Source organism: Lagenorhynchus albirostris, chromosome 4 (assembly GCF_949774975.1).
Source record: "Lagenorhynchus albirostris chromosome 4, mLagAlb1.1, whole genome shotgun sequence".
In the NCBI taxonomy this organism is placed as follows: domain Eukaryota; kingdom Metazoa; phylum Chordata; class Mammalia; order Artiodactyla; family Delphinidae; genus Lagenorhynchus; species Lagenorhynchus albirostris.
Genome location: NC_083098.1, coordinates 125,989,931 through 126,062,019, shown reverse-complemented (window position 1 = coordinate 126,062,019; position 72,089 = coordinate 125,989,931). Strand labels below are relative to the sequence as shown.

At 37.8% G+C, this 72,089-nt stretch overlaps 2 protein-coding genes and 1 long non-coding RNA gene across 8 annotated transcripts in view; 1 reads left to right on the top strand and 2 right to left on the bottom strand.

Annotated features, from left to right (window-relative positions):
• The window catches only part of SEC24D (SEC24 homolog D, COPII coat complex component), a 111,431-nt gene extending 100,977 nt beyond the window's left edge, over nucleotides 1–10,454 (top strand). For all 5 annotated transcript variants that reach the window (XM_060148646.1, XM_060148645.1, XM_060148650.1 and 2 more), the window contains 4 exons: nucleotides 2,749–2,928; nucleotides 5,205–5,396; nucleotides 6,362–6,451; nucleotides 9,620–10,454. In XM_060148646.1, coding sequence (XP_060004629.1) covers nucleotides 2,749–2,928; nucleotides 5,205–5,396; nucleotides 6,362–6,451; nucleotides 9,620–9,760 — 603 coding nt within the window. In that variant the 3' untranslated portion in view covers nucleotides 9,761–10,454. The remainder of the gene's footprint in view (nucleotides 1–2,748; nucleotides 2,929–5,204; nucleotides 5,397–6,361; nucleotides 6,452–9,619) is intronic.
• LOC132520001 (uncharacterized) lies at nucleotides 6,114–24,371 on the bottom strand. The gene is made up of 3 exons (XR_009540405.1): nucleotides 24,224–24,371; nucleotides 8,522–8,722; nucleotides 6,114–8,389 (listed from the first exon to the last, which is right to left on the bottom strand). It is a non-coding gene; the product is annotated as an uncharacterized LOC132520001 (long non-coding RNA).
• Nucleotides 24,372–32,784: 8,413 nt separating this feature from the next.
• On the bottom strand, nucleotides 32,785–63,704 carry METTL14 (methyltransferase 14, N6-adenosine-methyltransferase subunit). Of its 2 annotated transcripts, XM_060148643.1 has the most exons (11): nucleotides 63,499–63,704; nucleotides 59,362–59,450; nucleotides 55,477–55,564; nucleotides 54,000–54,080; nucleotides 53,553–53,640; nucleotides 48,668–48,758; nucleotides 47,334–47,475; nucleotides 43,083–43,175; nucleotides 40,980–41,096; nucleotides 39,647–39,857; nucleotides 32,785–34,298 (listed from the first exon to the last, which is right to left on the bottom strand). In XM_060148643.1, the coding sequence occupies exons 1-11, from the start codon at nucleotides 63,562–63,564 to the stop codon at nucleotides 33,994–33,996; spliced, it is 1,371 nt and encodes a 456-aa protein (XP_060004626.1). In that variant the 5' UTR covers nucleotides 63,565–63,704; the 3' UTR covers nucleotides 32,785–33,993. The 2 variants fall into 2 exon arrangements, with proteins under 2 accessions (XP_060004626.1, XP_060004627.1); XM_060148644.1 differs by lacking the exon at nucleotides 59,362–59,450 and having other exon boundaries at nucleotides 63,499–63,597.
• Between the last annotated feature and the right edge of the window lie 8,385 nt (nucleotides 63,705–72,089).

Sequence of the window (72,089 nt, the reverse complement as noted above, 5' to 3'; positions counted from 1 at the left end):
GTGGATTCATGAATTTCCACTCCTTCCTCACTCACACTTTTTCTCCCTGAGAATAATTTCATTATTTATGGAGAGGATCAAGGAGGTGGGGAAAGGTTTTAATTGCCGACCTGTTGCCACATTTTCTTCCCCACCTCAAAAACACTAAGACTGTCTCTCTGTTTTCTTTCACTCTAACTCCATTTTTCTTCTTTATAATAAAATTTCCTTCTTACCTCCTCTGTTCTCTTCCCCCGGCCCTCTATAATCCAGTCTCCTCTAGTCAGATTTTTTAGTCCTGATAGTGTCATCATGGGCCTCTTTGTGGTTTTCAGGACAACAAATTTCTAAACTGTCTTAATATGACCTGATTAATGAGCAGCAACCAGTGAACTGCAAGACGATATCAAAAAAACTGTACATATATGCTTCTCTATGGGAATCTAAGAACATTCTTAATCCATAACATCTAAGATGCCTAACTGGTAATTAGCCCCAAAATAGTATTGGAGCCACGTGGCTCTGGAATATGACCAGGATCTGTCCTATACCTTTGGATAATATTTTTTTCTTTTTTTTTTTAATCCTAATTTTCCTTGGCTGAAAACATATTCCAGTACCATAGTTGTCAAATAAAAATACTTTACGCTAAACAAGTGAAAGAAGTCAGAGAAAGACAAATACCATATGATCTCATTTGTATGTAGAATCTAAAAAACAAACAGAAACCAAGCTCATAGATACTGAGATCAGAATGGTGATTGCCAGAGGCCTGGGGGGTGGGGGGTGGGCAAAATGGTTGAAGGGGCTCAAAAGGTACAGACTTCCAGTTATAACATAAATAAGTCCTGGGGAAGTAATGTACAGCATGGGGACTGTAGATAATAACACTGAACTGCATATTTGATAGTTGCTAAGAGAGCAGGTGTCAACAGTTCTCATTACAAGAAAAGATTCTGTAATTTTGTACGGTGATGATATTAACTAGATTTATTGTGGTCACTATTTCACAGTATATACAAACATGAATTATCACGATATATACCTGAAACTAATATAATGTTGAACAGTGATTATTCCTCAACCTAAAAAAAGAAAATTTATGCTAGAGAGCAAATTACAGGAAGAGCTTTTCCTCATATGAGGAAACATAAATTTATTTAACTGTCTTTGGTTCTTTGAAAGGAGATAAAAGTTGAGAGGGAAAACTAACTACAAAGTAGGATTGTTCTGAAATATGTTTTCCTGAACCAGTGAAGTAAGTTCTGTTTACACATTCCTTACTTAATAGATCATGAGAAGAGACCTGTGATAAAGGGATTTAAGTTGAGGAATAAATCCTTACAGAGCCCTGAGGAAAATTTCCTTTTTGGTATGGATTCTGAAAAGTATATATTCTTTTTCATCATTAAGATAGAAAGCTAAAAAGAAATCATGAATTTATAGACCAGATATTTCTATTTGCAGATTATCATTATCTCCTATATATACTTTTTTTTTTTGGATATTTCGTTGTCCATTGACCTACTGTTAAATGGAAGGAAGTGACACTCAGATCATTCGATCTTGATTCTTAGCCATATTTATAAAATTGAGTTGGGAAGAAGGTTAAACACACAGGCAAATTACTTGTAATTTTACAAATTACAAATTATTTGTAGTTTTTTTACCCATCAGGTTGTGTTTCTAGAACTGTTTAATTGTGTTATTATTTGGAGCGTCACTTTATGGTATGTACTTTGAGGTGGTTAGAATGAAGTCAGAATGAGGTCACATGAGCCAAAGAGAGGATGGAGAGGAAGGTACAGGTGGATTATAAATGTAGAATAGAAAGAATTCATGTACTAATTGAAGGTAAAGAAAAAGTGAAATTAGGGTTCATCTGGTAGTTCTAGTATCTAAAATAGGAACCATAACAGGAAGAACATGTTTGTACGTTTGTGGAATTGTAGGAGTTTGAGTTTTCGTTAGCATACAGTAGTTACGCAGCTAATAAATTCATGAAGCACTTCCTGTTTTATTTTCTACATATGGTATTGCAATTTCCTTATTATGGTTTATCTTTTATATGTATATCATCCCCAGTAGACATTAGACATCTTGCATGTGGACTATGCCTCATTCCTCTGTAGATCCTTGATACTTTGATAGAACCTGTGACGTGGTGGCACTCATTCAATGTCTGATGAGTCTATGACTAACAGATGCATGAAGAGCAGAGAGGAAGAGATATCTCGTGGACAGTTGGAAATGCTGTTCTTGAACTCAAGAGGTAGAAGCTGGTGATACAGATTAGGAAATAACTTGTTTATTTCATTTTATTTAATAAACATGTATATGATACTATCTGTTCGGCACTATTGTAAGTGCTTCACAAATTAGAAATAATTTAATCCTCGTAAAACCCCATGATCATGAAGTAGAGGGGCTATTATTCCTTTTTTAGAAGAGAAAACCGGGGGAAAGAGAGGGTAAGGAATTTGCTCAGTGTCACACAGCAGATGAGAGGCAGCGCTGGGATGGCACTGCCGGCCGTGAGTTGTGCTGATAAGCACTACACCAAGCTGCTAGAGCACTAGAGAAAATAAAACCACCTGCCGCGCTCTCAGTATCTACTCTGTGCCAGTGTCTCTAGGTGCTTTACGTGGGTTACCATTTAATCCTCTCCACAATCTCAACAGCAAACCTTTCTATTTTACAGGTAAAGTGCTGCAGGTGTTGATTTTCGGTAAAGACCAAGCATCTGAAATTAATGTCTCTCTCTTCCAGCTTATTTTACCAGATTCCATGAAAGTACTGCCAGTGTACATGAACTGTTTGTTAAAAAACTGTGTGCTGCTCAGCAGACCAGAGATCTCAACGGATGAGCGGGCCTACCAGAGGCAGCTGGTCATGACCATGGGTGTGGCCGACTCTCAGCTTTTCTTCTACCCACAGCTTCGGCCAATAGTAAGCACACTGCGCTGGTGCATTTCCTAGAGGAGTCTGGAAGGGAATCATATTTTGCCTTTTCCCATATGTTATGTCTGAAATATTTCGTTCTTAACAAGAAACTTACGAGTCACGTATGGCTTCACAACGCGTAGTGTGGGCCTGAGAGCCGGGGCTCTGGGCGAGCTGCGCATGCGCTTCAACCTGTGCTCAGGGTCCGTGTGGGTGGTGGGCGGACCTGAGGAGTTCTTCACGGAATCCTTCCGATGACTGCTTTTCCTTCCTCATTCCCAAATTGGTAATCTTCAGTTGAATAGGCAGGTTGAAAAGTGAGTCAACAAGTTGTTGAAGAAATCCAGCCTTACGGCATGAAAGGCAACTGATACGTGTGTATACGGGATTTCACGTGCACACGTTATCTGTTTTTTGACAGTATATGAATGTCTAAGTCACCACATTTAATCAGAATGGCTATGATTAGTCTTAAGCAAATGCTATCAGGGGTTTACAAATCAACATATATTTGAGGCTACCTACACTGTACACGGAAGGAACTGTCCTTGTCCTCAGAGAGTTTACTTGGCAATGTATTCTACTTATTTAAAGGTAATCCTTGATGTCGTGAATGCCCTTGTACTCTCTGACTAGACTCCTTCCCCTGAGACCTAACAAGTTATAATTGAGGGATAAAGGGGGGAAGGCTGATGGCTTATTTCTAACTCCTGTATCCAAACTCATACCCAGGCTCTCAGTGCAATTGGAGAGTTAAATTAAGTTGGAAATAAAAAGCTATTGATCCTTTCAATCAATATGAATGTTAGATGTAAACTGTTAACAATTGATTTTCATATAAAATCGGATTATCAACTATGTGCCAGAGAAACTAGAACTCTTAGGGACATGAACATCACCACTCCACTAAAATCGCCTTGCTAAATCCAGTGGGCAGTCCTCCTCTTTTCTGACTTGTCCACAGCATCTGACACAGTTTTCTCCCTCTGGAAACACCCTCTTTACTTGGTTTGTCCCAGTTTCTCTCCTGCTTCCTTTGCTAGTTTACCCTGTTTTCCCTGTTCAAGTACCCCAGAGCTCAGTCCAGGGAAGCTTCTCCTGTCTATCTACACTTAATCCCTTGGGGGGGGTCTTACCTATGCTCTCAGCAACATTTCTATACTGATGGTTCCCAAGTTCCTATCTCCAGCAGTACCGCTGCCCTGAACCGTGGGCGTGTCTGTGCCTGTAGCCTCCCGAGCATCTCTCCGTGAGCGTGTTAACGGGCATCTTAAACTGAGTCCTGACTGGGCCTCCCACGCCTGCTTCTCCTGCAGTCTTCCCCATCTCCATTTATCACCCCTCCCTCCTTCCAGTTCTTCAGGACCAGCGTCCTGCAGTCACCCATGGCTGCTTTCTTCCTCATCCACCCCATCTCATCCATCAGCAAACATGTCAGCTCTCCTTTCCAAGATTATCCAGAGGCTGACCACTTTTCACCCCCATGTGTCACCACCCAGACTCAAGCATAATCACCTCTCCTGTGGACCACGGCAATCCCTCCTAACAAGTCTCCTTGCTTGCCCCTCCAGTCTGTTTTTGGCACAGAAGTTAGAGTGATCCTGTTAAAATAATTGTCAGTTCACGTCCCTCCGCTACTCAGAACACTCCAGGATTTCGCATTTCAGTAAAAGCCAAAGTTCTTACTGCCCTGGCCCAGTGCTGCCTGTGCTACTCTGCCCTCCCTTCTGTCTGACTCATCTTATTACTCTCCCCTTTCTCACTCCACTCCAGCCACACTGGCCTCCTTGCTGATCCTTGAACATCACAGATAAGCTCTTGCCTCAGGACCTCTGCACCAGCTGTTCCCTCCATCTGAATGCTTTTCCCCAGATATCCCCATGGCCCTCCACTCATGCCCTCAGGTCTTTACTCAAAAGTTATCTTTTCAACAAGCCTTCCTGGGCTCCCCTATTTAAAACTGTAACACTGCCACCATGGACGTGCCCTATCCCACTTTCCTGCTTCTTTTCTTCATAACTCTTAACACCACCTAAATTTCTATATATTTAACTTAGATTATTTGTTGTCTCTTCTTCCCTCCAGAAAATGGTTAGCTGTACAAGGCAGGGATTATTGTCTAATGACTAGTAGGATAGTAGTAGATAGGACTAGTAGAGAGTAGGAACTCATTAAATATGTACTGGAAGGAAGGGAAGAAAGGAGGAAGGGAGGGAGGGGAAAAGAGAGGAAGGAAGGAAGGGAAGAAAGGGAGTTTCTAACTCTTGCCTTTGCCTGCATAGCACACATTAGATGTCAAGAGTACAACATTACCTGCTGCTATTCGTTGCTCTGAGAGCCGTCTTTCAGAAGAAGGAATATTCCTATTGGCTAATGGTGTGAACATGTTCTTATGGTTGGGAGTAAGTAGCCCACCAGAACTCATCCAAGGAATATTTAACGTGCCATCTTTTGCACATGTCAACACAGATATAGTAAGTATATTTTTTCTTTGTTTTGTAGTAATATACAAATCCTTAGTTGCTTTCTTTTTAGAGGCAGTTGGCACTTTGAGACATACATATGAAGTATACTTATGTGTTTTTTTTTAAATAAAAAGATCTTAATAGTCTTAATGTCAAAGAATACACAGAGGGAGTGGAATGTGAATATAAGTAATGAATTTCCTGCTTTTTTTTTTTTTTAAACAACTCCTATGAAAAATATTGGCCATGATCTTTTCCTGAGACTTGTGACTTTGTGGTAAAATGTTCTAATTCACTTTTTCAATGGCTAACTCAAAGATGATCTATTAGCTCTTGGTGTCTTCTTGCTTAGAAGTAAGCATTAGCATTTTACTGTCTTAATGGAGGAACTCTAAGTCCAGATCTTTCACATCGCCCAGGGGCCACATGCAGCTGGGTGTTATCTTTTGTTCACCATGAACCAGATTTCAGGGAAATCTAAGAGGCCACATTCCCTTTGAGAAATCACATTTGGTGGTTTATTTTAATGTTGGAACAGTGGTATTTGGATAGCATTTTCCAAATGGGGTAATGCCTCAGGGTCCTGCAACTGATCCGCTGAAGGAATAAAGTGTGTCCTTTTCTCACACAACATAGCCTTGAAATATCCATCTTGCAAAGGGATTAAAGACATCCTTTGTAAAAAAAACATAACACCCTTTGTGTCATTTCAGTGATATACATGTGTCAAGTTCCAGGGAAGGATTTTTATTTTCAAAAGAGAGTTCATTGGTGGAAATGCATGCTGATACATATGAATAATTTTTAGTACATTTTTTCATATTTTTGGTTTTTAGGTAAATGAACTAAGCCAAGAGTTCAGTATATGGTTTAGAAAGATGTTTTTTAACTTTAACATTCTAGTAATCTCATTCTGCTTCTATCTAAATGTCAGTAATTGTACTGAAACTTAAACTTGAATTTCTTAAATTTAGACATTATTGCCTGAGCTGGGAAACCCATACTCACAAACACTCAGAATGATAATGGGTATTATCCAACAAAAGCGGCCATATTCAATGAAGGTAAGAATGATATTTTATTTTTTTCCTTTTTCAAGTCTTTTTAAAAAAATTTCCTTACAAACTTTTAAAATGCATGTCCTATATTTTTATAACATGATTTTTTGATAGAAAACTCACATTAACCTCTAAGTATATCTACCTGTCAATCACAAACATATAAAAATAAACAGCTATCACCATGGGTTAACCATGGGTCATCTTACTAAGTATTAACTTAGAAACAATTGATAATATTAATAGGCTTTGAAATGATTTTTCCATCAGTGCTTAAAATTACTTAGAACATTTGTTATATTTGGATTTTACAATTTTTGATTTATTATCTCTGAAAAGTTTTGCTATTCTAGTCCTTCTAAGGACTCCTTTTTGAGTTTGAGGAAGAGTTTAAAATGTCTGTATCTCAGGAAAATTATGCCTTGTCGCTAAATCCCATGTACTCGCCTCTGTGTTCCTTCTCAAGCTCAATATTAGAATTTCCTGGAGTTTGGAATGTACAGATGACAGTGGTCTATTACTGTACTACTTCCTGCAGAGGTATAGGACACTCACCTGAAGGCAGGCCTCTATAGGAGCCAGGATATTATGGGGCTATTTTTCCCCTGAAACATAAATGTGATATCAGTTTACGTCAACATTCTTTACCATTGATACTCACGCATGCAAACATCAACTTTGGGTAGAACTTAGGAAATTTGAACTAATATAGAGCTTTATAATCTCTGGAAAGGACAACCTTTCCAGAACTGTTTTTACATCACTACTTGGGTTCAGTTTTAGGACAGGACCTAGAGATGGCAGAGAAGGTTCAAAATAAACATGTTCTTCACTCTCTGAACACCCTGGAGACATGTAATGAAATCTTAGGGTCCTATGAAACACAAATTGAAGACCGCTGGTACTCAGAATGCACAGCAAGGATGATCCACCTTTGTCCCAGCAGCAGCAACTGCATCTCCACAGTTGACCCCATTTGCAGAGAAGAGGCCAAACTAAACATGGGGATCATCCTTGTGCTCAGTAGCCCCTCCTTCCAGGGGGAAAAAAAACCCTTTCCTCTCCTCTGCTTTCTCCCACCTGCTCCAGTAACCCCTTATCAAGGTCATGTCAGCTTTGGTTATTAAAATATCTGGGGTAAGCTCCAAATATGATATGTAAATAAAATATAAGCAATTGTGTAATAAAATAATTTTAGCTTGAATACTTAATCAGATTTTTTTATGTACCAGTGGCAGACTTATCTGTTGTTTGTAATATCCTTGACATTTTCAGGGTATCATCTGAAAATCCCCTTGAGGAGAAGACTACTAGCATGTCAAGACAGCATATCTCACACTTCTATAAATGCAATTCCCTGAGACCTTCCACCAACAAGTGCTGGGTGGTCCAACTTTGTAGAGACTCAAATGGTAGAGCAGGATATTAATTACTTTACCTTATTTGAGTTTCCCCCAAGGCCGAAATTCATTCCCCATTCTATTTCCCACTTCACATGATGGCCAGATGCATTCATCAGAGAAGGTTTTACAGTGAGTACCACATGAAAACCAAAATGTTGAGGTTTTGGACCCACAATGAGGCTGGACCCACATTGCTGTTGCTGGTAATGGACAATGGCAGAGGTCTTAGTGTTACCTGGTGAAAGGTGGAGAAAACACAAGAAAAGAGAAAATTGCCTTGGTTTCAGGCTCACCAGGATGCACATCTTAAACTCCTTTGGAGATGTTTCCATGAAGGGGTTCGTTTCTTTCCCCATGTCAGAGTGGAATATGACTATCCACACAGCTGTTCCAGTGTCAGCTCCCAGGGCTTGGCACTGACAGGCCAAGACATCACACGTGTCCATATCCACATGGAATTAGCTGGCTTGTAACGGTAGCAGCAGTTGTTATAATATTATTATTAGTTCAGGGTTGGTTCAGAGTTTATCAGCCTAAGGCCCTGGCCAAAATAACACAAAGGAAAAAAAGCAAGCCATGTTGACAACATTATTCTACTTGATTAAAAAAAAAAAAAGCCTATATAAAGCAGCAGTAGGGAGGGCTGGGCCCTCCCAGCCAATATGTAACAAACCTTCCTCGCTGCAGCTGGCGTGAAGCTAGTAGCTGCAGGCCCTTTGGGTGATTCCGCACGTGAAAGGAAGTAAGATGATGTCCTGGCTCTTCTGAATTATACAGGAGGCAGGTGGAGACAGTGATTTGCATGTGTGGCTCCATTAACCACGCTTATGGCTCAACAGATATCAAATTCGTTCTGATCATCTGCTCTGAATTCCTGAAACAGGAGTGAGTAAGGAGGCAGTCAGTAAGTAGAAGGGCTCAGAGTATTCATGACGGACTACCCTCTTCTGGGTTTCTTCTCCACGTGCCTCTTCCTCTAGAGCAGCACCGTCCAATAATGTAAGCTGCACATGCAATTCTATACTTGGTAGTAGCCACAATTCAAATGTAAAAAATCCATTTTGATCATGGATTTTATTAACCTGGTATATCCAAAATATCATTTCCACATGTAATCAGTGTAAAAATTGTTTTGAATATTTTTGAAGAATTAATTTATTAATTTTAGTGGTTGAAGAACTTTACATTTTCTCTTTCATCCACTTCCTTTGCACCTACACTGCCTAATTCAGATCCTGATCATCTCCCACCTAGATGCTTCCGACTGCTTCCTGTCTGGTTTCCCTCATCTCCCCAGTGCATTCTAGGCACCATAACCAGTTGTTCTTAAACACCTTCACTGGATCACATTCCCTACAAAAACCCAAAGGCATTACCTCCCATTGCCTTTCAGAAGTGTGGGCTAGTTTACATACCAGGCAGGACTGTGTCTTTTGTATGTGGTCCCCGCATGGAATGCTAGCTCGGCCCCCACCTCCTTAAGGAAATCCCACCCTGTCCTTTAAGGTTCGGTACAGTCACTACATTGTGAAGTCTTTCCCGTAGCACTCGGCTTATGTTTCATTGCTGCCACTTATAATTAATTGTATGTCTTGTTTTTTTTGGTTTTGGGGTTATTGCCTCTCTCCACTCTGGATAATAGGCACTTTCCTATCATCCTCCAAGGCCTCACAGACAGTGGACATTATGTAATTTTGGTGAAATTGAAGGATACAAAATTTAGCCACATTCAGAAAATGTTTATAACCAGCTAACTTGTTTTTTTTCCTAGCTCACGATAGTAAAGCAGCGAGAACAGCCAGAAATGGTTTTCCGACAGTTCCTGGTAGAAGACAAAGGACTTTATGGAGGATCATCCTATGTGGATTTCCTTTGCTGTGTTCACAAGGAGATCTGTCAGCTGCTTAATTAATTGAAACTTCTCTATTGTTAATACTGCATTTCTAAGGAGATAATCTCCTTCTTGGTGCCTAATTCTCCTGACAATAACAGGCTAGTTTTGATTTCTTACTCATTTTCAGAATAGCTTTCCAAGACGGCATTTAGAACTACAGCTTTGGTGCTCAGGTATAAAGCCAATGAAGGTACAATTGTACCTTAAAGGGAACAGTCTATTTCTGATTGCACAATTTTTAACTGTTAAAACTGATGCAGTTTGCATTTCTTGAAAGGCATAGTTTACAGAACTGTAAACATTCTCAATTTTCTTTCTTTGTGCTAGACATATAAATTATTTTTCAAAATGTATAGATTTGGAGTAAAAAGTTTTGGTTCCTCTCCCATTTGCAGTGAGGAAAAAAACAACTTAATTTTTACATTATGCTTAATTTTTTTAAAACCATGTAACCCCATTGAACACATTTTTCAACTTAAAGTTTGCATAGCAGACTTTTAAATAACCTTGGAATCTATTTGATAGAACAATTTGTGTTCTATATTTTTTTCATAATTATATGTTATGTATGTTAAAACTATTTTCCAGTTGTCGTTTTATCTGTAAAACTGTCTTTATCAATATTCTTAATGGTTCCCTGTACAATTTTGACGGTTTCTACCTGTATATAATGGATCTTAACCAGTTCAATAAATCACTTCATATGCTCTTACTCAGCAGACAGAATTCATTATTTAGGTATTTTGAGATTTTAAAAAGAAATAAGGGTAGTAGTTAAAGCGTCTTGGAAAACGCTGTTTGGATGGATCACTAAAAACTAAATATTTTGGGGGGGAGTTGAGGAGAATTAGGTAAATAAATAAATATAAGCAATGTCAGAGACAGTGTACTTGAGAAAGGCAATTTAAAAGTTCTCCAATATGTGGGGCTTCCCTGGTGGCCCAGTGGTTAAGAACCCATCTGCCAATGCAGGGGACACGGGTTCGAGCCTTGGTCTGGGAAGATCCCACATGCCACGGAGCAACTATGCCCGTGCACCACAACTACTGAGCCTGCACTCTACAGCCCACGTGCCACAACTACTGAGCCCGCAAGCCACAACTACTGAAGCCCATACGCCTAGAGCCCGTGCTCCGCAACGAGAAGCCACCGCAATGAGAAGCTCACACACTGCACTGAAGAGTAGCCCCCACTCACCACAACTAGAGAAAAACCCACGCGCAGCAACCAAGGCCCAATGCAGCCAAAAATAAAAATAAATTTATATAAAAAAAAAAGAAATGTAGGTTTGTCAACATGAACGTTCAGTAGGATGAGAGCATATATGATCCCAAGCTACTTTTTTACAAGGACTGCCTGTCAAGTAAGTAGAGCGATGATCCCACTCCACTCTGAGGTGAGTGTTCAGTTCTAGGCACCATACAATGTGTGAAACAGAAGCCCAGACCACATTCCTTAATTCACTTGAGGACAGTCTAATGAATCAGATCAGCCAAGATGGCAGAATAGAAAGATCCTGAACTCACCACCTCTCACATGCACAACAAAAACACTATTTGCAGAACAACCATTGATGCAAAAAAACAGAACCTACCAGAAAAGATATACAACTAAAGATAAAAAGGAACCACAGGGAGATGGGTAGGAGGGGCGGAGTCATGATACAAACAAGTCTCATAACTCCAGGTGGGCAACCACAAATGGGAGAATAATTACAATTGCAGAGTTTCTCCCAAAGGAGTGAGAGGTCTGAGCCCCATGTTGGGCTCCCCAGCCCAGGAGTCCTGGACTGGGAAGATGAGCCCCCAGAGCATTTGACTTTGAAGGCCAGTGGGGCTTACTTTCAGGAGTCCCAGAGGGCTGAGGAAATAGTAACTCCACTCTCTAAGAGGAGTGCACACAAAACCTCACCTGCTCCGGGACCCAGGGCAGAAGCCGTAATTTGATAGGAGCCTGGGTTAGGCCTACTTGCTGATCTTGAAAAGTCTCCCAGAGAGGCAGGAGGCATCTGCAGCTCCCCTGGAGACACAGACACGGGTGGCAGTCATTTTGGGGAGCTTGTTCTACCAGGTGGACACTGGTGCTGGCAAGTGCCATTTTGGAACCATCCCTCTAGCTTATCAGCCTCAGGACCCAGCCCTGCCCCACTCAACAGCCTGTGGGTGCCTCAGGTCAAGTAACTAACTGCATGGGAACACAGGCCCACCCACAGGGAGACAGGCTGATTGAAGACCCTCTGTGCAAAGCCCTGCCACCACAGGGCTCAGGGCCCAGCCCTACACAGCAGACCACAGGCAATAGCCCTGGGACAGCCCAGGGCTCTCCAGCCAGAGACCCCAGGACCCAGCCCTATCCACCAGAGGGCAGACACCAGCCAAAAGAAAACCGCAGCTCTACATACCTGGCCCACCCACTACCAAGCTAACAGAAGCTCCAGGATCCCCCAGACCCCACACCCAACTGTGTCAGGAACCAGCCCCAACCCCCAGCCATCTGACACCAGCTCTGGGACACCTGGGCCCTGCATCGAGACTCCAGGACCTGTTTCTGCCCTCCAGTAGGCCAGCACTAGCCCCAGGAGCTGGCTTTACCGACCAGTGGGTGGGCAAATGCACGGGGTCTCCTGGACCCTGACTCCACCCACCAGTGAGCCAGCATTAGCCACAGGGCCCCCGGGGTTCTGCAGTCAGTCACCTTGTGACCCAGACCTGGGCTAGGAAAAGGTAAAACAATTGAAATTTCTTTCTCAGACTCATCAAGAAAAAAGAGGGCCCAAATCAATAAAATCAAACACAAAATTAGTTACAACCAACACCACAGAAATACATAGGATCATAAGAGATTACTAAGGACAACTATATGCCAATACAATGGACAACTTAGAAGAAATGGACAAATTCCTAAAAAAGTACAGTCTCCCAAGGCTGAACTAGGAAGAAACAGAAAACATGAACAGACCAATTACCAGTAATGAAATTGAATCAGTAATATTAAAAAAAAACAAAAAAACAAAAACAACTCCTAACAAAGAAAAGTTCAGGACCAAATGACTTCTCAGGTGAATTCTACCAAAGGTTCAGATAAGAGTTAACGCCTATCCTTCTAAAACTATTCCAAAAAGTTGCAGAGGAAGGAACACTTCCAAATTTACTCTATGAGGCCAGCATCACCCTGATACCAAAACCAGATGAAAATATCAAAAAAAGGAAATTACAGGCCAATGTCACTGATGAACATAGATGCAAAAATCCTCAACAAAATATTGGCGAACCAAATCCAACAATAAATTAAAAGGATAATATACCATGATCAAGTGGGATTTATTCCAAGGATACAAAGATTTTTCAATATCCACAAATCAATCAGTGTGATACTCCACATTAACGAACTGAAGAATAAAAACCACGTGATCATCTCAACAGATGCAGAAAAAGCTTTAGACGAAATTCAACATCCATTTATGATAAAAACTCTCCAGAAAGTGGGCAAAGAGGGAACATACCTCAACAAAATAAATGCCATATATGACAAGCTCGCAGCTAACATCATACTCAACGATAAAAAGCTGAAAGCATTTCCTCTAATATCAGGAACTCTTGTGTGCCCACTCTTACCACTTTCATTCAACAGTGTTGGAAGTCATAGCCACATCAATCAGACAAGAAAAAGAAATAAAAGAAATCCAAATTGGAAAGGAAGCAGTAAAATTGTCACTGTTTGCAGATATCACACTATAGGAAGAAAATCCTAAAGATGTCACCAAAAAACTACTAGAGCTCATCAATGAATTCAGTAAAGTTGGAGGGTACAAAATTAATACAGAGAAATCTGTTGCATTTCTATATACTAATAACAACAAACAGAAAGAGAAATTAAGGAAATAATACCATTTACAATCGCATCAAAAAGAATAAAATACCTAGGAATAAACCTACCTAAGACATGTACTTGGAAATCTATAAGACACTGACGAAAGAAATTAAGGACAACACAAACAGATGGAAAGATATACTGTGTGCATGGGTTGGAAGAATTAATATTGTTAAAATGACTACACTACCTGGGGCAATCTACAGGTTCAGTGCAATCCCTATCAAAATACCAAGGGCATTTTTCACAGAAGTAGAGCAAATAATTTTAAAATTTGTATGGAAACACAAAAGACTCCAAAGAGCCCAAACAATCTTGAGAAAGAAGAAAAGAACTGGAGGAATTATGGTCCCTGACTTCAGACTATACTACAAAGCTACAGTAGTCAAAACAGTACAGTACTGGCACAAAAACAGATACATAGCAATGGAACAAAGCAGCCCAGAAATAAACCCACACACTTATGCAATTAATCTATGACAAAGTAGGCAAAAATACACAATGGGGAAAAGACGATCTCTTCAATAATGCTGAGAAAACAAGACAGTTACATGTAAAAGTATGAAATGAGAACATTCTTTAACACCATATACAAAAATAAACTCAAAATGTATTACACAGCTAAATGTAAGACCAGAAACCATAAATCTCCTAGAAGAAAACATAGGCAGAATGCTTTTTGACATAAACTGTAGCAATACATTTTTGTATCTGTCTCCTGAAGTAAAGGAAATAAAAGCAAAAACACAAATGGGACCTAATTAAATGTAAAAGCTTTTGCACAGCAAAGGAAACCATAAACAAAACGAAAAGACAACTACTGAACGGCAGAAAATGTTTGCAAATGATATAACCGATAAGGGATTAACATACAAAATGTATAAACAGCTCATACAACATCAAAAAAACAAACAACCCAGGACTTCCCTGGTGGTACAGTGGTTACAAATCCACCTGCCAATGCAGAAGACACAGGTTCAACCCCTGGTCTGGGAAGATCCCACATGCCACGGAGCAACTAAGCCCATGCGCCACAACTACTGAGCCTGCACTCTAGAGCCCGTGAGCCACAACTACTGAGCCCGAGTGTCACAACTACTGAAGCCCACGTGCCTAAGCCTGTGCTCCACAACAAGCCAGCACGATAAGACGCCTGCACACCTCAACAAAGAGTAGCCCCCACTCGCCACAACTAGAGAAAGCCTCTGCAGAGCAACAAAGACCCAATGCAACCAAAAATAAATAAATAAATTTTTTAAAAAAACTAAAAAAATGGGCAGAAGACCTGAATAGACATTTTTCCAAGACATACAGATGGCCAACAGGCACATGAAAAGACGTTCAACATCATTAATCGTCAGAGAAATGCAAATCAAAACCACAATGAGATATCACACCTGTTAAGTGGCTAGCCTCATAAACAAGACAAAAAAACAACCCTCAGAATGGGAGAAAATATTTGCCAATGAAACAACAGACAAAGGATTAATCTCCAAAATATACAAACCGCTCATGCAGTTCAATATCAATAAAACAAACAATCCAGTTAAAAAGTGGGTGGAAGCAGTCAGAATGGCCATCATCAAAAAATCTAGAAACAATAAATGCTGGAGAGGGTGTGGAGAAAAGGGAACCCTCTTACACTGTTGGTGGGAATGTAAATTGATACAGCCACTGTGGAGAACAGTATGGAGGTTCCTTAAAAAGCTACAAATAGAACTACCATATGACCCAGCAATCCCACTACTGGGCATATACCCTGAGAAAACCATAATTCAAAAAGAGTCATGTACCAAAATGTTCATTGCAGCTCTATTTACAATAGCCAGGACATGGAAGCAACCTAAGTGTCCATCATCGGATGAATGGATAAAGAAGATGTGGCACATATATACAATGGAATATTACTCAGCCATAAAAAGAGACGAAATTGAGCTATTTGTAATGAGGTGGATAGACCTAGAGTCTGTCATACAGAGTGAAGTAAGTCAGAAAGAGAGAGACAAACACCGTATGCTAACACATATATATGGAATTTTTAAAAAAAAAATGTCATGAAAAACCTAAGGGTGAAACAGCAATAAAGACACAGACTTACTAGAGAATGGACTTGAGACTATGGGGAGGGGGAAGGGTAAACGGTGACAAAGCGATAAAGAGGCATGGACATATATACACTACCAAACGTAAGGTAGATAGCTAGTGGGAAGCAGCCGCATAGCACAGGGAGATCAGCTCGGTGCTTTGTGACCGCCTGGAGGGGTGGGATAGGGAGGGTGGGAGGGAGGGAGACGCAAGCGGGAAGAGATATGGGAATATATGTATATATATAACTGATTCATTTTGTTGTGAAGCTGAAACTAACATACCATTGTAAAGCAATTATACTCCAATAAAGATGTTAAAAAAAAAAAAAAGTGGGTGGAAGACCTAAATAGACATTTCACCAAGGAAGATATACAGATGGCCAAAGACACATGAAAAGGTGCTCAACATCACTATTAGAGAAATGCAAATCAAAACTACAATGAGGTATCACCTCACACCAGTAAGAATAGCCATTATCAAAAAATCTACAAATAGTAAATACTGGAGAGAGGGTGTGGAGAAAAGGGAACCCTCTTGCACTGTTGGTGGGAATGTAAACTGATACAGCCACTATGGAGAACAGTATGGAGGTTCCTTAAAAAAATAAAAATAGAGCTACCATACGACCCAGTAATCCCACTACCAGGCGTATACCCTGAAAAAACCATAATTCAAAAAGAGTCATGTACCACAATGTTCATTGAAGCACTATTTACAATAGCCAGGACATGGAAGCAACCTACGTGTCCATCAACAGATGAATGCATAAAGAAGGTGTGGCACATATATACAGTGGAATATTAGCCATAAAAAGGAACGAAATTGAGTTATTTGTAGTGAGGTGGATGGACCTAGAGTCTGTCATACAGAGTGAAGTAAGTCAGAGAAAAACAAATACCATGTGCTAACACATATATATGGAATTTAAAAAAAAATGGTACTGATGAGCCTAGTTGCCGGGCAGGAATAAAGAGGCAGACATAGAGATTGAATTGAGGACATGGGGTGGGAGGGGGAAGCTTGGGCGAAGTGAGAGTAGCATCGACATATATACACTACCAAATGTAAAACAGTTAGGTGGTGGGAAGCAGCAGCATAGCATAGGGAGATCGGCTCGGTGCTTTGTGATGACCTAGAGGGGTGGGATAGGGAGGATGGGAGGGAGGCTCAAGAGGGAGGGGATATGGGGACATATGTATGCATATGGCTGATTTGCTTTGTTGTGCAACAGAAAATAGCACAGTATTGTGAAGCAATTATACTCCAATAAAGATTAAAAAAAAAAAAGAATGGCTAGCATCGAAAAGGGCACAACAAATGTTGGCGAGGATGTGAAGAAAAGGGAACCCTTGTACACTGCTGGTGGGAATGTACATTGGTGCAGCCAATGTGGAAAACTAAAACTAAAAATAGAACTACCATATGACCCAGCAATTCCACTCCTGGGTACATATCTGGAAAAAACAAAAACACTAAGTTGAAAAGATACATGCACCCCAATGTACACAGCAGCCTTATTTACAACAGCCAAGATAAGGAAGCAACCTAAGTGTCCATCAACAGATGAATAGATAAAGATGTGGAATACATATACGATGAAATACTACTCAGCAATAAAAAGAAAACGAAATTTTGCCGTTTGCAACAACATAGATGGACTTGGAAGATATTATGCTTAGTGAAGTAAGTCAGAGAAGATAAACACTGTATGTTATCACTTACATGTAGAATCTAAAAATTAAAACAAGCTAGTAAATATAACAAAAAAGAAAGACTCACAGATATAGAGAACTAGTGGTTACCAGTGGGTAAAGGGAATGGGAGGAGAGCAAGGTAGGGGTAGGGCATTAACAGGTACAAACTACTACATATAAAATAAACTACAAGGATATACTGTACAACACAGGGAATATAGCCAATATTTCATAATAACTATAAGTGGGGTACAACTTTAAAAAAAATAAAAGGATAGTCTAATGACTGCCCTGTGTGTTCCCAAGGGTACAGAAATAGAACCAATAAATAGAAGTGACAAGGTGCTGCTCAACTGAAAGAAGAACCTAAGTAATTAGGTGCTCAAAGAATGTGCTGTTCAAAGAGGCAGTATGTTCTCACTTAACAAATATTTATTTCACACCTGCTATGTGCCAGGCACTATGCCCTCTACTGGGGAGACAGACAACAGTAAGCAGCACAAACCAAATCCCTGCCATCTCTACAATTGAAGTTTCATAAATGTCATGACATGCTATATATATATTGTATGTATATGTATTCCTGATATGCAAATATATATGTAGCATATATACTAGGGATATCTGACCTAGTCTAGCTAGGGGGCAGGGTGTAGTCAGTAAAGATTTCACAGTAGTTACACTGAAGCTGGGACCTGGAAGATTTAGTAGACATTAGCCGGGTCATTGGGAGTATTGGTAAATATTCCAGAAGAGGGAAAAATATGCATGAAGGCCCAGAGTGAGAGAGGGCATATATTACCCTTTCAATAAACTCAAAGGATTTTAAGTTTAAAGTTGACTGGAACTTACTAAGGAGAAAAAAAGTGGCAAAAGATAAAACTGAGTGAGTCCTAGTCAAGGGGGAGTTTGGACTTAAGCCTAAAGGCAAACTGGAGACATTCAGTGACTTCAGCAAGAGTGAAAATATCACACTCTAGGAAGATCACTTCGGGGGTGTAAGGTGGCAGAACTAGAAGCAGAGAGCCCATTTAGGCGGCTCTCAGAGTAGTCCATTGAGGATACATGTGGTGGCCTGAACTAAAATAAGGGTACCTGACAGAGGGGGACAGGGAGGAATTGGAGTTAGTGAGGGAAAAGGAAGTGTCTGAAAATGATTTCTGCTTTGGGCAGCTAGGTAGACATTGAGACCATTCCCTAAGAAAGGAAACAGAGGAGTTGAAGCAGATTGTGCATATGTGTGTCTCTCTGTGTGTAAGGGGTAAGGGGCAGTAGTTCACATCTGTACATGCTGAGGTCCCTTGTAAGCTATGCAAGTGAGATCAACTATAGCACCTAAATATATGGGGTCTGAGGCTCAGGAGAGAACTCTGGGCTGGAAATTTGCAAGCCACCTACATAAAGAGGGGAAAAAAAGCTACACAAATGGATGAAAAAAACAGGGCAATACTGTAGTGAGAGCACAGCAAATCCTTGACAGAGTGAAACAGAAACCTGAAGAGACTGAGGAGGAAGGGCCAGAGAAGTAAGAAGGAAAACCTGGTGAGAGGATGTCACAAAGCCAAGGGAAAAGAGGGGTGGCAGGGAGGGTGGGCAGCCAAGTTGCAGGCTTCCCAAAGGCAAGCTAAGAAGACTAAAACATGTTGAAATTAGTAAAAAGGTCATGGGGAACTGGTGAGAGCAGTTTTACTGGGTCAACGAGCTTAAATGCTAGATTGGAATAGCTTGAGAAATGGGGGGCAGAATGGCGGCAACTCAAGAAGGGTATGAGAGAGGGTCACAGACAGAAGGGAGGATTTTGTTGTTTAGGACGGGCAGGGATGATTTGACATTTAAATGCTGGTGGAGAGTCCAGTATTATGCTGGAAAAAAAAATAGTGGCAGTACTCTTTCATTCTTCAACTCTAAAGAATGTTGAAGATTGAAAACAGAAAAAAACAAAAAAAAACAAAACCAATCAAACAAACAAAACGCTTAGAAGAGCAAGACTTGAAGGACAGAAGGGAATATAATACAGAGTACAAATGGAGGATTCGATTTCAATGGTAGAAGAACCCAATATATAATGGAACTGCTCCAGTGAATCCTGAATGACCACTTGCCAAAAATGGTGTGAGTGCTGACCCATGGTGTTCTGAAACAGTCACGCCTTCCCCCAAACCTTGAGAGGCACTAGAACATAATGGCTAAGAGCATGAGCTCCAGAACCGACCACACAGATTTCTATACCAGCTCTACCACACAGCTGTGTGATACAGGTGAATTAGAAACCTTTCTGTGCCTCGGTTTCCTACTCGGTTGTTCAAGGATTAGGTTAATAAGTGTAAAAGGTTTAGAACAGTCCCTGGCACAGTGTGGCACCCAGGCATCACAGTTCATTGCCGTTATTATTTTATTAGGTTTTTAAATTAAACTTGCTAAGGATCATGAAAAGTAGGACTAATCGGACTCCTACATGCCATGAGAATCTTAATTTATATCCTTAAAACCAAGCATCTTTAAATGCTATAGAAGGGTCCAGTTAAAAGATGGTTTCAGAGATTTCACTTCCTAGAAATCTAACCTAATGACAGTAGGTTGAGAATTAGGAACAGTATATTAGTCTTTTTTGTAATGTTGTCAGATGGAAACATGGTTCTCTATTAATGTAATAATGAGGAGTAAGGATCAAAATTTACATCATGTTCAAGGATAATCTGAAATTGAACTTCAGCTCCTCTAGGAGGCATTACACACTATAGTGTCTGAAAGCTTCCAAAAAGCTTCGTCAGTAATCTTCCAGAGAAGACAATTCTTTGGGGAGCATTAAATGTGATTTATAATTGCTGAAAACCTAAGATGTAATACTGAATAACCTGGATAAAAAGGAAAAAAAATCTTAATTGAAAAGGCAAGAGAAATCCCCTAGTCATCATCTCTAACAGATGTTTTCTGGCCTCTGCTTGAAAAAAAAAGTGATGAGACGCTTACTCCTTCCCAAGCAGCCATTTATGAACAGTTCTGTTAGAAAATCATACTTAGCAGACTGTTTGACTGAAATATCCCCTTTTTGTGCAAACTGTCTTTTGAGGGCACAGGTGAATTCTTCTTCCACCTGATGGCAGTTTTCAGATAGTTCAAAGGCTATCACGTATCCCTATCATGTCCCTTGTCCAGGCCAAACTCTCCCAATTCCCAAAGTATGTCCTCATGAACATAATTTCCAGAGCCATTGTCATCCCAACTTAATACAAAAAAATCCAGTTTTAAATCACATAATGAACAAACTCAATTTGGGAAGTAAAATGACTAGTGTCTAGTTTAGGGAACTATCATTATAATAGTGACTGCAGATCCAATCCCACTAGTATGACTTGTGCAAGAATTTCTAGGGTGTACTTTTTATTTTCAAGACATTTAAAAAAATTGTTACCAGTTATAAACACACAGCTCTTTTATGATAAGAATTTTCAATTTTAAGACCTTTTACAGAATAAGACTTTGAAGTCAGTATTTTTCAAACTGAGGTATCCTTTGGGTCCATGAAAAACTGTTTCTTTGGAAACATATTAATGTTTGAAAAATAGTTTTAGGATACCCCATGGGATTTAGAATAATGTTACCCAATCAGTGTTTTAGGGACTTAATATGCCTATTTGGCAGAAAGGTTATTACATTTATAAATTCGGGGAAATCAGATTCAGCATACTGATATAAATTTGCAGCAGTAAACTTTAGTGTACAAAAAAAAGTCATGTTTTAGAAATCAACCTAATTGGGCTTCCCTGGTGGCACAGTGGTTGAGAGTCCGCCTGCCGATGCAGGGGACATAGGTTCGTGTCCCGGTCCGGGAAGATCCCACATGCCGCAGAGCAGCTAGGCCCGTGAGCCATTGCCGCTGAGCCTGCGCGTCCGGAGCCTGTGCTCCACAACGGGAGAGGCCACAACACTGAGAGGCCCGCGTACCGCAAAAAAAAAAAAAATTAACCTAATTGGGGCTTCCCTGGTGGTGTAGTAGATAAGAATCTGCCTGCCAATGCAGGGGACACAGGTTTGATCCCTGGTCAGGGAAGATCCCACATGCCGTGGAGCAACTAAGCCCGTGCACCACAACTACCGAGCCTGTGCTCTAGAGCCCGCAAGCCACAACTACTAAAGCCCACGCGCCTAGAGCCCATGCTCTACAACAAGAGAAGCCACCACGAGAAGCCCGCGCACTGCAACGAAGAGTAGCCTCCACTCTCCGCAACTAGAGAAAGCCCACGCGCAGCGACAAAGACCCAACGCAGCCAAAAATAAATATTTTTTAAAAAAATCAACCTAACTGAATCAGAATCTCTATTTCATAGGACTGGCAGGTAAGATTTCCTATCTTTGGTCCATACTGATGACTAGTGTCAAAGCCCCACAGTCTCCTGAAGTCCAGGGCTCCTCTGCTTCCACATTGTGTTTTGGGGAAATGAATGTGTAGCCTGGGGACGACACTTTCCTCTGTGCGCAACTCAGCTACCTCCCGGTGAGGTCATCTCTCCCTGAGGCAATATTACCGACCAGCAGCAGTTTCCCAAGACTCCTGGGAGCCACCCTGTGCCCGTCCTCAACCATCCTGTCCTCTCCTCACTCTCAGGCAATCTACTCTCCCTTGGGTCCACTGTTACAAATAGGAGGCATACAGTCCAACTTTTTACTTAAGCCATTATTAACAAGGTGATACAGATGTGGTTAAATACTTTGTCTTTTTTAATAGGTTGCATCTGGCACAAGTATTTTAAAAATTTGTTCCTGGGGAAAGAGTCAGATGCTTTTAAAGTCAGACCAAAGTAAATTGATTCTGTAAGTCCACTGATAAGTAGTAAGTCAGTGGAAATTACTTTGTTTCCTCAGCCTCAAAGATGATATTCTGTTATTTGAGAGAAAAAAAAACCCTACTAGAGAAACACATTCCTCTTATGCAGCAAGAAAGTAACAACAGAAGGGAAAAGAAGTGAAAAGAGAAGGTTATTAAAAAATCCTCTGGGAATTACTTACAATTATTAGTCAAGCAAAGAGTAAAGGACTATTTATTTATTGAGCACTTACTATGTGTCACACAGTAGACGCTGAGAAAGCATCCTGCTGCCTTTATAAAGTCAATGCCACAGACCAATTGCTAAGAGCATGAGCAGCAGGGTTATTAACTCAGAACTAAATGAGCCCGCAAAGACAGGTTATCAAATGGAACGGGAATCTTTCACTTAAGAAGCAATCACTCGAAAGCAATCAGAACTGGGAATGTTCCCCAAAGAGGTTCTAATGCCATTCTGACCCAATCTCCTGTCAGTATCATCTCAAGGAGGTGGGTGGGATTTAAAATTTAGGAAGTCAGTTGGCTGACAAGCTTACATGTGCTTATATTTTCTTAAATTTTGCTTTAGAATTATTTTTATAAATACAATATTCTTAATCATGCTTATATGCTTTAACATTTTTATTTCAATAAGACATAGCAGTAGAAAAGTAAGCTATAATCTTGAGCTCCTATTTACCATGCATATATATATGCCTTGCTTTTTGAACAAGGCCAAATAATCCCTCCACCTATGCAGCTTATCTGAATCATAGTCAACATGATTACATCAAAAACCAATCCTTGGGGCTTCCCTGGTGGCGCAGTGGTTGAGAATCTGCCTGCTAATGCAGGGGACACAGGTTCGAGCCCTGGTCTGGGAAGATCCCACATGCCGCGGAGCAACTAGGCCCGTGAGCCACAACTACTCAGCCTGCGCATCTGGAGCCTGTGTTCCGCAACGAGAGGCCACGATAGTGAGAGGCCCATGCACCGCGATGAAGAGTGGCCCCCGCTTGCCACTAGAGAAAGCCCTCGCACAGAAACGAAGACCCAACACAGCAAAAATAAATTAATAAACTCCTACCCCAACATCTTCTTAAAAAAAAAAAACCAATCCTTTACTTAATATGAAAGTATGTACCTACCCAGTTGTCTTGAAAAGCATAAACCTATAAAATGATGGCAAATTCTGTAAGACATTTAAGCAATTACCTTGGAAATTTAACCAGCATAAACTACTAAACTGGGCATCTCTGAACAAAACTGTGTTTGACATTTTGTCCTCTGCTTTAAAAAGACAAAGAAAACAAAAAGAACACGCAAAAAAGGTAGAATAATGATGTATTCTTTTATGATATTAACTGTAATTATAAACTGAAGACTTGTGCAGATGTGGAATTCTATAAAAGGTGTGACAGCACAGGCCTATACCTCCACATTTTCTCCACTGGACAGATGCATGAATGGCTGTAGTAACATCACTGTACTCAACTTTAAAGTATTAGTCCATGTCTGCACTTATCTGTGTGTTCCAAAGTATACTAACTACATAACTTGTTTTCAAAGGTGATGGTTTCTGTCCTAATCAAGTAAAGTTTTTTCTTCAAGTAAATATTTTTTTTCAAGTAAATTTGGTCATAGTATTTAGAAGCCTGAATTTAAAATATGCATGGAGTATTTAGCTAGTCAAATTAATTTTTAAAAATTTTAGTTCTATGAAAGGAAAATATAAGCAAGGACACCAAACTATTTTATTTTATTTATTTTTTGCCGTACGCAGGCCTCTCAGTGTTGTGGCCTCTCCCGTTGCAGAGCACAGGCTCCCAACACGCAGGATCAGTGGCCATGGCTCACGGGCCCAGTCGCTCCGTGGCATGTGGGATCGTCCCAGACCGGGGCACAAACCCATGTCCCCTGCATCGGCAGGCGGACTTTCAACCACTGTGCCACCAGGGAAGCCCCCACCAAACTATTTTAATTGCCAACATCTAGGGAGATTTCACATGAACATTTCAGACTTACCGTCTTCCCTCTGTGGTGACAATCAGTTGGAGTTGAGTAGTGATGTCCGCCTTACCTAGGGAATGAGGTCTCTCCCCATCTCCCTCTCAGGTCTCCATGGCCCTGAGATCAAGTCAGTGTATGTTTATTAAGGGGCTCTGGGCTGCTCCGCTTTTCTTAGAGAGGAGCTGAGAAAACCCACCAATGTGGGAAAACAGCACAGACAAAAGGGAGAAAGTAAATGAATGTAAGTAAATACTCCCACATTAAGTATGCAAATAAAATGTGTCTAAAAAAGAATTATTCCACTACAAACTCATGGCTTGTTTCACTGATTTATATTACATGCTTAGGTCCTATATGTGTTTTACATCATTGACTTTGATTTCAATTTTTTAGAAGTATTTTTGGAAAAAACCTACCTTATCTGATTTCACTGTTTATTAGCACCTCCAGTTAGAGGCAAGAACTGTAGCACATACTTAAACTGATCATTTTGACATTTTCCCTAATTCTAGAAAAAGGGCTTACTGTAAATGAACATCTAGATTAAATGAGGTAGTATTTTCTCTGTGCACTGTAGCTAGAAATGTTTATATTTGAGTAATTGACTGGGGACCCTGAGAGCAGAAGCAATGTGACTTTTTCAGAAATGGAGTCTTCGATGGGCTCAATTTGCTGGATTAATGTTCTAACATTCTGGTGAGTCCCAAATTTATAGCTTCAAAACTGATGGCAGATACTTGAGACCCAAGTTGGACAATTCAATCCCTATCACTAAACATCAAAGACAGGATAATGCTAAAAGTCCTACATGGACTCCAAGATTCAGGATTGTTCTAAGAAAGGCCTTTCTTATAAGCAAAGTCTTATGTTTTTAATAGCTCACACAAATATGAAACACTTTCAGATCAAGGACTACTATTCAGAATGAATCCCAACTGGGCCATCATTTTGTCAAGTTAATAAAAATTACATTAAATTGGTAAATCTAGAACTATACTTCAAAGACCAAATATTATGTTCTCAAATTCAGGATGAAAATAGTACGTGTTTTAAAATAAGCTGCTGTAACTAATCAGAACATTGTAATTTATCAATTAAGATGGGTAGGAAGTATTTTAAGAGACATGAAAAAGAATCATTCCTAGTAACAGCCATGACACAAGACTCTCAGCTATCAACAGCACACTCAAACTCACAAGCATCCTACCATTACGACTCCGTCAACTTAAAATGAAACTGTGGCATAATGCTTACTGGGTTTTCGAATAAGAGAGACATGTATTGACAGTTTAAGTTTCTACATTTATGATCTAGGCACTCATAGGTGGCTCTTCTACTTACCAAAGTATCAACAGTATACTGCTGGTGCAGTACTGATCCACTCCAACTCTGGATATGTGACCTGGCTGCCAAGCCAGACTTGATCCCCTGCTCACCAGCTTGACACCTCTTGCACTGTGCTGTCTCATTCCACACTTTGATTGACATCTCTACAATTCCTTGGTCTAATCTGGTGCAGCAGTATTTGGGTATGATATTCCCCACCACGAACTCTACCCTATCTGACACCATCAACCTGCTCCCCTTTTCTATTCTACACAGTGAGGAAAAGTCAAAAAGTACTTTGGGCCTCCTAATCTCCATCCTCTGAAAGGAGACAGGTAACAGGGAAAACTGTTGCCAAGGAAAATAAACATCAACATTTAGCTTAAAATACCTAGAACTGTAATTATGTATAATACTAGGAATGCTGATCTTAAAATTTTTAAACTAAAAAAGTTTAGGGTTATTACAGAGTTACCGGTTTCAATCCTCCATAAGGAATTAGTAAATAAAGCAACTAAAAATCATTTTTGGTGATCCCTAGATGATTCTGTGACATATAAAAATGATCAATATAAATAGATGACCAAAAGTCAGAAGAGGTCAGAGTAACTGAGTTTTCATTGGAAACCGTTCCTCAATGAATGCAGATCTATTGTAAAACTGATATCCCAACCTTTACTGAAAGTGAAGGGTAGCAAAACTAGTAGGTCAATTCCATCCCATTATAAAAATGATCATTACATTGTCAAAGAGAAATTCTAGGCCTTACTTTTTTTTTCCTGACACCTACTCTTTTCTTATTTACTCTATTCTAAATATGGTGGGCTGTGGCTCCTTTTAACTTTCAATCTACAAAAAAGCCATTCCTAACTCTCTGTAAGATGACATTATGATACAGATCTCACAGATGACTAGAGCAGCTAAGTACCAGAAATGCTGCGTCTCTTGGCTAGGCCCAGGGCATGGACCAGACTACAGTCCTGTTTAAAGACCAGAGTCACTCCCTAGCTGATATTTCTAAGGACCTACACTGAGCAACTGGAGCATCTCTTTTTTTTTTTTTTTTATACAGCAGGTTCTTATTAGTCATCAATTTTATACACATCAGTGTATACACGTCAATCCCAATCTCCCAATTTATCACACCACCACCACCACCACCACTCCCGCCTTCTCCCCCTTGGTATCCATACGTTTGTTCTCTACATCTGTCTCTCAATTTCTGTCCTGAAAACCAGTTCATCTGTACCATTTTTCTAGATTCCACATATGTGCATTAATATATGATATTTGTTTTTCTCTGACTTACTTCACTCCATATGACAGTCTCTAGGTCCATCCACGTCTCAACAAATGACCCAATTTCGTTCCTTTTTAGGACTGAGTAATATTCCATTGCATATATGTACCACAGCTTCTTTATCCATTCATCTGTCGGTGGGCATTTAAGTTGCTTCCATGACCTGGCTATTGTAAATAGTGCTGCAATGAACATTGGGGTGCACGTGTTTGAATTGTGGTTTTCTCTGGGTATATGCCCAGTAGTGGGATTGCTGGATTGTATGGAAATTCTATTTTTAGTTTTTTAAGGAACATCCATACTGTTCTCCATAGTGGCTACATCAGTTTACATTCCCACCAACAGTGCCAAGAGGGTTCCCTTTTCTCCACACCCTCTCCAGCATTTGTTGTTTGTAGATTTTCTGATGATGCCCATTCTAACTGGTGTGAGATGATACCTCATTGTAGTTTTTGTTTGCATTTCTCTAGTAATTAGTGATGTTGTGCAGCTTCTCATGTGCTTCTTGGCCATCTGTATGACTTCTTTGGAGAAATGTCTATTTAGGTCTTCTGCCCATTTTTGGTTTGGGTTGTTTGTTTTTGTAATATTGAGCTGCATGAGCTGTTTATATATTTTGGAGATTAATCCTTTGTCCGTTGATTCATTTGCAAATATGTTCTCCCATTCTGAGGGTTGTCTTTTCGTCTTGTTTAGGGTTTCCTTTGCTGTGCAAAAGCTTTTAAGCTTCATTAGGTCCCATTTGTTTACTGTTGTTTCTATTTCCACTTCTCTCAGAGGTGGGTCAAAAAAGATCTTGCTGTGATTTATGTCAAAGAGTGTTCTTCCTACGTTTTCCTCTAAGAGTTTTATAGTGTCGTCTTACATTTAGGTCTCAAATTCATTTTGAGCTTATTTTTGTGTATGGTGTTAGGGAGTGTTCTAATTTTATTCTTTTACATGTAGCTGTCCAGTTTTCCCAGCACCACGTATTGAAGAGACTGTCTTTTCTCCATTGTAAATCCTTGCCTCCTTTGTCATAGATAAGTTGACCACAGGTGCATGGGTTTACCTCTGGGCTTTCTATCTTGTACCATTGATCTATGATTCTGTTTTTGTGTCAGTACCATATTGTCTTCATTACTGTAGCTTTGCAGTATAGTCTGAAGTAAGGGAGTCTGATTCCTCCAGCTCCACTGTTTGCCCTCAAGACTGCTTTGGCTATTCGGGGTCTTTTGTGTCTCCACACAAATTTTAAGATTTTTTGTTCTAGTTCTGTAAAAAATGACATTGGTAATTTGATACAGATTGCATTGAATCTGTAGTACATTGCTTTGGGTAGTATAGTCATTTTCACAATATTGCTTCTTCCAATCCAAGAACATGGTATATCTCTCCATCTGTTCATATCAGCTTTAATTTCTTTCATCAGTGTCTTATAGTTTTCTGCATACAGGTTTTTGTCTCCCTAGGTAGGTTTATTCCTAGGTATTTTATTCTTTTTGTTGCAATGGTAAATGGGAGTGTTTCCTTAATTTCACTTTCAGATAATTCATCATTAGTGTATAGGAATGCAAGAGGTTTCTGTGCATTAATTTTGTATCCTGCTACTTTACCAAATTCATTGATTAGCTCTAGTAGTTTTCTGGTGGCATCTTTAGAATTCTCTATGTATAGTACCATGTCATCTGTAAACAGTGAGTTTTACTTCTTCTTTTCCAATTTGTATTCCTTTTATTTCTTTTTCTTCTCTGATTGCCGTGGCTAGGACTTCCAAAACTACGTTGAATAGCGGTGAGAGTGGACATCCTTGTCTTGTTCCTGATCTTAGAGGAAATGCTTTCAGTTTTTCACCATTGAGAATGATGTTTGCTGTGGGTTTGTCATATATGGCCTTTATTATGTTGAGGTAGGTCCCCTCTATACCCACTTTCTGGAGAGTTTTTACCATAAATGGGTGTTGAGTTTTGTCAAAAGCTTTTTCTGCATCTATTGAGATGATCATATGGTTTTGACTCTTCAATTTGTTAATACGGTGTATCACATTGATTGATTTGCATATATTGAAGAATCCTTGCATCCCTGGGATAAATCCCACTTGATCATGGTGGATGATCCTTTTAATGTGTTGTTGGATTCTGTTTCCTAGTATTTTGTTGAGGATTTTTGCATCTATATTCATCAGAGATATTGGTCTGTAATTTTCTTTTTGTAGTATCTTTGGTTTTGGTATCAGGATGATGGTGGCCTCATAGAATGAGTTTGGGAGTGTTCCTTCCTCTGCAATTTTTTGGAAGAGTTTGAGAAGGATGGGTGTTAGCTCTTCTCTAAATGTTTGATAGAATTCACCTGTGAAGCCATCTGGTCCTGGACTTTTGTTTGTTGGAAGACTGTTGATCACAGTTTCAATTTCATTACTTGTGATTGGTCTGTTCATATTTTCTGTTTCTTCCTGGGTCAGTCTTGCAAGGTTATACCTTTCTAAGAATGTGTCCATTTCTTCCAGGTTGTCCGTTTTATTGGCATAGAGTTGCTTGTAGTAGTCTCTTAGGATGCTTTGTATTTCTGTGGTGTCTGTGGTAACTTCTTTTTCATTTCTAATTTTATTGATTTGAGTCCTCTCCCTCTTTTTCTTGAACAGTCTGGCTAATGGTTTATAAATTTTGTTTATCTTCTCAAAGAACCAACTTTTAGTTTTATTGATCTTTGCTATTGTTTTCTTTGTTTTTATTTATTTCTGATCTTTGTGATTTCTTCTGATAATTGGATTTTGTTTGTCTTTGTTTCTCTAGTTCCTTTATGTGTACGGTTAGATTATTTGAGATTTTTCTTGTTTCTTGAGGTAGGCTTGTATAGCTATAAACTTCCCTTAGAACTGCTTTTGCTGCATCCCATAGGTTTTGGATTGTGGTGTTTTCATTGTCATTTGTCTCTAGGTATTTTTTGATTTCCTCTTTGATTTCTTCAGTGATCTCTTGGTTATTTAGTAACGTATTGTTTAGCCTCCATGTGTTTTTTTAACGTTCTTTCCCCTGTAATTCATTTCTAATCTCATAGCGTTGTGGTCAGAAAAGATGCTTGATATGATTTCAATTTTCTTAAATTTACTGAGGCTTGATTTGTGACCCAAGATGTGATCTATCCTGGAGAATATTCCGTGCGCACTTGAGAAGAAAGTGTAATCTGCTGTTTTTGGATGGAATGTCCTACAAATATCAATTAAATCTATCTGGTCTATTGTGTCATTTAAAGCTTGTGTTTCCTTATTTATTTTCATTTTGGATGATCTGTCCATTGGTGTAAGTGAGGTGTTAAAGTCCCCCACTATTATTGTGTTGCTGTCAATTTCCTCTTTTACAGCTGTTAGCAGTTGCCGTATGTATTGAGGTGATCCTATGTTGGGTGCATATATAATTGTTGTATCTTCTTCTTGGATTGATCCCTTGATCTTTATGTAGTGTCTTTCCTTGTCTCTTGTAACCTTCTTTAAAGTCTATTTTATCTGAGTACTGCTACTCCAGCTTTCTTTTGATTTCCATGGAATATCTTTTTCCATCCCCTCGCTTTCAGTCTGTATGTGTCCCTAGGTCTGAAGTGGGTCTCTTGTAGACAGCAAATATATGGGTCTTGTTTTTGTATCCATTCAGCAAGCCTGTGTCGTTTGGTTGGAGCATTTAATCCATTCACGTTTAAGGTAATTATCAATATGTATGTTCCTATGACCATTTACTTGTTTTGGGTTTTTTCAGGTCCTTTTCTTCTCTTGTGTTTCCCACTTAGAGAAGTTCCTTTAGCATTTGTTGTAGAGCTGGTTTGGTGGTGCTGAATTCTCTTAGCTTTTGCTTGTCTGTAAAGCTTTTGATTTCTCCATCGAATCTGAATGAGATCCTTGCCAGGTAGAGTAATCATGGTTGTAGGTTCTTCCCCTTCATCACTTTTATATCATGCCACTCCCTTCTGGCTTGTAGAGTTTCTGCTGAGAAATCAGCTGTTAACCTTATGGGAGTTCCCTTGTATGTTATTTGTTGTTTTTCCCTTGCTGCTTTCAATAATTTTTCTTTGTCTTTAATTTTTGCCAATTTGATTACTATATGTCTCAGCGTGTTTCTCCTGTATGGGACTTGCTGCACTTCCTGGACTTGGGTGGCTATTTCCTTTCGCATGTTAGGGAAGTTTTCGACTATAGTCTCTTCAAATATTTTCTCAGGTCCTTTCTCTCTCTTCTCCTTCTGGGACGCCATTAATGCAAACATTGTTGCGTTTAATGTTGTCCCAGAGGTCTCTTAGGCTGTCTTCATTTCTTTTCATTCTTTTTTCTTTATTCTGTTCTGCAGCAGTGAATTCCAGCATTCTGTCTTCCAGGTCACTTATCCATTATTTTGCCTCAGTTATTCTGCTATTGATTCCTTCTGGTGTAGTTTTCATTTCAGTTACTGTATTGTCCATCTGTTTGTTCTTTATTTCTTCTAGGTCTTTGTTAAACAGTTCTTGCATCTTCTCCATCTTTGCCTCCATTGTTTTTCCAAGGTCCTGGATCATCTTCACTGTCATTATTCTGAATTCTTTTTCTGGAAGGTTGCATATCTCTACTTCATTTAGTTATTTTTCTGAGGTTTTATCTTGTTCCTTCATCTGGTACATAGCCCTCTGCCCTTTCACCTTGTCTATCTTTCTGTGAATGTGTTTTTTGTTCCACAGGCTGCAGGACTGCAGTTCTTCTTGCTTCTGCTGTCCTCTGGTGGATGAGGCTATCTAAGAGGCTTGTGCAGGTTTACTGATGGGAGGGACTGGTGGTGGGTAGAGCTGGGTGTTGCTCTGGTGGGCAGAGCTCAGTAAAACTTTAATCCGCTTGTCTGCTGACAGGTGGGGCTGGGTTCCCTCCCTGTTGGTTGTTTGGCCTGAGGTGACCCAACACTGGATCCTACCCAGCTCTTTGGTGGGGCTAATGGTGGACTCTGGGAGGGCTCACACCAAGGACTACTTCCCAGAACTTCTGCTGCCAGTCCTTGTCCCCATGGTGAAAGAGAGCCCCCACCTCTGCAGGAGACCCTCCAACACTAGCAGGTAGGTCTGGTTCATTCTCCCCTGGGTTCACTGCTCCTTCCCCTGCGTCCCAATGCACACACTACTTTGTGTGTGCCCTCCAAGAGTGAAGTCTGTTTCCCCCAGTCCTGTCGAAGTCCTGCAATCAAATCCCACTAGCCTTCAAAGTCTGATTCTCTAGGAATTCCTCCTCCCATTGCCAGACCCCCAGGTTGGGAAGCCTGACATGGGGCTCAGAACCTTCACTCCAGTGGGTGGACTTCTGTGGTATAACTGTTCTCCAGTCTGTGAGTCACCCACCCAGTTATAGGATTTGATTTTGCTGTGATTGCGCCCCTCCTACCGTCTCACTGTGGCTTCTCCTTTGTCTTTGGATGTGGGATATCTTTTTTGGTGAGTTCCAGTGTCTTCCTGTCGATGACTGTCCAGCAGCTAGTTGTGATTCTGGTGTTCTCACAAGAGGGAGTGAAAGCACATCCTTCTTCTCTGCCATCTTGGTTCAGTCTCAAGACCAGCATCTCTGTCTTCTTCATTCCCAGGTCAACTGTGAGAAATACAGTTCTATCTCTAGGTAAGTTTTAATCACTGAAGTTGAAAATATAGCATCATTTCAGTAAAAATTCTAACCAACAGTTCCACATCATATCTACATCAAGAAAAGCATTAGTCAAATGCTATCTGTACTAGAAAGCACTAACATGCTGAACAAGTTAAATTCATCAGGCTTTTAAGGATCTCAAACCTATTTCTGTAATTCAGTCCCTATCTTCAAACTGAGTCTTTAGTGGATATAAGAAAACCTCGTTTTATGAGCCAATGAAAAGCACAGAACAGCTACTCACAGACCAAGAGAATAGTCTCATCTTAGGTCAGTCCTTTTTCATTTGGTAACAATGACAATTCCACTCACAGAAAAGAGACTCCCAAATTTCAAAGGTTTAAAGTTTCATTAGAAAAATCATACACAAAATAAAAAATAGATTTATCAAGAACAATAATGGCATTATTTCATTCAGCAAATTCATTTAAAACATGGGTTACAGTACAGAAAGAGAAATGACAACATAAAGTCTCATATAACTAACTGATCTGGGAAACCAGTCCCTTAAAAGGCAACTGCAGTTCCATTTTCCAAGCTCTCTTCTTAAGTCGAGGGTCTTCTGTAATTGGGTTTTACATTAAGTTTTCTCCATAACAAGTTTAAAGATGCATGTCATTTCCTCATCACCACGTACTTTATTCCCCAAAATGTTTAAACCAAGTACCTGATAAACAGGTGTCTCTGTTGCATCCAATTCTTTTATTTTGTTAAGGAATATGAAACTGCTTTGAAAGTCAATCCAAGATCAAGTCCATACCAAAGTTCTAGCACTTGGATATTTGTCCTTGTTTTTTTGCAAGTATTATTAACAGTCATCAATAGCTGCACAACTGAGATTATAATGAGTTTTTTTTTTTCTCTTTGTAAAGTCTGCCTACTAGGTTCTACCTCTTCCCTTCCGACCCCTGGGAGCTCCACCTCCCCAATCAGATTTAGATTTGGGAGGACGTGATTTTGTTCTAAGTCTCTCAATTTCTTCTATGGTCAAATTATATGAGTTTAAAATTTTTCATAAAGAAAAAAAAAAAGAAGTCTCTTTTTATTGTTTCAACAAGAAAATATTAAAAGCCTAAGAGAAGTTTACCATCTGTCCCAACTCCATTCCATCAAGGCTGTCAAACAGTTTCCCTTTTGCTGTGACAGCAGTGGCAGGATGCCCATTATCAACTACCGTCAGCACTAGTATGATACTCCAGATTGGGTCTTCTTCACTGCTCACTTTATTTCTAAAAAGCAAAAGCCTTTGTAATTAGTTGAAATATATCAGAATAAATTCTGTCTCTGAAAGTGAAAGTATTTGTGTTGTTCCATTCTGTTCGGTTACATGCACATGACAAAAGACAGGATGACTTCATTTATTCTGGACAAAACCAGACAGTGACAACTGCAAGGGAGTTTGCCTAAAATATTCCTGCAGCTTGGAGAAACTAAAGCAAAGTGCAAGTTGGAACAGAGTTCTAAACAACGTCTCCCAGTTGAAATTCCTACTATCAGAAAGAAGGTGAAGGGGCATTAATAGGATCACTGTCCTAAAAACTATCGAGGTGGAAAGCCACCTCTGTGTGCTCCTCCACGGCCTCCCCTGAAACCACCTCTTTCTCCTCGGAAGTTAGATCGATTTCTTTCTCGCCCGCGGCCAGCAGAAGTCCCACCTCTTCCTCCTCCTCTGGGAGCTCCACCTCCCCGATCAGATTTAGATTTGGGAGGAGGTGATTTTGGTCGAAGTCTCTCAATTTCTTCTGTACATCCAGTCAAGTAGGAATTTGGGGTACTGAAGTAGGATGCATACGTTTCTGCATTGTAGTTGCTATTTGTAAGAGTTGGTCCAACTGTAAGCCAGCCTGAAATGGAGGGAAAAGTGATTATCCTTTCTTTTTCTTTTTTCCAATTCTCTCTTATTGATCCTCTAGGAGCTATTTCAAATCTCCAATGCATTCTTTTTCTCACTGTTGTGGCCTCACCCATTGCAGAGCATAGGCTCCGGACACGCAGGCTCAGCGGCCATGGCTCACGGGCCCAGCCGCTCTGCAGCATGTGGGATCTTCCCGGACCGGGGCACAAACCCATGTCCCCTGCATCGGCAGGCGGACTCTCAACCACTGCGCCACCAGGGAAGCCCCTCCAATGCATTCTTAAAGGTGTCCCAATCACTCACCCAATATTGATATTTTTTACAGAACACATGGCATTTAATCATGGTTATAAAGATTTCATATGTATACATCCTGTTTTTCCTCTTAGACTGTAATTTTTATAATATAACTTCTTCATTGTCTCCATCCACATTTCACATTCTGTGAGAACAGCACTTAGAAAAAAATATTACACACTATACTGAGTTTGGGCTTAGTGAAAATTTAATAAATTTTATATCACCTTCCTACTTGTAGAAATGATGCAACAGTTTTCTGATTAACATCCTGAAACTAACTTTTGCCTCTACTCTTCCCAACCACAACAAGAAGCCCATGCACCACAACTAGACAAAGCCCACATGCAGCAATGAAGACCCAACACAGCCAAAAATAAATTAATTAATTAAATTAAAAAGAATCAGGTTCTTCATAGGTTCACACTATTTCTGCCCTATCATTGTGAAGATTATTTCTTAGAATATTAGGTCCATTATAAAATGCTATAAAATGAAAATATTTTACTAGGATCATATTCTAAAATATAGCAGCCATTTTTTACAAAATTTTGTTCAGCATTTAAAAAAATCGTCAGTATCTGACAGTACATAGATAACTAAGATCTGTAATATATGAAGAAAAAATGACAGATAAATCAGATTGTGCCTTTTATGTCTCATCTAGTAGATACCACCCTGATAAGTAGAGAAGTACCTAATCAGATGAAAGAGTACACTGCACACCTATGTGGTCTCACTGACAACTGAATTTATGAGACTTTTACTTGCTCCCTTCTGGTTTGTTTTTTGGCATGTATGTTGTGTTGTGGAACACAACACACAAGCAAGAGGAAAGAAAGGAGAAAATTTAAAGATTTAATAAAAATAGTTCATATTGCCTCTTTCATGCTATACGGCCCCTTACATAAATAAGACATGTAAATCTTTACAGAGTAAACTGCAAGGGACTCCGCCTCCCACCCATAAATTCTTCATTGCAATAGCATTTTATTACAACTTCTAAAGGAATTACTAAGACCCAAGTTAGTTTAAATTAGCCTGGCTTCAGCATATACGACACATATAGCAACTTTTAAACCTTTTAAAGCAATAGTAAAGAGTACTCCTATGGTATATGTGATCTATACCTTTGACTACCTCCTTGAGGAAGAAGTGCATTTGAGGATTCAACCCAAATAAATTAAGGCCCCTTGAACAGACTTCCCTCAATTGCTCCTACTATTATTTACATGGTTAACCTCCAACTACCTACAATTTCCCCAAGCAGATATTCCTTCTTAATTTTGTTTTACTAAAGCTAATACTAAAATAATTTTTGCGGCACTTCCCTGGTGGCGCAGTGGTTAAGATTCCGCATTCCCAATGCAGGGGGCCTGGGTTTGATCCCTAGTCAGGGAACTAGATCCCACATGCACGCCACAACTAAGAGTTCACATGCCACAACTAAGGAGCCCACCTGCCACAACTAAAGAGCTGGCGAGCCACAACAAAGGAACCCACCTGCCACAACTAAGACCCAATGCAACCAAATAAAGAAACAAATAGAATAGAATAAAATAATTTTTGCATGGGCAAAGAATGGGCAAAGATAAAGAACTGGATAGTATTTCGAAGCAAAAAATAAAATTTGTACCTCTAAGACTTTGTTCAACTGGTAGAGATACAGATAGAAGTATATCGTATATGAAAGATATAATGTATAATCTAAAGTGGATAAAGTGGCCACAGTTAAATGGATGGAGAAAACCCCCATTATATTATAGTTTTGGAATATTATAGTTATAAATAAAAATTGGCATCAAGCAAAATTTCTATTTTAGTTGCTGTTTATGCTTATACCTATAATATACGTAACAATTATTCTCTCTACTCCTTAAGTTCTTCTACTCATGTTTAAAAAAACCCACTAATTAAAATAATGCTATACGGCCATTAAAAGCATTGTAACTAATTATTTAAAATGTAGAAATATATTTGACATAATATTGAGAAAAATACAAAATGATGACTACAGTTATATAAAAATTTGTATGCACAAGAGGAGTGGAAAATATTATGTGAAAAAAAATGAAAATAATTCTTGGAAGTAGTGAGGTTGAATCTCTTTCCCTCTTCAAAATTTTCTTTAATGTTGTTACACTGATTTTCAATTATTAAAAGATATCCATCTGTTTGATGTTGCTATTACTCTTCAAATAGTTTTGCTTTTTCTTTAAAGTTTTCTACTTCCTTTAAACAGCAGTTGCCACTGGAGATTGTTCCCAGATTCAGGAGCTGTTTTTGGGTAGAACAGGTCAATGATGGAAGAGAAAAATCTGTTCCTTATTTCCTCAAACACTAGAGCCATAATCTTGATATTCAATATATATGGACATCTACACTTTCTGAAAAACACACCACTCCAGTTGAGTATCTAGTGATGTTACTTTCTTTTAAGCCAGTGAAGAGGAAACATTTGCTTGCCACAAGCTCTGCTGCCAAAATATTTTACTTTGATAAGAGAGTAAAATCATCCACAAAATTTCCAAACAAGATTTCATGTATATGTTCAATGGAAGTCTAAACAACTCAAAGTTCATTCTATAGCTGTATATATACTATGTATGTAGTGACTTATGCATGAACTGTATGTGTATTGTGAAAAACTGGTTTAAAAAGATTAAATTTAAACCACAGCATTCCCACCCTTTAAAAATCAATATAACATTTTAATTTAGAATAATTCAAGGATGCATGCTGCAATTTCCGAGATAAACACTGAAGGAACAATAAAAGAATATCTAAACAAGCTAATTAAAAAAAGAAAAATTGAATAATACATGAATACTTAATCCAAAAGAAACGAGAGAAAAGGGAACACGAACAGGTGGTACCAATGTAAAGCAAACAGATGGTAATTTATGCCCCAATATATCAGGAATTACATTAAATATAAACTGACTAAACAATTCAATTAAAAGATAAAGATAAAATGGATGAAAACTATGTGTTTGCTCACAAGAGATACACCTTAAATGTAAGGATATGGAAGATCGAAAGTAGAAGGCTGGAAATAATATGCCAAGCAAACACAAACCAAAAGGAAGCTGAAATAGCTATAATAATGTCAGATGAAGTAGAATTTAAAGTTGAGAAACACTGGATAAAGAAGGACATTTCATAATACTAAGAGGGTCAATCTACTAGGAAGGCATAAAAATTTTTACCTTTTAGATACACCTAATAACAGAATCTCAGATATAAACTAACAACTAAACAAAACCACAACCCATAATCCTAATAGATTTTAACATACCTTTCTCATAGAATAAGCAGTTTTAAAAAAAATCAGTAAAGACATGGCTGATATAAACAGCAACAACAAATACTACAACCAATCAAAAAAAAACATATTGTTACATTCTTTTCAATCAGACTTAGAATATTTATCTAAATTGGGTCAAAAGCAAATCATAACAAATTACAAACAAGTGAAATCTTATGGTATATGTTATTTGACAATATTAATCCCAAAAGCAATGACAAAATGATAACTTAAGCAACACAATACTGAATAACCTGCCAGGAGCAAAAATTTACTTTTAAATATAGGAAACATTTTCTCTAAAGCCAAGCCCCAGAGTAAACATTTCACATGCAAAATATTTCTTTGTAAAGAGAATGTAGCTTTTTACTTTCCTCTTTATCATTTTGCACAATTTTATGAAACTTAAGGCCATCAGTTTCTACAACTGAAATAGTTTTAAGATACTGTGTTCGCCAACGCACACTCACAAAGAAATAGCTGACAGGGCTGAGGAGGGGGTAGAGGAGTGATGGATTACGTCATACATACATCAGGCAACTTTAAGGATTACTTTTTTTTTAGAATGAACATCAGAGTTTCTTCTAAATTCTTAGGTACTTTTAAGGCCAATTATTCCACTGTAACTTCTTCAATTTTTACTTTTTATAAAATGTAGACTGTTTAAGACAAATAAGATCCTGGCTCATTTCAGCTTTTTTTTCCTTTCAGCTTTAAACAGCATTTCTAGCATGGTAAGGCCAAACAGGTTGATTTTATATATTGTGACTAAAGCGATGCAATGTTCTTAAAAGCTACTTCTATATTTTCTGAGAAGAAACAGATGCACTATTATTTCAACAATACTTTGTAAACAAAAGCTGTGCCCTCTATAAAAGAAAATCCTAGTCCATAAGATTATTATTTTCTACTCATTTTTTTTTCAAAATAGTAAATTCACATTATACCGATTTAGTAAAGTGTTAAAATTTTGATGAAACAACATCATGATACATTTAAGGAAAGAAGCCAGGTACTTTAGTTTCTAATAAAGCCAAGATCTGTATTTCACAAAGGTATGGTTATTTTCTGCAGGATCATTTTATTAGCAGACATTTAGTCCTGTCCAAAAAGTCAGTAAGACATTTGGTTCATGCCAAAAGATACTTGAAATTTAGTCCTATCCAAAACATCCATGAGCAAATTTGGTCCATGCCAAATGGTTTTGGACAGGGCCATATATCAAGGACATTTTGGTGTGGACCAAATATCTTACAGACGTTTTGGACAGGACCAAATGTCCTTTATGCATTTCTTCACTCAACACAATATTTACTCAATAACCTGAATGTTGGGTAGAGAGAATAAGACAATCTCCGATTTCTATGAGACTGCATACTAAAGAGACTGACTATAAACATATGCCCAAATGAATCTATAATTCAGATAACGATAAGTGCTATGAAGAAAAAGAAAATAGATTAAAGGGAAAGACAGCAGTGGGAGGAAGGGAGTGGAGTGGCAAGTTGGCTAATTTAGACAGGGTTGTGAGAAAAGATCCATCAGGTATTTGAATGATAGGAGAAAAGTCCATGGAAGAGTACTGAGACAAGACTGAGCTTAGCATATTTGAAGTATAGCAAGAAGAAGAATCAAATATATAAGAATTTTATTTTACATAACACTGTGTGTTCTTTCTTAACATCTATATCCCAAGGAACTATCAAAGTTTTTTTTTCCTCCTGAGGTCTTACCTGGTCGAATTGTACTATCTCTTCCAAATAAATGAAGGCGTCTTCTACCAAGACAAAAATGTTCAATTATATGAAAAATTTCTACAGGCTTTTCTATATTGCCAATTTCAGGTTCTTCTGTGATAATCAAGTCAATGTCAACATTAGCATGAATGAAGTCCCCGTCTGTGCTACGCTTAACAGTTCCTTTGATCCCCATAAGGCAGTGTTCCTAAATAATAATAAGAGCAGAACAATTAATCTCTTTTCATCAACAGTCGTATTTCACAACATTTTACATTTCTGACGTTCCTCAATTCCAAAACAATCCTCATTTCTCTGAATCTTTGGGATATAGGTCTCTGGGCAAAAAACACAAAAGGAAAAACCTGGATCTCTGGATCTGAGAAGACTGCCAGGGAAGCTAGACATTAGAGTATTAAACTTGGGACCATGACATTTTAGAATTGAGTCAACAACCATAGAATCTTTTCCTCTGCAACCCTTGATAATAACTTCTCTTCAGCAGTTATGGGCATGGCACTTGACCTTGGAATCTTAAAATGATGTTATACTGGGCTTCACATGATCCAAGATCAAAACTATATATAAGGTATAAGCCTTTTCATATGGAGAGGACTTCAAGCATGGATACAGACTTATAAATACTCAACATAAGTAAATGTGAAAATCAAATGATTTCCTTTTTTGTTGTTTGTTTTTTGACCTCTATTTAATCTGGATGACAGAGTATAGTTTAAATAAATTTAATCTCACTTGACTCCACGAACCAATAATAGCAAGGATGGCTTAGATTCCCTTCAAACAGAATTTCTAGTCCAAGAAAGACTTTAAAAAGACCCTCCACCAGAGTCTCCCTGAAGAGTGAAAGACTGGAGGACAAACTGTTAAACCCTGATAACTAGCTGGGCAGTCCTCTGAAGCAGAGGTTCTCAGTGGTTCTTGTTCAGGTTCTTACGTAGGAAAAAAAAAGGAAGGGGAAAGAAATATTCATCTAAGCTGGCCAGCTATGAGTCTTGCTGCCATTTCTTTTTTCTCAGCATAGAGAAAGGAAAAAAAGCTCGGGGTCAGAAGTACTAAAAGCCCATATCTGACTTAGAATTACAGCAGTTTAGGATATACAGGAATACCTTCTTCAGCTTAGTATAGGTTGATCTGAGTGAATAAAGTATTTTTAAATTAACTTGGACGTATTACTTTAATGCTCAATACCACTTGTACAAGTCAAAGAGAAGGATCTTTCCACCAAAATTAATTAAACAGTATACAGTCATTTGGAAAAGCTTGAGAGAAAATAATGAAAATAAAGAAAACAAAACAGTAAAGGCAATACCTTTGTTCTCTGGAAGACAGCCTTTGGATCTAAAGTCTTAGTCTTCCCAGGATTGTTTTTATTGGTTTTAATCCAACAAATGTCTTCACATCTTCTGTAACCCCACTTGCGTAAACACTAGAAATGAAAGAATTTTTAAAAAAATCCTTAGCTAAAAGAAATAAACAATACTTAAAATAACCAACCAGCATTAAAAACTTCCTAGAGGTTTGAGACATTAAATTCCAAGGTGTCACAGTAATTTTGTCTTTGTGCTGAAATAGAAAAAAAGAAATACTAGTCTTTAAATATACAGCCATTATAGAGAATACATATACCTTCTGAATATTAATATACAGTTGATATCAAAACATAGAAAGGATTACATAATACTCTGATTCTTTAATACTACCTTCTACTGTCATCAATAGAAAGTTTTAAATCATAAGAAAACTCAGTCCCTCTTTAATCAGAAAATAATTCAAAAGATAATTTTGAATAAATGGGCCACACTCTTCAAAATGTTAAGGTCATGAAAGATAAGAAAAACTAAGGAAGTCTTCCAGATAAAAGAAGATTGAAGAGACATGAAAACTGATGACACTAAGTGATCCTAAGACCAGAAAAAAATTATTTATACTGTATAGATGTTATAAGTGGGACAACTGCAAAAACTGTCTTATTGAGAATAGTATCAAAACAGTGTTAATTTTATGATGCTAATAATTGTACTATTATTATATAAGAAAATGACCTTATCTTTCAGAAATACAACTGAAGCACTTAGGGGGAAAGGGACATTATGTCTAGAATTTACTCTGAAATGGGGGAGGGAAAAATGGAAAGAATGAAAAAGAGTAAAAGAGAGAGTGAGGGGGAGAGGAGAATAAAAAAGTAAATGTGAACATTTGAGTTTCTGGGTGAATGGTAAATGCGGATTGTTGCATAATTTTTAGAACTTTTCTGTAAGACTGAAGTTATTTTGAAATAAAATGTCTTAAAATCAGAAAAAAAAAAAAAAGAAAATTTTGTTCCTTCCACCTCAACTTTCTATCCTCTGAAAAAGCTAAAAACTGTTGAAAATGTTCTAACTGATAACTTCTTTCCAAATGAGAGTCTTATGTTATTTTTATGATTTAATACTAAACCTCAAAAATTCAAAGACTTAAAATTGTTATTATATTTCTTTACTGAGTAAAACTTTACTTTCATCTTTATGTAATCTAGACAATAGAGAGATTTGAACCTTAGTGTCCTAGACTATGTTATCCAACAGTCTCAAACTTGCTATTTATAAAGAATACACAAGCAATTGCAGAATTTCAGGATTTGAGAACCAATTCATCTCAATATAATCCTACTTAAATTCTTCATCTGTCAAATGGACACCTCCTAAAATTACCAGGATTTAAATGAGATCATAGGCAGTAGATCAAGTAATATTTCCTAAAAATGGAAAGTATTATCCAATAACAAGTGAGGTAACTGAAACACACAGAGTAAATATCTGTTTACCCAAAGTTTCACTGTTGGACATCAGAATTGAGACCAGAACTAGCCACAATGCTTCCATCATAAAAAAGCTTTATTATTTTGTTTCCATTTAGAAATCCAAAATACTCCAATCAAAAAACCAAAAAAAGTTCTGAAAAACAATAAATATAAGGTACTTAAATTGAGATGTTATAACTTCTTTCTCACTCTCATGAATTTATTCAAACTATGTGCTCCAGATGCTGTGTTATTTTTCCAATTTGATTTGGCTTTCATTTGGAATTCAGGAGTTAATGCTAGCCAGAAGAATACTTTTTAGCTACTAATAATGAACAGTAAATGACACTAAGCAGCTTGCTTTTGAGCTGCAATTCAGTTTCAAATCTCTGAACTGTTCTCTTCCTGCAGTTGTAATAAATCATATTTTGATTTATTCACCCCTAATGCTAGTTAACTAAGGGATACTGCCTTTTGTACATTCTTTTTTAAACATTTTTTTCTTCTGAATATTTTAATACTGTTCAAGAAACAAAGGAGAAAATAACATTAATCTTCAAACTTTTTATGCAACATACTGTGTTATTTTTTTCTTACAAATTTAAAAAACCACTTAAAAAAACACCATCTTACCACTCTTCCAAGGTCCAATCCCTCCCCAGAACCACACCAGAGAAAAATAAATGATCGAGGTGCTGCAATCTCATCAATTTCTAACTTCATGATCTGTAAGAAACCAAACCAATATTGCATAGAAGCATTGTTTCCCATTCATCCTAAATCCAAAAGAACAACCATTGAGATTTATCAGGACTTACAGTAAATGTGTTCTTTAAATGTACTAATTTTCATTAGGAAATACAATGGAAAATAAATTTTATTCTTAAAACTTGTTCTTCTGGTTTTTTATTCCCTATTAAGACAACACAGATGCACACATGCACATACATACACTTGATTTTCTATGGAAAGAGTTTACAGGAAACCATATTTATAGAATTACAGAATTTTATAAGTTATGGCTTGAGAGCAACCTGTTACCATTTACAGAAAAACTGAAAAGGGATTAAATTATGCCCAAGATAGGGGCAAAATTAAAACATAACCACAAATGTTTGGGGGAGGACTTGGTTTCCAGTTCTAAATAAAATAAATCAATATACACATTTCAGTATAATGACTAAGTCTGAAATGTCACAAACAATAGACTATAATTGTTTGCTTTGTATTTGTTAAGTGTGTCAATTTTAAAAAAAGTTCTGCAATAATTAAATCTCTAAATTGGGGAAATACCATATACTTGTATAAATGACTATAAAAGCAACCATTTTACATGGTATTCCTTTTCTTTTAGCTTCCTGTCACAGTTAAGAAGTTCCAGAGACAACGGTTCAAGCAAATATTTATTAGTTTCACGTATTAAGAAAACCTTAACTTCTACCTGAGTGGATCATAACCACATCATCTATAATTTATCTAGGTAAAAATACATTATTTGACAGTGATAATGGAAAAAAAATTACAATAGGCATAAACCTATTCAGTTTTATACTTCCGACTTTAAGTCTTGATATATCTCATCTAATATTCTCATAGGAATATGAATTAAAATAAATATGTAATACGCACACACACATAATATTCCTACAAACGTCTATACATGGTATGGCTAAAGATAAGTGATGGCACACATCAGTGAAGAACATTAAGCAAATTACTCTCTTGACATTACAATTATAAAGGCTAAATGTTGGTATTTTAAGAAAGTGCTTATATTCTTTTTGTTTTTGTTTTTTGTTTTTGCGGTACGCGGGCCTCTCACTGTTGTGGCCTCTCCCTGTTGTGGCCTCTCCCGTTGCGGAGCACAGGCTCCAGACGTGCAGGCTCAGCGGCCATGGCTCACGGGCTCAGCCGCTCCACGGCATGTGGGATCTTACCAGACCGTGGCACAAACCCATGTCCCCTGCATCGGCAAGCGGACTCTCAATCACTGTGCCACCAGGGAAGCCTGAAAATGCTTATATTCTTAAACAAAACACACTGGCCTCTACTGACTCTCTAATGTGAAAAAGAATACCTGTGAAACCCGAATGCTTTTCTTATTTATACTTTATTTATATTAGCTACTGGCACTTTCTTTAAGGTATTATCACATAAACGTTAAGAGCTTAGGGCTCTGGGGCCAGACAAAACTTTTCAATATACATATAAAATGGAATTCCTTTATTTCAAAAACTCTGTTAGTTTATCATATATAATTGAAGCTCCTGTACCTTCACTGACCAAACCTTAGAGATTCGCTAGAGAAAATAAAGTTCAACCTAACCACTAATCATAGACATAATAAAATTAATTTTTCAATTTTCTTTTGACTAAATTGACCAAGATTGTTTTACATTATTAATCAATTTTGATGAGGATATGGTGAAATAGATCTTTCTTCAACACTACTAGAAGGAATGTAAATTTGTGCAACCTATCTGGAGAAATTCTCAGCAATATCAAGAGCATTACATCTTTAACCTTAAGTTTTGGGGATACTATATACTGTATACTTTTCTGTTTCAACAATAAACACAGATTACACTTATCAGAGGAGAGGAAAAACTTTTGTAAAGTAAAATAAAATAAAAATAAAATAAATAAAATTGCCAGAGGTACTGAAGCTGAAAGGGAAAGCTTCAAGGAAGAAAAACTGAAGTTATTACATCTTGAAAAATAAGTAATATTAACAATAGTTAATAATTATTAACTCGGAAGATGTGCAAGGACTCAAAGCAGTTCTCTATGAAACACCAGTCTAGAATTTCAGTCCTTTCCCTTCCCTACCTCTCTTCTGTGTTCAGTGCTCCTGATCACACTTTCCTCCTCGAAATTCCCTATTCCCTTGGTTTCCGTGACATTCATACTCTCTTGGTTCACCTCATTTATCTTTCACCCATTCTTTTCACATCTCTTTTATAATGTGCCTCTTAAATGTAAGTTTCCTGAGGATTTACAGTAAATCCACACTGTATCTTAATTGAGACCCTATCTCAAGACAAATTCATTTATTCTCATAGGTTTAATGTGTTAACCCTTTAAAATCTGTATTTTGAGATGATCATATCTGTCTTTTAAGTTTCATAATCTTATTACAACCTCTACTTGAATGTCTCACATACACCTCTAAATCAACACATTCAGTATAATCTAATCACTCTAATCCTGCTACTTTTTTTTTTTTTCCTGCTACTATTCTTAAATTGACTCTCTCAGCTGGTGATCTCAACCCATATATCCCAAGATTCAAACTCCTGAGTCATCCTTTACTCTTCCCCTCTTCCCAATCACTAGATCTCGCCAGAAGTATCTACAAAACATTACTGAATTTATCACCTCCTTTCTATTCTTATTAACATCACCCTAAATCAGGGCCCCTTCTTCTCCTAACTAGACTACTGCAACAGTGTTCTATCTGCTCTCCCCTCTCCAGACTTCATTTTCTCTAGTCTATCCTCCTCTATACACTAATCTGACCATTTTACTAAACTGGTTAAAGCCCTTCAAAGACTCCTTAATGCCTTTAGGCATTAAGCTAAGCTTCTAAGAAGACAAGTCCAAGCTTCTAAGAAGACAGCATCTCAAGACAGTCCCAATCTTCGTTCCAACATCAACCTACATACAGACCTCCCTCACCCGTCTCTTTGCCTCCATCCCTTCTGCTCTTGCTGTTCCTTCTGCTTGGAATCCCTAATCTACCCTTTTCTTCAGCTGGCCAATTCCAGCTAATCTATCCATACATACTGTTCATGTGTCATCTCCTCTTTGTTTATGTCCCCCAGCTTGGTCAGTTTTTCTCAGATCACCTTATGCAGTCCTCTATTTTCAGTTTTATGTCCTCAGCTTGGTCAGTTTTTCTCAGATCACCTTATGCAGTCCTCTATTATTGAAATAACAATATGATAATGCAATTATCTGTTTAGGTCATTGTTTATTTTATCCCATTAAACTGTGTGCCCCTTAAGGCCAAATACTAAGTCTTATGCATCTTTCAATCTCCAGTACCTAGTTGCCTAGTACAAAGTGGTGCTGAATAAATATTTGTTATTTTTGTTATTGATCAGTAGAAACAGGTTACTTTATGTAACTAACTGAAGCTATCAGCTTGTTCAATTTTATTCAGGAAAATATAACATCACAATTATATAATACTGAATTATATCACAATTATATAATACGTATGTCCCTTAAATCTATTATACTGTAAGTTCTTTAAAGAGTAGAAATTATGTTCATATGTGTGTGTGTGTGTGTGTGTGTGTGTGTGTGTGTGTACACGTATACTCTGATGTTTACTAAAACTAACCAAATATGGAATGTTATCAACCAATCTGTTTTTAGACTTATTTCTAGCTATACATTCAAGGACTCTAAGACTGGAATTTTGAGTCTTCCACAGACGATTTACTCACTACCTGCTCAACTTCTGCCTCAAAAAGACAAATCAGGGCTTCCCTGGTGGCGCAGTGGTTGAGAGTCCACCTGCCGATGCAGGGGACACGGGTTCGTGCCCCAGTCTGGAAAGATCCCACATGCCGTGGAGCGGCTGGGCCCATGAGCCATGGCCGCTGAGCCTGCGCGTCTGGAGCCTGTGCTCCGCAATGGGAGAGGCCACAACAGTGAGAGGCCCGCGTACCAAAAAAAAAAAAAAAAAAGACAAATCAGACTGAAGATATAATAATATTTGTTAATGTACCTTAGACCTTCAGCCATAATATATACTATAAATCTATATTTACAATTCCTAAAAAAGTAGGGATATTTATAATATTACTTTCTGATCAGACATATATTTATTTGAAAAATAAATAATTCATTACAATGTAGAAAGTTTGATCATACATCATCCCAAGTCCAGCATTTTTCGTTAGCAGTGATGCCAGTCTCTCTGTAATATTCTTCTAAAGGGGGTTCAAGAAGAATCACATCAAATTTGGGTGTTAGTTCTCTGATGTCAAAGGCTTCTATATCTGCTTGTAAGTACCTATTTGATTAAAGCATAAAATGTAAGAGATTTTCAAATACTTTACAGTGGTAATGAAAGAAATTTCTTAAATATTTCCTAAACACTATTTACAAAGTCACCATGAGCTAATTACTGAATACCTTTTTATGGAGGAGTATCCTTCCTCAGTACAGACAGTAAACTATCTACCAGTGCTCTTCCAGAGGACATGGATACACTCACACCACAAAGTAAAATCACAGTCCCACACGAACATCCAAAATACAAACTTCTCTCATTTCTTATATTGAAAATCCATACTCAGATGAGTGTCTGAGCCCTTTTCCATTATCATCTTAATATTCCAAAGAATACCATATTACTTTTTCCACAATTGTTAAGTTAGAAAAACCATTTGTTAGTAAGTTTTAAATTCCTCCCTCTAAAAGTTTCTAAAAATGGACATAATTTTCTTTCCTTAGTTTGTGCCTTAGTAATATTGTTTAACAGTTTTTTCTAGCTACTTAGTATAAATTACTACTAGCCTTTACTTAATGGTTATTTCCACATAGTATGAAAGTATTTTAAATATAAAATACTTTAAATGTAAGAGTGTTTTTAAATAGGATGAATATTAGTCTGCTAAAATTTTTGCCACAAACTCAGACTTCTTTGCGGTTCTTCTAATCATTAACAGTATACATTTTAGCAAACTGTTAAATGTACAAAATGTTCAAAGTAGGCTAAATGTGAAATAAAGAGAGTCTCCAATTTCAAAGACCTTAAACACATTTTTTTAGGGAAGCATTAGTCGTTTAGCAAAGGTTAAAATGAATTTTTGTATTCCAAAATGTTAATAGCATCTCTGGTTGCTGAGTTATAATTAACTTTCATTTTCTTACTTTCCCTAAGTTTTCTAACTTTCTTCAATAAATAATTTTTGAGAAGAAAAGTCATTTAAAAACATTTTAAGATAATCAGGAATACAACAAATATGATTTTCTAAGAAAAAAATTTAAATTAGTAATTTAAAATAAATTGTCTAGAAAACTGAAAATAAATTAAATGAGAACCTACTGTGTACTCAGCACTGGAGTTTCAAACTAATATATTAAGAAAGAGAATGTGTTAACCTTACAAAGACAGTGAATTTTTTTCAAACAGAAAAGGGGTAACATGATAAAAAGACTAATATTTTAAGCCTGAGTTGGGAACAAAAAACCCCACTTACATAGGAGGAGTGTTAGATTTAGCTATTAGCTCATCCTTCAGCCTGATGAGCTCCCTCAGTTTAGGGTATTCTTCAAATCTGTCAGCCAAACCTGAAGAGGAAACATAGTAAATTCCAAATTTCAATACAAATGAGTATCAATGCATTCAAACGTGACAAGCCTGCTCAGAACACAACAATACACAACCACCTCTTCATCCTCACATCCTTTTAAAAAAGTCTGAGGACTTTTAAACAATTCATATATACATTTTATATACCTAATGACCCTAATCCCACATGCAGGCAAACTCCCAGATGTTCTAAAGCCCAGATCAAGTCAATTAACCATTTAATTTCTCAAATTTATTAAATTAACTAACCTGCTTATAGCATCAAATTTTGCCATTCTGTTCTCAGGAAAAGAAAAATTTTTCTTTCAATCATGCTTTTTGCATTTTCTTTTTACTCAAAAAAGTCTTTCTCCCAAAGAATCTAGTGATTGTTAAAATTTTTACTTAGTTTCTTAGACAGTTATCCAAAGCAGAGAAAATGAGGATTTCTCTTCTTTACTACTGATGATCTTAAATTAAGTGGCTACACTTTATGGACACAATCCCAGAACAAATCTAGTTAAAAAGATAATGAGTCCCTAACAGTCATTAGCTCACACCTCATTCACTCTGATTACTTATCTAAATTGTACTACCAATTCCAAGATAAGTCACTTTCTCTAAGAATATTTCCTATATCAATATTTATAGTTTTAAAGATCTCACTCCACATTATTATAAACCAAATCCTCAGAAACATTTTCAAGCTTAAGACCTTGAAAAACATCTCCAAGTTCCATAAAGGTTAAAAACAGGAGACTTGTTCCCATGTCCTCAAAAATATTTAAATCTCTGAGCCTCAGAAGAGATTTTAGGTAAAACAACATAATAACTGTTTAAACAACTGTAGGAGTAAGTAGGGCTTGAATATCAAAGATTCCTAAAAGTTTTTATTTTGTTTTTTCTTTCTTCCCTACAAGAAGCATATTCATGACAACATAAATTATATAAACATCTTAAGTTGAAAACCAGAAGTACATTTTAATAACTTTAATATCAAAGAGTAAAAAAGTGAAAGATTTTATAAAGCCTCCTCAATCAGTGGCTACAGATCAAATTTCAAATGAAACAAGTTTGAAGATTTTAGTACAGTCAGGTTTCAATCACAATAGAGTCAGCTCTCAATCATCTACAAAACAGGTACACCTTTTCCTCAATCCATAATAGTTTCCTAAGTACATTTTCTTTGCCTTGGAGAAGAAAGCAGAAAGTCTTAAAAGCAGAAAGTCTGATAATGAAATTTGGTTATATCAATATAACTTATCATAACTTTGAGGAGAAAAACAGCTTTCTGAAGTATAATTGATAAATAAAAACCTTATATATTAAACCTATATTTAACGTATGCAATTCGATGAGTTTGAACATATGCATACACCTGTGAAACCATCACCACAATCAAGGTAAGACATATCAATAACCTCCAAAAGTTTCTTTGTGTTCCTCTGGTTTTAGTGTGTGTGCATGTGTATGTGTGTGTGGTAAGAACACTTAAGTAAGATGAAATCTACCCTCTTAAATTTTTTTAAGTACTGCTGACTATAGTCAACAGTATTGCTGACTACAGACAATTTGCTACACAACAGATCTACAGAAAAAATTTATCTTGCATAACTGAAATTTTATACCAATTGAACAACAACTCCCCATTTTCCTCTCTCTCTAGACCCTGACAATCACTCCTGCATTCTCTGCTTCTATGAGACTGACTACTCCAGGTACCTCATAAAAGTGTATGTATTTATATACACATACTATTTTAGGTACCTCTGTAAGTGCATGCATATTTGTCATCCTAAGACTGGTCTATTTCACTTACCATTATCATAACTTTTTGTGCTACATCTAAATTTTGCCTGTGAAAACATTAAAATCAGTTTCTACATGTTGCTTATAAACAAGAAAGGAAAAAATAAATTGGATTACATCAAAATTAAAATTTTTGTGTTGCAAATGGTACCAACAAGAAAGTGAAAAGACGGGAATTCCCTGGCGGTCCGGTGGTTAGGACTGCGCTCTCACTGCCAAGGGTGTGGGTTCAATCTCTGGTCGGGGAACTAAGATCCTGCAAGCCGCAGTGTGGCCAAAAGAAAGACAACCCACAGAATGGGAGAGAATATTTGCAGATCATACATCTGATAAGGGACTTGTACTGAGAATATATAAAGAACTCTTACAATGTAATAATAAAAAGACAAATTACCAATTAAAAAATAAGCAGGGTTTAGACATCTCTCTAAAGTAGGTATTTAAGTGGAAAAATATGCATAGGAAAAGATTCTTAATATCATTAGTCACTAAGGCAATGTAGATCAAAACCACAATGAAATACTACTTTATACCACTAGGACTGCTATAATTAAAAAGACAGATAATAAAATGTCAAGAGTGGTAAGAAACTGGAAGCCTCACATATTGTTGGTAGGAATGTAAATGGTACAACTGCTCTGAAAAACATTTGGGCAGTTCCTCAAAAAGTTAAACATAGAATTACCACATGACACAGCAATTCCACTCCCAGGTATATACCGAAGAGAAATGAAAGCATACATTTACACAAAAACTTTACATGAATATTCATAGTAGCAGAGTTTATAACAATCAAAAAGTGGAAACAACACAAATGAATAAATGAAATGTGGTATGTACATACAATGGAATATTTGGCAATAAAAAGAAATGAAGTACTGATAATATGCTTCAACATCAATGGCCCCTGAAAACATTATGTTAAGTGAAAAAAGCCCAGTCACGAAATATCACATGTTGTATGAGTCCAATTATATGAAATGTCTAGAATAGGCAAACTGATAGACAATAGTCAATTAATGATTACTTAAGGCTGGGGGGCAACTGTGGGAGAAGGAATGGGAATTGACTGCTAATGAGTACTGAATTTCTTTAGGGGAGATGAAAATGTTCTAAGGATGTGGAGAAAGGGGACTTGTACACTGTCGATAGGAATGTAAATCAGTGCAGCCACTGTGGAAAACAGTATGGAGGTTTCTCAAAAATCTAAAAATAGAACTACCACATGATCCAGCAACTCCATTTCTGGGTATATATCTGAAGAAAATGAAAACACTAATTCAAAAAGATACACGCACCCCAGTGTTCTTAGCAGCATTATTTACAATAGCCAAGAAATGGAAGCAACCTAAGTGTCCAGCAAAGGTAAATGGATAAAGACAATGTGCCATATATATACATACATACACACACACACACACACACACACACACACTTATTACTAAGCCATAAAAAAAAGTGAAATTTTGCCTTTTGCAACAACATTGATGGATTGGAGGGTATTATGCTTAGTGAAATAAGTCAGACAGAGAAAGACAAATACTGTATATTATCACTTATACGTGGAATCTAAAAAATAAACTAGTGAATACAACAAAAAAGAAACAGACTCACAGATAAAGAAAACAATCTAGTGGTTACGGGGGGGAGAAGTGGGGAGAGCAAAACAGGGGGAGGGGATTAAGAAGTACAAACTTCTATGCATATAATAAATAAGCTACAAGGATATATTGTACAGCAGAGAAAATACAGCCAATATTTTATAATAACTATAAATGAAATATAATCTTTAAAAATTGTAAAACACTATTTGTACACCTAAAACTTATATAATATTGTAAATCAACGATACCTCAATTTTTTAAAAAGTTCTAAAATTAGATTGTGGCAATGGTTGCACAAATCTATAGATATTCTTAAAAAACTCAATTATATTCTTTAAATGGGTGCACTGTATGGTACATGAATTCTCTCAGTCAAGCTGTTTTTAAAAATGTAGGGATAATGCCTTTGGTAAGCTTATCGGTAGACTGGACACAGCTGAGAAAAGATTCTGAGCGTGACGATATCTCAATAGAAACCTCAAAAACTGAAAAGTAAATAGAACAAAAATTGGAAAAAAAAAAAAAGCCAGACTATCTAAGGAATGTGGGACAACTACAAAAGGTAAAATGTGTAATGGAAATATAAGAAGGAGAAAAAACAGAAAGAGGAACAGAAGAAATATTTGAAATAATAATGACTGAGAATTTTCCCAAAATAATGTCAGACATCAAACCCCAGACACAGGAAGCTCAGAGAGTACCAAAGAGGATAAACGCAAAAAAAACCCAAAGCAAACAAAACCCAGCTATACCTACACATATCATTTTCAAACTACAGAAAATCAAAGCTAACGAAAATATTCTGAAAGAAACCAGAAAAAAAAAAAACCAAACCTATTGAGGAACAAAGTTAAGAATTATACCCAACTTCTCAGAAACAAGCAAGAACAGGGTGAAGTAAAATACTTAAAAGTGTTGAAAGAAAGAAAACACCAATCTAGAATTCTGTACTTTGCAAAATTAATCTTTCAAAAGTAAAGGAAAAATAAAGACTTTCTCAGGCAAACAAAAATTGAGGGAATTTGTTGCCAACAGGCCTGCCTTGCAAGAAATGTTAAAAGAAATTCTTTAGACAAAAGGAAAATAATATAAGTCAGAGAATCAGATTTACATAAAGAAAGGAAGAGCATCGAAGGAATAAATGAAGGCAAAATAAAAATGAGGGATAGTTACAGAACCAAAATGAAGGAAAGATGGAAGGAAGAAGGAAAAAAGTAACACTGCTTGATGGAAAAAGAGAGTGTACTAGAAGTACTAAGAATGGAAAGGGGAAGCCAAGCCAGGAAAAATAACTTTGTTAGAAATAAACCACAAAATGGATAAATTACATGCATGTAATCAACAGCTAGCAATAGCATATTCCCAACAAATCTGACATACCTACATCTCTGATGAAATTTTGAGGTCTATGTCCGGTGTCTACAAAATGTTGGCAGTAATCATTATGGGGATTTAAACTCTGTGTTCCCTAAAGAAAACGTCAAAATTAAATAAACAGCATTCGCTCTGAGGGCAGATACACTAACTCTGTACTTTATTTTTTATTATGAGGCCATACAAAATATAAGTTAATTGACATTAAAAAAAACAGAAAACATCACTATTAAAATAATAGTATTACAATTCAGTATCTACAGACATTAATAAAGCATTATCTCATCCTAAATGGGCAAGCATCAGAAGAATATTTCATGAATAATTTTAAATGATCTTTATAATAATGATCCCTCAATAACTGAAAAAATCTTGAAAACAAATAAGTATTTAAAATCTTTTCAGGCACAGAGCTGAAATGTGAAGTTATGGACGTGAAAATTATTTTTTTACCTTAAGAAAAGTACTAGAATCTTTGTAAATCTCTTCTTCATATGGCAAATTCTCTTCCTCCTGTTGCAGTTCTAATTCATCCTTGGAAAAGGAAGTATACATTTTATGTATAAGAGGAGTATCTTACATATTATGATATCTCGAGTATTAAGACTCATATAAATATTTTCTTTCCCTAAGACACAATAAAGTTTTCAAATTACTGTTAAAGTCAAATATTGAAGTCAGGACTTCCCTGGTAGTCCAGTGGTTAAGAATCTGCCTTCCAACGCAGGGGACACGGGTTGGATCCCTGGTCAGGGAACTAAGATCCCACATGCCGTGGGGGAACTAAGATCCCACGTGCCGCAGGGCAAGTAAGCCCGTGTGCGTGGCCGACAGCTAGAGAGAAGCCCACGGGTGGCAATGAAGAGCCCACATGCCACAACTAAGGCCTGATGCAGCCAAATAAATAAATATATAAAATACAAATTTAAAAAAATTTGTTTTAATCTAAAAAAAACTTGAAGTTTTTGCTTTCTCATCATTAGCTGTAACTAGTTATGCTTATAATATATAAAATAAATATTTCTTTTTCATTCTCTTCAGTAATAATTGTCTATAACTACTAATTTTGTTGACTAAGTTATCTAGGATTATTTATCTCTGATATAATAACTTAAATATTAGAATTTAGCTCAAATCATGAAAGATATGACCACCAATGGGGCAATTTTATTTCTACTAGATCAAACCATATGAAACTGCTATTTTATGAGTCAAAAATGTTAAAATATCAGAAACTGTATATGGTTTGACCTAATATAATCACAAATAGTTAAGTTATATAAGAGGATATATCAAATGCAACCAATACACAAGAGAATATCTATGAAATTAGATAATTATACCTAAAGATTTACTAAAACTATTTATCCTCTTCTCTATTGAATATAGTTCTATGACAATTAATTTGAAAAAAATGGAGGTAGGTTTTTTTGTCCTTAACTTTCTTTCTTTTCAACTACATATTGTAATTACAAGTTGAGAAGCTGGGTTTTTGCCTTGGGCCTCTGTCAGAAATGGTTCTACACTGCTGTCTAGCCCATGAGTTCTCAAAATATTTTAATTGTACTACCCTATATTGTTAACATGGAATAATGCAACTCAAAGAAGACAGTATCGTAGCCCCTCGAAATATGATTGAATTATCCAAAGTTTCTGATACATCTACCTCCTTACTCTTATTTAAGAATGCTATTGCCTAGTGCTTACCAGGCATTATGCTAAGTGCTTCATATACATCACCTAATTTAATCCACATACTTCTTGTGTTAAACTGATATAAATGTCTTAAATTTACCTAATTACATCAACAATTATTCAGTATTCTGTCAAAATTCAGCTTCTGTCAAATTTTATTTTCCTGGGTAAGACTCTACGGATTGTAAGGACTTATTTTCTTCTTGACCATAAAATTGTCCCATTCTCTACTTGCCTTATATTCTTCCATTTTGTCTTCATCTGTCTCTCCTTCATCCTGATACTTACGTTTTGCATTTGGAGCAGAGGTATCATAGGAAGCCCTGAAAATTAAAACTGAAATATCACTCACAAATACATACAAGATGTATAAATGTCTCCATTAATAATATTAAAGAACCGGTTATAAAAACAGAACAAGGCAAATTTTTCCTGACTAAACAGTATCTATTCACCCAGTTTATAAATCTTAAAAGTAACACAACCTGACAAATAATCTGTACTTTTTTTTGAGAAAGCAAACAAATAAGAAACTAAGCTTTTATAAGGTATGCATGGCAAAAAGAAACTTCTACATTATGTATCATTCTAATGTGTCTTGAGCAAAACTCATGTTCTATAAAGGATCATAAAGACTACTACAAGCAACTATATGCCAATAAAATGGACAACCTGGAAGAAATGGACACATTTTTAGAAAGGTAAAAAATTCCCAGACTGAACCAGGAAGAAACAGAAAATATAAACAGACCAATCACAAGTAATAAAATTGAAACTGTAATTAAAAATCTTCCATCAAACAAAAGTCCAGGAACAGATGACTTCACAGGTGAATTCTATCAAACATTTGGAGACGAGCTAACACCTATCCTTCTCAAGCTCTTCCAAAAACTGCAGACGGAGGAACACTCCCAAACTCTATTAATCTCTATTAAAAGGATCATACACCATGATCAAGTGGGATTTATCCCAGTAATGCAAGGATTCTTCAATATATGCAAATCAATCAATGTGATACACCATATCAACAAATTAAAAAATAAAAACCATATGATCATCTCAATAGATGCAGAAAAACTTCGACAAAAATTTGACAAAATTAACACCCATTTAAGATAAAAACTCTCCAGAAAATGGGCATATAGGGCACCTACCTCAACATAATAAAGGCCATATATGACAAACCCACAGCAAACATCATTCTCAATGGTGAAAAACTGAAAGCATTTCCTCTAAGATCAGGAACAAGACAAGGATGTCCACTCTCACCACTATTATTCAACATAGTTGTGGAAGTCCTAGCCACGGCAATCAGAAAAGAAAAAGAAATAAAAGGAATACAAATTGGAGGGACTTCCCTGGTGGCACAGTGGTTAAGAATCCACCTGCCAATGCAGGGGACACAGGTTCGAGCCCTGGGCCGGGAAGATCCCACATGCCGCGGAGCAACTAGGCCCATGTGCCACAACTACTGAGCCTGCGCTCTAGAGCCCACGAGCCACAACTAATGAAGCCCACGTGCCTAGAGCCCATGCTCCGCAACAAGAGAAGCCACCACAAGGGGAAGCCCACGCACTGCAATGAAGAGTAGCCCCTGCTCGCTGCAACTAGAGAAAGCCTGTGCACAGCAACAAAGACCCAACACAGTGAAAAATAAATATTTTTTTAAAAAAAGGAATACAAATTGGAAAAGAAGAAGTAAAACCATTGCTACTTGCAGATGACATGATGATACACACAGAAAAACCCTACAGATGCCACCAGAAAACTGCTAGAGCTAATCAATGAATTTGGTACAGGATACCAAATTAATGCACAGAAATCTCTTGCACCCCTATACACTAACTACAGGAGATAAGAAAAATAAATTAAGGAAACAATCCCATTTACCAATGCAACAAAAAGAATAAAATACCTAGGAATAAACCTACCTAATGAGGCAAAAGACCTGTACTCAGAAAACTATGAAACACTGATGAAAGAAATCAAATATGACACTAACAGATGGAGAGATATACCATGTTCTTGGATCTGAAGAATCAATATTGTGAAAATGACTATATTGCCCAAAGCAATCTACAGATTCAATGCAATCCCTATCAAATTACTAAAGGCATTTTTCACAGAATCAAAACAAAGAATTTTACAATTTATATGGAAACAGAAATGGCGCCATATAGCCAAAGCAATATTGAGAAAGAAAAACAGAGCTGGAGGAACCAGGCTCCCAACTTCAGACTCTACTACAAAGCTATAGTAATCAAGACAGTATGGTACTGACACAAAAAAAGAAATATAGATCAGTGGAACAGGATATAAAGCCCAGAGATAAACCCCCCACACCTATGGTCACCTTATCTTTGATAAAGGAGGCAAGAATATACAATGGAGAAAAGTCAGCCTCTTCACTAAGTGGTGCTGAGAAAACTGGACAGCTACATATAAAAGAATGAAATCAGAACACTACCTAACACCACACACAAAAATAAATTCAAAATGGATTAAAGACCTAAATGTAAGACTGGACACCAAAAAACTCTTAGAGGAAAATGTAGGAAAAACACTCTGACATAAATCACAGCAAGATGTTTTTTGACCCACCTCCTAGAGTAATAAAAATAAAAACAAACAAATGGGACCTAATGAAACTTTAAAGCTTTTGCACAGCAAAGGAAACCATAAACAAGACCAAAAGACAACCCTCAGAATGGGAGAAAATATTTGCAAATGAAGCAACTGACAAAAGATTAATCTCCAAAATATACAAACAGCTCATGCAGCTCAATATCAAAAAAACAGATAACCCAACCGAAAAATGGGTGGAAGACCTAAATAGACATTTCACCAAAGAAGACATACAGGTGGCCAAGAGGCACATGAAAAGATGCTCAACATCACTAATTATTAGAGAAATGCAAATCAAAACAACAATGAGGTATCACCTCACACCAGTCAGAAAGGTCACCATCAAAAAAACCTATGAACAGTAAATGCTGGAGAGGGTGTGGAGAAAAGGGAACCCTCTGGCACTGTTGGTAGAAATGTAATTTGATACAGCCACTATGGAGAACAGTATGGACATTCATTAAAAAACTAAAAATAGAACTACCATATGACCCAGCAATCCCACTACTGGGCATATACCCTGAGAAAACCATAATTCAAAAAGACACATGTACCCCAATGTTCATTACAGCACTATTTACAATAGCCAGGACATGGAAGCAACCTAAATGTCCGACGACAGAGGAATGGATAAAGAAGATGTGGTACATGTATACAATGGAATATTACTCAGCCATAAAAAGGAACGAAATTGGGTCACTTGCAGAGATGTGGGTCGACTTAGAGTCTGTCATACAGAGTGAAGTAAGTCAGAAAGAGAAAAACAAATATCATATATTAACACATATATGTGAAATCTAGAAAATGGTACAGATGAACCTATTTGCAGGGCAGGAATAGAGACAAAGTAGTAGAGAACAGATGAGTGGACACAGGGGGCAGAGGGAAGGGGAGGGTGGGATGAACTGGGAGATTAGGACTGACATATATTCACCACCATGTGTAAAATATCTAGTGGGAACCTGCTGTATAGCACAGGGAGTTCAGCTTGGTGCTCTGTGATGACCTAGATGGGTGGGATAGCAGGGGGTGGGAGGGAGGTCCAAGAGGGAGGGGATATATGTATACATATAGCTGATTCACTTCACTGTACAGCAGAAATTAACACAACATTGTGAAATAATTATACTCCAATAAAAAAAAAACTGATAACTACAATACTGAAAAATTCTAAATGTTTTATGAACTATCAAGTCAATACCACTTTTAGGGCAAATTGTGTTTTTTTTTTTAATAAGGATTTTTTAAATAAAATTATATATGGTATATAAGCTAATTCCTAGCCTAACATTCCATTTTCTAACTACTTTATAAATGAAAACTTACTGTATTCAGATAATATTTCATAATTCATGAACTAACAATAAAAACCAATGTTTCCTAAATCTGTATGCTGATACTTATAACAACACACTTCATACCTAGGATTATTGTTTATTAAAACAGTGATCCTTTCACAAATACTAACATGTCACTAAAAAAATATTCAACTGACCTGCAAGTTTCTCTTGTTTCAGCAATTTCTCTCTGCTCATCTTTGCTATTTAACACAGCACCAATACTGTCAGCACTTTCAGCTCCCAACTGAGAAAAGGCAAAAACCAAAAATTAGATGACAGTGTACTGAATAGCCTTCCTAGTCATTTGTAGCAGCATTTAATACATCAAGTATTAAAAAAAAAACAACCCGTAACTCCTGCAGCAGGCAAATGGACAAATTACCTTGCAGGAAAAACAGAAAACACCTTGGAGCAAAACCATGTTAATTAAGAATGATTTTGCCAGCTGAAAAGTATTTTATGCTTTCAGTTATTTTGAAATTAAAACAATTAACTTGACCAATCCTCTACATTTAAAGCAAATAATAAAACACAATTTAGCAGCAGTAGCAATAACAAAACAACAAAAAAAGCAGCTAACATAGTGTTTATAGTGTGATATGCACTATGTTAAACACTCTGCATCCATCAGCTCACATATTGTACCTTATTTATTCCATGCCGTAATAAATACCTTTTCAGTTTTATTCAAGCCAAGCCTTTATAATGATTATAGGCACAATACTAAACTTTACAAAAACCTGAAAAATAGTGATGCAAATTCGGGTTGGCAGTTCGGGAAATTTTGCAAAATACAACAAATGTAAACAAATCACTAGTTGAAATAGGCCTGGCTACATAGTGTGGGATCAATTCATGGAAAACTTTAAAAGCCAAACCAAGAAGTATAGAACGCAATTTACAGGCCATGAGGAACCACTTAATATTTTTAAGCACACGAAGGGCATGAGGAAATCTGCATTAAATAATCCCTTAGCTCAAGAAAGGTGAGAAGGCACACTACAATATTAGAGCTGCAAGTCCCCAGCCTTGATCTTAAACAATTACCACTGCCTCTTTAGACTACCCACTTCATGACTCCCCTAAGGTTTCCCCAATGATAAATCTCTTCCAATATATCAACTGTTCCTGATATTTTAACTCTTCCATAAAATCTTCCTGACCCCTATTCTCTTTAGTCAGAAAACACATTTATTCCCATAGGTGGAATGCTTTATAACCTTCTTCCCAAGACTGAGTCGGACTCCCTTCAAATCTCAGATGAGTACATTTCTTCTGAGGGTCCTTCCATGAACACTATCTACAGAATAGGTAGCCTCCTTTCCATTATTTTTACCTCCTCATTTCCTCATTCCGATCATAGCACTTAATACACCCTTTTTGTTTTACTTTTGTTTCACAGTCGCTATCACAACTTCCAAATTTTTATTTGTACAATTCAATTACTTTATCAGTTTACTTTTGTTTACTTCTCCCCCACTGAAATGTTAGCTCACTGAGGGGAAGAACTGTGTCCTGTTGATATCTGTATGTTCAGCAGCTACTATAACATCTGACTTATAGTACATGCTTATAAATATGTGAATGAACCAATGAGATTTTCTACCAAGGTGTAAATTAGAATACAATGTTTTACAAGAGGAACGCTTTAAATCAAATTGTGCTTACATATATAATTGTCTTCTCATGCTCCAACATTTTTAAAAAATTGTGGAATGACTGGAGTAACAGACTTCCCATTGTGGTAGCACTAAATATATTATTTGAATAACTATGACAATTTGGAATCATTTGAAAGCACGTATAATTTTTTGAAACAAAGTTACAAGTTAAATAAAAACAGGTGTAAATCATTGGTGATAGCATCAATTGCCACAATCGTGGTCTGGGCCTATATACTGCATCCGATATCTTCATCCAGCAGCCAAGTCAGTCAAGCAAATTATACACACTTGAGTTGTGCTCTACTCTGACAGACCATCAATCAACAAAAATTTATTAAAAACTTACTTTGGGCAAGAAACAAAGTTAGGATAGAAGATTAAGCCAACAGGAATTAAATGCAAAGACGCTGCACGCAAACTGTTTATATTCTGTATGATGGTTAATAATATACAGTAGTGGACGCAACAGTAAGGAAAATGGATGCTCAGAGGGAGAAGAGTCTAAGCCAGGGAGATCACAATAGGTTTCATCACAAAATTCTGACCTGGGCTGTCACAGAGGATAGACAGAAATCAGAAAGAAAGGACAACTTTTAAAAATCATAAAGTATGTACTGCACAAATCACGTTCCGGAGAGTAATAAACCAGTCTGTCTTGTTCATACAGAGAAAAGTAAGTGAAAGGAAGGCTGCTAAAGTGGAAGTCTGTCATTGATTATACTGTACATCCTTAGGTGGAAAGGTTCCTATCCAACTGTACTAGGAGGCAGCCATGTGTATTGCAAAGGCCTAAAACTGCAGCTTGCAAATGTAAACGGTTTGTGGCCTTCAGCATGTAACAAATTTCCTGAGCTTTATTTTCTTCATCTATAAGACACAGATAGCATCTGACTGGTATGATCAAATATAATGTATGTACAAGCTTGGCAGAGTCTTGACACACAGAAAGGACTTAATAAACGGCAGCCATTATTAAGTTCTGTGCAGTATGTAAGCTCTCTGAGGGTAGGACCACCTATTATTATTCATAGCTGAATTGCCAATGTCTACAAAAGCTCCTGGCACATAGTAAGACACTCAACCAATCATTGTTTACGACTATTTTCAGTCAAACAGACGTCTGAATTCAAAACTAAAGAGTAAGAACCTTGGTGGTAACAAAGAGCTGCTGAACATTTTTGAAGATAACATAATAGAAACTGGGAAAAGGAAGGCTTGGAAAAGATACCTGATTTGTCCAAAATCACTATGCCAGGAACAGATCTGATTCCAAACGCCCCCTTTTTTTTTGGCCACGCGTTTGTGGGATCTTAGCTGCCGACCACGGATTGAACCCGGGCCACAGCAGTGAAAGCACTGAGTCCTAACCACTGGACACCAGGGAACTCCCTAAACGCCCACACTTTTAACACTGTACCATAAATCTTTTCATCCGATCATAAAAGAGGATAGGTCTCAGATTTCCAGGTACTAAAACGAAAACTTATTACTGAAAAAAATAACAGTAAGATGCCTCATCAAAACCTGTGAGCATTTCCCCCATCCCTTTTACCGGTCTGAGTAGTAGAAAGTAAAACACAACCTCTAACTTTAATTAAGCAGAGGTGTGCATCTGCATTTTCTGCATGTGTACTCTACTAATCAAGTGTTAACTTACTCATACACAAGAAGGAGTGAGGCCAAGATCTGGAGAGACAAACCTGGGTTTAACTTTCTGGCCCAGAGGTGAAGGAGCCGGGGCAAAAATTAACCTCTGGAGCCTCTGTTTCATTATCCGATAAGTGAAGACAATATTACCTATTTCAGAGATTTGTTATGATCGATACAGATTAAGAATTCAAACGTTAGCTGCGAGTGAGGACTATGATACCGTACACGGCAGGGTCGACAGCAACACGCATGATGCAGAATCTAAAATTTACACTCAGGCTTCTACCAATGCAGTCGTTAGACACTATCCCAGAGAAAATATCGTAAACCTGACCCACAATGAAGCCCCAATCTCAAGAATCGGGAGCTGATTACAAAGAAAGGCAAGACACAAACGACCATTTAAAAAGTGAACAGAAGGGCTTCCCTGGTGGCGCAGTGGTTGAGAGTCCGCCTGCCGATGCAGGGGACACGGGTTCGTGCCGCGGTCCGGGAAGATCCCACATGCCGCGGAGCGGCTAGGCCCGTGAGCCATGACCGCTGAGCCTGCGCGTCCGGAGCCTGCGCTCCGCAACGGGAGAGGCCACAGCCGTGAGAGGCCCGCGTACGGCAAAAAAAAAAAAAAAAAAAGTGAACAGAAATTCTGGAGGATAACAAGTCACTTTTCTTTGCGTGAACTGCGGTAACTTATACAGAAAAACCACTGTATTCTCATCATTGAGCACCACTCGGCGGCCATTCCATAACGGTTGCTGAAGACCAAGCGTGGCGTTCGGTTCAGCACCACAATGACCGCGAGGTAAAACAGGAAACGATTCGGGGTACCCCGGGGGTTGAGAACAAGAGGGTAGGTGGGCGCAGGGATTAAGGTCGCGGGACCAGAAAGGACTGCACCGTGGCCAGTAACGAGACAGAAAAGGGAGGTTGTAACAGGCCGGCCGCGCACGCGCATTCGCGATCCCTCCCTGGGCCCCGGACCTGCTGCGCGAGAAGCTGTCGCCGTAACTTCTGCCGCTCCCGGATCTCCTGCAAGCGGCTGTCCATGTCCCAACTCTTGTTTTCCACTGCCTCGAAAACGTGGCAATGAGCGGACGAACCCCTGCCCAATTTTTCTTCGGAGACTGTGGAACACAAAATTCTCCAGGAGCTTCTAGCGGCGTGTACCCAGTGTTTTTTCCTCAATAGCTGTTTCCGGCGCGGCCGGAATTTGGCTCCACCGCTCCCGGAAGTCCCGCCTCCTTATGGAGGCCCGCGGTTTGACGCTGCCTAGAAGAGGCCCAATGAGGGTCCTGCGACGCCGGCGCCAGAGGCGTCTCTGGAGACTTCGGCGGTCCAGAGCTGGGGCTGTTGGAGCTGTGGTGGCGAATCGCTGACCCCTCACTTTCCCCTTCCTGGGACTTGAGGCTCCCTTGGTCTTTCAGCACTGTTGCCACGTGGTGGGCCGTTTTGTTGATTCCCTTTTCCATTAGTTCCCCAGTTGCCAGTTCTGACGTTTTAATCATTGCCAGATACCCGTTTTTTCGTGAAAGCACTAACGCGGGTCAGATTTCGGGGTTTGAACCATGGACTGTCGTTTACTAGCTGAGTGGCCTCGTCTAGATAATCAACCTCTGTGAGCCTCTACTTTTCTCATTTGTAAAATGGGAGGGATAAGAGTGCCTACCTCACAGAGTTGTGAAGATTGAAAGAATAAACAGAGCCAAACACATCCCGCCATGCAAGTGTTCATTAAGCTTTTTATTATTACTTTCCACTTGAGGCAGGGAACAGCAACTGCATCTTCTCCACAACTCACTAGCCCTTGAGAAGTTTCCTATTTTACCATAATGCATTTTATGGATTCTTTAGAGAGGTGGGAGGGTGATAGTAAAATTTGTCTTGGTTCATGTCCTAGAGGTCAGAGGCTACGGGGGCCCTTTTTGTGCTTGTGCATTTGTCTTAGCTGGAAATAACCCTGAGATATGAAAACAAATAGCCTACTGATGCTTGTGGCGGGGGGGCTCAGTGATGATTCTCCTTTCTTCATAGGAAGGCAACAAGGACCAAAGTTGTTTTTTTTTTTTACATCTTTATTGGAGTATAATTTCTTTACAATGGTGTGCTACTTTCTGCTTCATAACAAAGTGAATCAGTCACACACACACATATGTTCCCATATCCCTTCCCCCTCACATCTCCCTCCCTCCCTCCCTCCCAGGACCAAAGTCTTATACACCATATTTGTCATCTTATTCCAAATTCAAAGTAGCAGAAGTAGACTAAGACGTCATGTTGCCCCAAGTTTAATTGGAAGTTGTGGCACATACTTACCAAGATTAGTAACAAGTCTGTTTCTTTGAGAGAGGATTTAATTTTTGAAAATAGTATTAAATCCTCCAGATCAAAAGCAGGTGGGTCAGGCTAGGCCAAAAGTGGGCAGACTAGGCTCTTACTAATTGTCATGTCTTTCTCAAGAACTAGCTCTGAAAGGCAATTTCAAAAGAGGAGTCCTAAAAATCCCTTGAGTAATGGCAGCACTGTTTGAAAAAGTATGTTAACTTCCAAGGGGCCTATACTGTAAAAGACAATACTAATTTGTACATATGAATTAAAGTGTGTTTCTTTAACAGTCAGCTGCATCACCTGCCAGTCAGGTAAGCTGAGTACTGATTTGAACCATTTTTCAGTGATGTGAATTGACATTTTGTTCACTCAAAAATTTATTATAGGGCTTCCCTGGTGGCGCAGTGGTTGAGAGTCCACCTGCCGATGCAGGGGACACGGGTTCGTGCCCTGGTCCGGGAAGATCCCACATGCCGCGGAGCGACTGGGCCCGTGAGCCATGGCCGCTGAGCCTGCGCATCCGGAGCCTGTGCTCCGCAACGGGAGAGGCCACAACAGTGAGAGGCCCGCATACCGCAAAAAAAAAACAAAAAAAAAAATTATTGAGCATTTTATATGGCAGACACTCTGATGGACCCTTGAGTCTATCAAAGACCAAAAACCAAATCAGTCAGTTTTTCTTTAAGGAGTTTACTACCTAAAGGAGGAAAAAAAATTTTTCCTGGTAAAGTGTAGTGCAGGTGCTAGTGGTATTTAAGCCCCATACTCACCTGAACTCTGCTCTGTGACGATGGTTGGGCTGGGAGTTTACAAACTGTAGTTCCCAGCTTTCCTTGTCAGACAGTTTCCTGTAAGATTCTGGTAAGAATTCTGCACAGGCAGAAAATCAGAAGGTGGAACATGGGAAAGCTATTGTTCCTTAGTTCTCTGCTTCTGGTATTCAGGGCAGTGTCTGTGCCCTTTACAAAGTCCAGCACCAGCTGCAGCAACCCCTCCTTGGTGGTCCTTTTTTCCCTTTCCCTACACTCACGTGGCATCCCCAAGAGAGCATTTGCTCTTGGGCTCTGATAATACCACCTCCACCCTCTGTTCTACCAGCTCTAGGACTAGTAGCCACTTCCTGCAGTTAGGAATTTCTGATTTAATCTCACCTTCCCCTTAATGCTCTTTTAGCCGTCAACATTTCTCCGTAGCAAATGCTGTCTGTTTAGAATTCCTTATTTGATTTCTGTTTTCTTGACTGGGACCTGTACTGATGAAGATGCAAATGTGAACTACCTTTAGTATTTACAAAGTCTTTGGAATGCAGCAGAGGGTTGTCCCGGTTTCCACAAAGAAAGGGATAAAACTCTGAAATCTGTCTCCCAACCAATGAATTTTAAAATACCAGACCACACCTGTGGAGTACTGTACATGCCTATCAGTAACATTTGTTCATCACAGCAACATAAGGACCACTAGGGAATGTGTGTGGTGGGGAGAAGGGGGAGAAGAAATTTAGAAAGTCCCCACATATAATTCATATTCTTTGAAAAAGCAATTTAACTTCTAGGCACTTATTTTAAGGAAGTAATGAGAGATCCACGTAACAATGAATGCATCTCCCCTGTTGAGCTGCATCCCATAGGCCTACAAGTCTTGTGCTTGCCCAGCTTCAAGACTAAGACAGAGCCCAGAGTCAGCAACAGAGACATCAATGCATGGGGGAGACTACACGTCTGAAGCAAAGTCCTGGAGCAAAACCCCACCGGGTGCAGTGGAGGGCAGGCAGAACAAGGTGGCCATTTTGCTGTGGGGAAGGGAGGGAGATTACCAGTTACAGGGGAAATAGATGTCAGGTGGGCTCATTAGTTACCAGGGAAACCAATGGAGGCGAATTCCCCTCCCCGCCTTTGATAAGAAGGCTAGCTGGGGCCTGGAGCAAGTACAAAGGAAGGTCAGTCATGTGAGTAGGCTGTAGGTGCAGCAGGCGCTGGTTGAGCAGGGGACACACGGAGAGCAAGAGAACAGCCATCTTGAGTGGCCTGACCATACATTCCCCCTAAGTTCCTTGAGAATGACTCTTCCAAATCTATGTATCCAACTGCCTATTGTCCATCTTACTAAAGTGTCCCTCACAATCTCAAAGTTAACATGGATATAACCTGAATTTGTCAGTCACCCCCATCTTCTCAAAAATAATTTTTTAATTCTGCTCCTAAGGTGTTTCCTATTTCAGTGAATGAGATCAGTATCCACCCATTTTCCTAAATAAAAAGCACTCTACCTCTTCTTCAGCCTCCTTATCTACTCTGTGCCTGTAGTTCCACCCTTAACCTCAACCCTCACACACACACACACACACACACACACACACACCATTCTTCATTTCTGCAAACACAACTTCTGACGATACATAACCTGATTCATATCCTAATTTCGCTACCAGTTTCCAGCCTATCAGATTCTTCCTAGAGATTTGTGGAAAATTATAATTTTATCACTTCCAACTCTGCTCAAAATTTTTACATGTCTCCTCAATGTTTGGGGCAGTGCTGTCCAAGAGAACTTCTGTGTGAATATATCTTCATTTCTTTGGGATAAATGCCTAGAGTGCAATTACTGTGTCATGTGGTAGTTGCATGTTTACTTTTTTTGTTTTTGTTTTTTTAACTGCCAGACTTTTCCAGAGCATATGTATCATTTTATATTCCCACAAGCAATGTGTAAGTGATCCAGTTTCTCCACATCCTTGTGTGCATTTATTATTTTACCTATTCTGATATTTTATATACATACACACACAGTGTGGCTTACATAGCAATTTGATGAAGCATAGAACATTACAGACACATTCCTTGTTTTGAAATGAAAAAACTTTTTGATGTTACTAAAAGCATCTCGTGGTTTTAATTTGCACTTCCCTAATGAATAATGATGTTGAACATCATTTTATTTCTTTATTTGCCATTACATACCTTTTCTGGTGAAATATCTCTTCATGTCTCTTACCCATTTATTAACTGGATTGTTTGCTTTTTACTGTTGTGTTTTAAGAGTTCTTTGTATGTTCTAGATATTAGTCCTTTGTTGCATACACAGTTTTCAAATTTTTTCTCCCAATCTGTAGCTTGTCTTTTTGTCCTCTTAACAGTCTTTCACAAAGTGAAAGTTTTAATTTTGATGAAGTCTAAATTTTATTTTTATGGATCGTACTTGTGGTATAAAGTAATAGGTAACATTTTTTTGCATGGAAATAAGCATCCTCTCCCTCACTTCCCTTGTCCAAATCATTGGCACATCCTGTAAGAAACAATTCTAAAATATAACCTAAATATGTCTACTTTTTCTCCATTTTTACAACTATCTCCCAGGTTCAAATCACCATCACCACTCAATTTATTTTCCTTCTTCCCTTCCTTCCCTATTTTAAAACTGTAAATTAGATCATGTGATTCCTTAACTTAAAATTCTCCAAAAGTTTCCCATTAGGCTTAGAGTGAAATCCAAATTCTGCTACAGCCTATGAGAACTTACCTCCTCTGGCCTGCCCATCTCTGACCTCACCCCAGTATACGAACCTCTGATCTTCCTGCACCTCACCCTAGTGCCCTAAACTGCAGCCAAACTCTTTTCTGTTTGTCTTTCAAATACAACAAGCTTCATCCTACTTTTGGCCCCAGCATCTACAGGTCCCTCTTCCAATGTTTGTAGGACTAGCTTTTCCTCATTAGGTCTCTCCACAATCAACTGCTCCAAGGTGCCTTCACTGATGGCCTTATTGAATGAAGCCTGTGTTTCTTTTATCACTTTGTGTTATTACTCTGTTTCACTATTATTATCTTTTTGCACCTGACCAGGTGAAGTTATTTGTTTACTTCATCTACCCCCACTTAAAGGTGGGCAGTGGCCCACCTTTATCAGAGCAGTGGCCTTCCCTTTCATATTCACCACATCTCAAACACCAAGCACATAGGGGTCATTCAAATACTATTTATTAAATGTTTAATATTTCCATTTTCTTTTTGAGTATTCAACTCTTGGTAGATTCAGTATGTCCTCAGAAGGGACTATTTATAATATAATGTTTCTAATTAATTACAGAAACAAAGAAGGTGAGTTCTGGTTTCTGATAATTTCAACTCATGCTATCTACCACTAAGTCATGTCCTTTATTCATGTTTCATGAAGTAAATTAAAAATGTAGAACAATATATAACTCAAACATATCTTGATTCTAACTGCAAGACAGGAAGGATACTGTTATTGTGTTTCACAAGTTTCAGAAACCATGGAAATTTTTATCCTTTGACTTCACCAGTAATTCTATGATTTAAGCTAGGCAAGACTGAACAGGTCTTTACTGCTTAGTGTCTTGCTGTGTTAAAAGGATATAACACAAGCTTACCTCATCAAGATGCTATGTAAAACAGTTTCTATTTATTCCAAGTACTGTATGATTTTGTGTCTATATTTGTGTGGAACAGCACATTTATTACACAATGGCATCAAAAGAGTCATGCCACAAAGCAGGCCACATTCTTAGACATACTAGTGGGATTATATTACGTCTGGTAAATTAATTTTGGGGATTGTGTTGCAACTAAATCTAACGATAAATTTGGAATTTAGCTAGGCTGAAAAATTGTCTCAGATCATTTTAAATTGTGTTTTTAGAATAAGACTCAGATATTTCAGGATAGCCTCAAAACTTTAGTAGAAAATCAGTGAAATATATCTTATAAACTTATAATTTTATAAAGTTTATGTGTGTGTTTATTACATAATTAGAACATTGAAGACACACTCCTTATTTTGAAATGAAAAAACTTTCTGATATTATTAATATTCATTTACTTGAAACCCTGTGGAACTCAACACAATAATAGAACACAGGGATAGAAAAAAAACTGTCAACTTATCCAAGATGTAAGTCTGATTCTGAAAGGATTTTCAAAGAAGCTGAAACTTGAAATATACTCTACAGTTTCATAAAATGCATTGTGTAGAATTTTTAAAAGAATTTTAAAATGTCAAGAGTCTTTTAGTCACCTTAATATAACTAGCAGTAATATTGTAATAGAATTCAGCAAAATAACAAATGTAATTTAATTTATAAAAGTAGAATTTTTATTTATAAATTATAAAGTAGGCTTTTAAAATTCTGGAGCCATGAAGATGAACTAACTTTATGACTTGGATCAAGTGATCTAACCATTTTGTATCCCAGGTTCCTCAATTGTAATTCAAAGGGAATGAAATAATTCAGTGGTTCTCAAAGATTTTGGTCAAGGACCCCTTTACTCTCTTAAAGCTGAGGACCTTAACGAGCTCAATTTATGTTTGTGAGGATTTATCAATCATTATTTACAATATTAGAAATTAAGACTGAGAAAAACTTAAGAATTTTAAAATAACTATTTCACTATATGTTAGCATAAACAATATATTTTATGAAAAATAACTACATTTTCCAAAACAAAAGATTTTTTTTTGAGAAGAGTGGCATTGTTTTACATTATAAAAAAATTGTTTAATGTCTGACTTAAAGAATGGCTGGATTCTTATATTTTTTCCTGCATTAATTTTGCTGTCATATGTTGTTTTGGCTAAAGCATATGAAGAAAATCTGGCCTCATGCAGATATTTGGAAAGGGTTTAAGCCTTTAAAACTTTAATATTCTTTTAAGATAACTATGGATATTTTTCTTCATACTGCATGGAAACTTGACATGTGATCATTTTTAAAGCCTAGTTGCTATGTGAAATCTGAAATCATAGCAATGAATTTTTCATATCAAAGAGTAATAATAACTTTTTGGAGAATGGCTTGAAAAATGAATAGAAATTATGTCACCCTTTAGCATACCACTGAAGAGTGATGTGATGAGAGCTTTTTATTCCTTTATCTTTATTTGACTACTTTTCATTATTGAATAATTCTTTCATTGTTTTAAAACATATTTATTTTTGGTGAATTTTCTTAAGGCTAGATAATAGTTAAATAATCTCTATATAGATGGGTAGTTAAATAGGTAGCACAGTAAAATGACAAATACTGAATATCATTAATTTAATCAGAAATTCTGTGAGTCCCTCTCAACTGAAAGATAGAAGTAGATTGGTGGGAGAGGAGAGAAGTTAGAACAGTGTTAGTGGCTAAGTACAGTCACAGTAATAGTAATAATAGAATAATTCTCTGATTCAATTCTACCGGCAGAATCATGGGAACCTAACTCCGAAATCTTTTGTTCAGGATCAAGAAGTGCCCAAAATGTCTCTTAGATCTATTTACAGTCTGAGTCTTCTTAGTCCTCTCTTAGTAGTCTCCCTTTCTGCTGCTGATAATGACCTCCTGGGTCCTATATCACCAGATCTCTGATCATCTGTTCTTCCCTGAATTGAAGAAACACCCTGCTCCTCATCTGTCTGTGCCATTAGGACATAATGTAACTCTCCTCAAAATGACGTTATTCCATTCTTTGTTTTATTTTGAGAGTTTCTTTCCATCTGACACTCTGGCTGAGAGGTTAAAGGTTAGATCCTGTTCTCTAATGATTTAGGGACCTTACACCTGAGCCAGGGAACAGCTACCAAAAGTAGCTAAGCCAGGGGCTTCCCTGGTGGTGCAGTGGTTGAGAGTCAGCCTGCCGATGCAGGGGACACGGGTTCATGCTCCGGTCCGGGAAGATCCCACATGCCGCGGAGCGGCTGGGCCCGTGAGCCATGGCCGCTGAGCCATGGCCTGCGCATCCGGAGCCTGTGCTCCACAACGGGAGAGGCCACAGCAGTGAGAGGCCCGCGTACTGCAAAAAAAAAAAAAAAAAAAAAAGTAGCTAAGCCAGCTATTGCCCTTCTCAAGAATTTTACAGTTCTTCAAGGAAGTAGACCCAGCAAGTCCACCCACTTTCACCATAAAAGTAGCTAGTGGATACACAAGTGGTACATGCTTTGGACCTCATTCTGGGAAACTTGCTGCCCAGAATTTTGGTCTACCTTGCTCTCTCTCTTGATTTTATTTTCTCTCAGTCTCAGATACTCCTGTGCCTGCATTCTCTCACTCTCTCTAGCCCAATTATTACTTGCTTAATCATAAGCAAGTAAAGTTGATCCATGCTCCAAAAGTTTAAATACTTCTCTGTGTCTCAGAATCATCTGAGGATATTTACAAAAGTTTTATTCTAAGGTTGTGTCTACCTCTTTTGAGATACAAAGGCTGTGTGTATGTGCCTGGAAGAGGAAGGAGGTGATGACAGGGAATGGTGACC

Coding starts and splice junctions, on each gene's coding strand:
- METTL14 (XM_060148643.1), bottom strand. CDS start 63,564: ATGGACAGCCGCTTGCAGGAGATCCGGGAGCGGCAGAAGTTACGGCGA. Junction 59,451..63,498: donor GACAGCTTCTCGCGCAGCAG/GTCCGGGGCCCA, acceptor GCCTTTTCTCAG/TTGGGAGCTGAAAGTGCTGA. Junction 41,097..43,082: donor GATTGGACCTTGGAAGAGTG/GTAAGATGGTGT, acceptor TTTCATTTCTAG/TGTTTACGCAAGTGGGGTTA.